This window comes from Tasmannia lanceolata, unplaced genomic scaffold (genome assembly GCF_043159265.1).
Source record: "Tasmannia lanceolata isolate RefF3 unplaced genomic scaffold, GAP_Taslan_0.1 ptg000024l, whole genome shotgun sequence".
NCBI lineage: Eukaryota > Viridiplantae > Streptophyta > Magnoliopsida > Canellales > Winteraceae > Tasmannia > Tasmannia lanceolata.
This window is the reverse complement of record NW_027518701.1, coordinates 5,672,317-5,729,679: the sequence shown is the minus strand read 5'-3', so window position 1 is coordinate 5,729,679 and position 57,363 is coordinate 5,672,317. Positions and strand designations below refer to the sequence as shown.

The following is a 57,363-nucleotide window of genomic DNA, read 5'->3' as shown; positions in this document are numbered from 1 at the left end:
ATAAAGTTTGACTGTCTTCCGTCGGAAGTCCGAACAAACCTTCGGACTTCCGAATGTAACCAATATTTTGGTTATGTATACTGGCTTCCATTCGGAAGTCCGAAGTTTTGTTCGGACTTCCGACGGAAGCCAGTAGAATAGGGATAATTCCAAAGATTTTTATTTTCAAATTGAGTAAAAATTCGAAGGATAATAGGGATATACATTGTGATCTTAGTGTCATGCAGGCAACTATAAATTGAAGCTTGATTTTGATGTTTTAGAATAAAAAAATACAAAGAAAATGGATTACCAAACCCTGTTGTAAATGGCAACCTTCATGATTACCAAACCCTGTTCCAAGAGTCCGACTCTCTCTCTCTCTCTCTCTCTCTCTCTCTCTCTCTCTCTCTCTCTCTCATGATTACCAAACCCTGTTGTAAATGGCAACCTTCAAAACCCTTCCATAGAGGTTTCCACGTTAGAAAAGTCTTGAGGAAGAAGAAGGTGGTAGGTGAGAAGGTAATAAGTCTATAGGGATAGTGAGAGTATTCTTGTCCTTTGGGGTTTCTAAAAGCACTGACAACCCCTATTTCACAAATAAAAAGAACGTACCCTTACTTGACAATTTAACCAAAACTTTGCATTTTTCTAACAATTTTTCCTTAAATTTAAGCATTAAACCACAAAAAGGTAGAATTTTGCTTGGATTTTCTCTCTCTCTCTCTCTCTCTTCCTTTTGTGTCTTCTCCCTCTGTATTGGTAATAACTAAGGGTGCAACTTGGGTCAGGTTGGGTTGAGCTTTTGCTAAAAATGAATAAGAGACCCGATTTTAAGGTAAAAGCTCAACCCGATTTCCTAAAAATCGACCCTAGTTGCACCCCTAGCAATAACACTCCCTACCTCTACAAGGTTGACAACTAAGGACTACTTGCTACTATTTTATGAGGGAATTTCTTGATAAATCAAGGCTTGTCTCCACCCTGTTGACTACTTGAACCGCTACTCTACTAGGAAATACCTACAACCCAACACAGCCTTCCGTTTCATTTTGTTGGCAGTTCTGAAACCAAAAGACAAGGCTGGGTTTCTCCTCAGTCACCATTGCCAAATGTTCTATTATCTGTTTTTGTAGATCTGATTTGGAGATTTTATTCTAGGTTTTTTTTTCATTCAAAAAGTAATGTACAACCCACTCCATACCATAGGATGATCCAAACTGTTCATCGTTGAGTCATAACATAAATAGGTTGTGACCCAAAAATCATTATCATAGATTATCTTAACCATATGATCTATAGAGGTTTCCATAAGATGCCGTCCCTCTGTGGATCGCAGGGTTAGGATTATCCTATGGAAATGGTTTTTTGAGCGCAACCCATTTAGGTCATGGTTCGGATCATCCTATGAAAATGATTTTTGGGGCACAACCTATTAACGTTGCGGTCCATCATATCAACGGTTTGGATCATCCTATGATGTGATCCTCACAGTACTTTTTGAAAAATATACAGTACCTGTAACTTTGTTAGGGCTTACACCATTTAAGAACTCTTCCCCTAAAGACTTAACAGAAGCAAAAATGAGAAGAAGCTTAACAATAACAAGCCTTCAGCCATGGAGTCTACTTGCTTCACCATCCTTCTCACTATCTCGTTCCTTTGCCACAAGCTACAGTGGCCGTGTAATTCAACAATCATCCAACGGGCAATCCTTAGCCGTTGAAATCTTACCCCCAAACGTAATCCGAGACGTCCGTGGCTACGCCCTTCCACGCCGTGATCTCATCTGTAAAATCTCCAAAATCCTCAACACCTCTTCTGACCCTCTCTTCGAACTTTCTCAATACCTCCAAACCCTAACCCTAACCCTAACTCCTTCCGAAGTTAGTGAATCCCTAAAATCAATTCAAAACCCTACAAAAGCCCTAAATTTCTTCCATTTTTCAACCTCAATCCCTAATTTTAAACACGATTGTTTCACCTACAATCGGATCCTTACAATTCTTTCGAAATCAGAGGACTTTGAAGCCATTAATCGGATCTTGGATGAGATGGAGCAGTTTGGGATACGTGGCAGCATCTCAACCGTTAATATTTTGATTGGGTTTTTTGGAACGGGAGAGAAGGGGAAGGATTTGGAGAGGTGTTTGGATTTGGCTAAGAAATGGGAATTGAAGTTTAATTGTTATACTTATAAATGTCTTCTTCAGGCTTATTTGAGATTGAATGAGGTTTCAAAGGCGTTTAGGGTTTATGATGAGATGAGGAGGAAAGGGTATAATTTGGACATTTTTGCATATAATATGTTGCTGGATTCTCTCGCCAAAGATGAGAAGGTAAAAATAAATAAATAAATCTTTATTTTCTCACAATTTTGCTCCTTTTTCTTTTGGGAATTGTCTCTAATTTCTCAACATTTTCAAAATATAGCGGTTTTATTGCAACATTTTGATAAGATGACAAAAATCCAAAATAGTCCCGAGAAATTAAAAAATATAGCAATAATTTCATTTACTGGCATAATATCATCAAGGTTTTAATGCAATAACTATTTCAAAAAAAAAAATCACAAAGGTTTTAAATTTCGGTTTCGGGGGTAATTTCGGTCCTCATCAAAACCGAAATGTTAGCCAAAATCCCAAAATTTTGGCCAAAATTCGGTAGAAGAGCTCGAAATGTCGGTATTTTGGGCTGAATTTCGGTAATTTCGGCTGAAAAGTATTATTTTATCGAAATTTTGACCAATATTTGGTAAATTTCTGCAATGTCAGTTTTGGAACGTTTCGATTTCGGTCCTGATCGACGGATTTCAGCCGAAATTTAAAACCTTGAATATCACAATAAATTTACAATATCATTTTATTTTTATTTTTTTCTTAGTTTATATATTTTTAAATAATTTTATTTTTATCATTTTTGCTTATATAATTATGGAAAATATATATAAAAAAATAATATATGCTGAGATTTTCCTTGCTGAGAAATTCCCAAGAATAGCATTTGTGGCTCAGTTCTTAGAGTTCAATGATAATATTCCATAAGGCCCTGTTTGGATTGCAAAAAAAAATATATTTCTCGTGGATTCTTTTTTCTCATGATAATTGATTCTTTTGTTAATTTAGAGGGAAATAATGTGTGGTTCTGATTAATGTAGAGGATATCATCTTAAATTGAAGGGCAATCTAAATAGAAATTGAATTTGGTTGGTTCAAGTGATGTTATTTCATGTGTAAAAAAGTAGGAAGTTGTAGAAATATTTTTCCTTTCCAAACTTTTGAAAAAAATTCCTGCAACCCAAACAAGTCCTAAAAAAATGAATATTTCTTTGAGGAACTTGAGATTTTTCGTTCTTCTGGTACTTAGTTCTTGGTTTTTGTGGTTTAGAAGGAGTCATTTGCTTCTTTTTTTCTTTCTTTCTAAACATGTCAATGTGTAATTTGCAATCTAGTCCCCGTTTTAAAGACGGGATTAATGTTTTTGTTGATTTCTTTATTAATGCCTCTGTTTATATTAGTTTCGTAACTCACTGATCACACTCCAACAGGTTGAGCAAGCTCACAAGGTTTTTGCAGCTATGAAGCGAAAGCATTGTGAACCAGATGTGTACACCTACACAATTCTCATTAGAATGGCAGGAAAGATGGGAAAATCCGAAGAGTTCCTTAACCTCTTTCAGGAGATGATAACAAAAGGTTGTACCCCTAACCTGATTGCCTATAATACTATGATTCAGGCACTTGCTAAGTACAGGATGGTGGATAAAACGATCTTTCTTTTCTCAAAAATGGTTGAAAACAATTGTCGTCCCAATGAATTTACCTATAGTACGATTTTGGATGTTCTAGCTGTAGAAGGACAAATTAGTAGATTGGATGAGGTTGTGGAAATTTCGAAGAAATACATGAATAAATCAATCTATGCATTTCTGGTGAAGACACTGAGCAAATTAGGTCATGCGAGTGAGGCCCACAAGCTATTTTGTCATATGTGGAGCTTTCATGACAAAGGAGATAGGAATGCTTACATGTCCATGCTAGAGAGTTTATGCAATGGGGGGAAAACACTGGAGGCCTTGGATTTGCTAAGTAAGATTCATGAAAAAGGACTGACAAGTGACACTGTCATGTACAACATGGTATTTTCAGCATTTGGTAAATTAAAGCAGATATCACATATTTATACTCTTTATGAAAAGATGAAGGAGGATGGGCCTTTGCCCGATATATTTACGTACAATATTCTCATTTCAAGCCTCGGCCGAGCAGGCCAAGTTGATGAGGCTTTCAAACTCTTCGAAGAAATGGAGAACAATGATATTAAGCCTGATGTGATCACTTACAACTCTTTGATAAATTCTCTCGGAAAAAATGGTGACCTTGATGAGGCTCACATGCGGTTCAAGGAGATGCAGGAGAAGGGGTTGAATCCTGATGTTATCACATATAGCACACTTATCGAATGCTTTGGTAAGTCCAATAGGGTTGAGATGGCATGTAGGTTATTTGATGAGATGCTTGATAAAGGGTGCTACCCAAATATTGTGACATACAATATTTTACTTGATTGTCTTGAGAAATGTGGAAAAACAGCAGAAGCTCTTAAGCTATATGAAAAGTTGAAGCATCAAGGATTGACTCCGGATTCTATTACTTATGCGGTCCTCGAGCGTTTGCAAAGTGGGTCCCATAGGGCTGTGAGAATACGTAAACAGACTCCAATCACAGGTTGGGTTGTTAGCCCTTTACGGTGATGGAGGGCAGGGTTGGGGGCGCAGAATTGGATACAGTCCGGATTATATTATTTGTGCTGTTTTTGAGTGTTTGGAAAGTGGATCCCATGGGGCTTTGAGAATATTTAAACAGATCCAATCACATCTTTGATAGGTAACCCTTTAAGGTGATTGTTAGCCCTTTAATATCTGGGTGGCCTTACCTGCCAAGGCCATCAACACTGCTATTCAAGTTTTGGCTTCAGAACCAAAGGTTCCCGATGAGGCTACTCAATCCATGGCAGCAGGAAGGAGTATAACACCATTGCTGATGTGCTTCAAGCTTTTCGCAGAAAATAACTGACAGAACCTGAGTTTTAGAGCATGGCAACTCTTTTGATAATATGCATGTGGACACAATTTGAAAAGTCGTCCATCGGTCCATTCTCTCAACACTTTATTACGAAGTATCAAAGCCATATCCATGCCCTATGGGTAACTTCTGTTTTTGGCAAAGAACTGGTAATGAAGTGGATTCTACTGCACTAACGATAGTAGCTCAGTCTCCCCATTTGTTGTCTCAGAGTTGAGCTATATGAAAAGTTGAAGCAGCAGGGATCGACTCCTGATTCTATTACTTATGCAGTCCTGCAGTGTTTGGTAATTGGATCCCATCGCGCTGTGAGAATACATAAGCTGGTTCCAATCACAGGTTGGATTGTTAGTCCTTTAAGGTGATTGAGGCAGGTGGAGGGGTTGGCACAAATTTGGATACAACTAAAGCAACATTCACTCGGCTTTTGGATATAAGTTGACTTGTGTGACATTTATTAGGTAACAAAAAGTACATATTTTTCTAGTCATTTTTGAGAAAATGAGAAAGCATTTGTTTCTCTTTACAGCCATGAGTGTGTAAAGAGGCTGTCAGAGGGGCATCATGTGCTGGTGATAGTGGTCCGTACTCTGATCCCAGGAAGAATTCTTAAACATATTTTCTCTGAACTTGCTCATTTGTAGGTTTTGGACTCTCCAGTTACCCATATTTGTGGAACATATTGTGCTGTTGACTGAATGCAAAGTATGTACTGTATGTACTCTATGAAGTAGTTTCTTTCCTATTGTTAAAACAAATTCCTTCTTCTTGACAAGTTTGGTGGCTAGGTTCCATTGTGCCACCAAGTGGCCATGTGATTCAGTTAGCAAGTTTAGGGTCATTGATAAGTGCAGGGTTGATAAATTGATGTTTGACTAGGAAAGTATAAACTGCATCTTCTATATAGAGATCTTACTATGCCTATTTTTCATTGGGAAACTATGACCTCCTTTGTTAAATAACTATGGATCTTGTAGAGAAACTAATTTGGAGAATGAAGCCAGAAGAATACATCAATGATGGACCTCTTTAGTTGTTTTATTAAGGCCACCTTATTCACCATCAATTCAAAGCCTCCATCATTTCCCACGCACATAGATTCTGCTGATGCTTGGATGTGGAAAGCACTGGATAAGGGATAAGGAGATATTCTACGGACTGCTGTGCTGCAGAACATATCATACACAGATTGGGAAGCTGCTGCAAACAATGTACCAAGTGGTACATTGTCAAGATGTTATAAGGCTTGCAATCTGACAAATTCTAGTTATTTCATTCTTATCTAGCTTGATTTGTTATTGCTTTTGACAATGCTTCAATTGAAGCAACTTATTTTCCGTCTGTGGGTTCTAGATTGTTTCACTTATACTTCGCTGTTTCTTTTTAATGGTAAAAGATTTCATTCAGAGAGGAAAGACCAAGGAGACCTACACAAGAATGAAAGATGGAAAAGAAAAAATAGAAAAATAAAGAAAAGAATGACCCCTTAGGGGCAAGTAGCAAAGCAATCAAGGGTGGAGGAAATCGAAGAGCTCCACCTTTGCTCTCTGCACTCCCTCCCTATCGGCCACCTCATTGGCCGATCTCCTGACATGTATGAAAGAAATATTAGCTTGACCCACCCTATCATAAATCTCATAAAAAGAACGGAGCACGATCTCCAAGGATACATGTGTGAGCCTCTAAGAATTCAGATAGTGATTTGGTTATGCACTTCATCCCAGTTATTTGATTTTCCCTGTGGTGGGCAATGAAAACATCTTTATGTTACCCACTTTAGGTTATGTAAATTTGTAACTCTGATCAAATCTTGATAACGTATTTGCTTCACTGACTGGATATCCAAATTCTACCTCCTAATTTTCCTGTAACTGATTTTGGGAAATACATAAAAAAATTTGAAAGTAAAAGTTGATGGATGTTGCGCCCTTCGTGGGGCTCGAAATGGGAAATACACAAAACTGGTGCTCACTTTTATGTTTCACATGTTTGAAGAAATACATATTCAGATTTTCTATAAGGCGTCGAGTTTTTTTTTTTTTTTTTCTCTTTCTTTTGAATGGCTACAGTATCGCGTTCTTGTGTTCTTAGTTTATTTGGGAAGTTCTTCTCATTTGATCCTTTTCTGTTCAACTTCTAATTATATGTTGGTATTTGATATTTTCTTTTTTTCTTAGATATTCTGGTTTTCATTTGTGAGATGGGATGGGAGGCTGGTGTTATTTATTACTGTTATTTATATATTTTTTTTCTCTTGGACTAGATGAAAATGATAAATATTATTTAGTCCATGCTATTGGTGTAAAGTCATTAGGTGCTTGATCTTTTTAAACCATTACAGTCTGGTTTTATGTTATGGTTTCAAGCTTATTCCAACATTTCTTGCAATTTAATCTTAATTTTTTTATCATTTGCATGTATTTTCATAAATTTTTATGATTTTACAGGATTTTCACCAAAGTATATGACCTAAATCGAGATTGTTTATATATCTGTGACCACTCACTTGCATACCAAAATCTACATTTAAAACCTTGCTCTACCTATGTGGTCTTGCCTTCAAGGGCCTCATATGGCTACTTTCTTCTCTGTCTTTCCTCAATATATAGCGTTGTGGAGGGCAGTATGTGGTGGTAGGGATCCCTAGGAAAACACTATGTTATTAAAGAGCTCAACAGTATTTTGGATTTTAGTCATTGCCTCTCTGAACTGAACTCCTATTGCCTATGAACTGGAAAGAACAGTGCCAAAATTCATAGGACTCTTTGTGAAACAACAATCTTTATGCGTCATAAACATTGCACCATATTTTTTTTTAACATTTCATGGTTGTTATTCCAATTTGGCATAATTCTGCTTTCATTCAACTCTTCATCACATGTGACTTACACCTTTGTTATGTTTTTCCTGTGACTTTGTTTCTTATATAAATTATGATAACTAGTGCATTCATATAGAGTAATTCATTGTCACTTATTTGCTTCCACTAATTGTTTAATTAATTTAGCTAAGTTATTGTCGTATGAAAGAAATGATAATTTGCAAAATGAAATTACTGACGTACAAGACCAGAGATATTGCCCCATTCTTCGCAATAAGCAAGGAAAATTATGAGGCATGGACTTGAAGAACAAAGAAAACAACAGAGGGGAAGCGCATCAAAGAGCTCCAAAGCAGCCCAGGCAAACTCCAAATCGAGCAAGCCGATCTGATCTGCCTTGGAAGTAATCAGATATCCAAATATACTAAAAACTGACTAAGAGATTCCTTCACCAATATAAATAAGTATGGTGAAAGCGGGTCACCCTGTCTGAGTCCTCTTGAAGACCGAAAGAACCCTTCAGGTGAGCCGTTTATAAGTATGGAAAAAGTTCCCAAAGAAATGCAACCATTCATCCAGCCACGCCATTTGGAGCCAAAACTCATTTGATCAAGAATGTAGTAGAGTACTTTCCAAGTGATTGTAAGCTTTCTCAATGTCCACCTTTACTAGAATACCTCTCTCCCCATCTCACTTTTGGGGCCTTTTGTGCAAGACAGACAAATCCTGGATGGAATACTCATCGTTGCAAGCAGTTTGTATGCACCGTACACGAGGCTAATCGGCCGAAAATCTTTCATCTCAACGGAACACGCTTTTTTCAGGATCAGAGTGATAAATGTAGTGTTTATCGCTCTATTCAAGATGCCTCTGTCGTTAAATTCTTTCACAAACACCGAAACATCTGTAATCTTCTCCCAATGTTGATGGTAGAGAGCCATCAGAAACCCATCCGGCCCGGGTGCTTTCTCCTTCTTCAAAAAGCCTCCTCTAACTCCACCATGGAGAAATACCTTTCTGGCCATCCACGCCGTTCCAGAGATATTCTCTTGAACGCCAAACCTTCTGGCACCCTTATTTAAGTATCAATTACTGTTACATGCTACATGCTGGAGAGTTGAAAAAATGACGAGAAAATGTTGAGTTTTGAAAAAACACTAAGAAATGCTACTTTATTAAAAAAAGACTTTTTAGGACGAAAATACCCCTCAACTTACTTTTATCTTTCTCTTCTTGGTTTTACCTTTTACTCTTTTACTTGTAAGTTTTACTCCGACGCATTTGTGTGAAACGGCCTCATTTTCCAGCTATAGAAGCCTTCTTCTCCGGCGAAACATCGTCATTTCTCCGGCGAAACATCGTCATTTCTCCGGCATATGCCTATTTGTCTTGAGAGGGTAGAAGGAGTTCTCTAGAGATGCCCCTTTCTCATTTTCTTTTTCCTCCTCAAAATATCCAAAATCTCATTATCTTTGTAAGTATTTCCCCTTTTCTATTTTGTAATCCTATAACTTTGATTTTTGATTGGACATATTTTTGCCTCTCTCAGTCTAGGGTTTGTAATATTTTTTAGGGTTTATAATCTTCTCACTCATCTAGACATTTGGCACTTTCTTTTATTGGGTTTCTCATGCTGAGGTCTTTTTGCTTCTACAAAAGAAAATTAATATCAGTGTATTTGTGGCTTTTGATTATGTGGGTTTGGGGAGAAACCCACCTTTTATACTGTTTGGCCAAAAAATAGGTTACTTGAAGCTAAAAAAATGTAACTCGGATCCAAAATCGATCGCTGAAAGCCAGAAAATCGATAGGTTATTTGAAGGCAGAAATGATAGTTGAAGCCCAAAAAATACTAGTTGAAGCCAAAAAAAAGTTACTCAAAGCCAAAAATGATAGTCGAAGCCAAAAAATATTATAGTGAAAGGCAAAAAAAAATTTCCTTAAGCCAAAAAACTAGTTGATGCCAAAAAACAAATTACTCAAAGGCAAAAAAAGTTATTTGAAGCAAATAAAAAGTTAGTTGAAGCCAAAAAAAGAAGTCGAAGATAAAAAAAAATTTAGTCGAAGCCAAAACGTGTTAGTCAAAGCGAAAAAAGAAGTTTGTCGAAGCCCAAAACGTGATAGTCGAAGCCAACAAAAAAGTTCCAAATGTTACTGGAATTCAAAAGTTTTAGTTGCAGCAAAAAACATGTTAGTCGAAGCAAAAAAACCAGTTATTTGAAGCCTAAAAAAATTTAATCGAAGCGAAAAACACAACGGCGAATGTTACAGGAAACACATTTTTCACTTCGACCAAGTGATTTTTGGCTTCGACCAAGTAAATTTTGGCTTCGAATATCCTGTTTTCGCTTCGAGTACTTGTTTTTGCATTGAAAAAAAGAGGGGGAGATCTCGAAACCCTTTTTGAGAAAGATTTGACTAGGCAGAAGGCTGATGGGTCCAATTTTGTGCATTTCAAGCAAAAAAAAACCTTTCAATACCCTAAAAAATGAGAGAGAGAGAGAGAGAGAGAGAGAGAGAGAGAGAGAGAGAGAGAGAGAGAGAGAGAGATGATGTTAGATGGAGTTTTGAAAAAAAGACCTCAGCATGAGAAACCCAATAAAAGAAAGTGCCAAATGTCTAGATGAATGAGAAGATTATAAACCCTAAAAAAATATTACAAACCCTAGACGAGAGGCAAAAATATGTCCAATCAAAAATCAAAGTTATAGGATTACAAAATAGAAAAGGGGAAATACTTATAAAGATAATGAGATTTTGGATATTTGGAGGAGGAAAAAGAAAATGAGAAAGGGGCGTCTCTAGAGAACTCCTTTTACCCTCTCAAGACAAATGGGCATATGCCGGAGAAATGACGATGTTTCGCCGGAGAAATGACGATGTTTCGCCGGAGAAGAAGGCTTCTATCGCCGGAAAATGAGGCCGTTTCACACAAATGCGTCGGAGTAAAACCTGCAAGTAAAAGAGTAAAAGGTAAAACCAAGAAGAGAAAGATAAAAGTAAATTGAGGGGTATTTTCGTCCTAAAAAGTCCTTTTTTTAATAAAGTAGCATTTGTTCGTGTTTTTTCAAAACTCAACATTTTCTCATCATTTTTTCAACTATCCAGCATGCAACAGTAATTGATCCAAGATTAAATAACACCAAGTCTAACAGCTTAATCTTTTGGAGTTATTGGTTGTTTCACATGGTATCAGAGCTATAGCCTCAAGGCAGACGTGAGGGGAAGTATTCCAAAAATGATTAAATAACACCAGCTCTCACAGCTTAAGCTTTTGGAGTTACCGGTTGTTTCACACCAAATTAAAAACAGTTGAAACTCACAAGGTAACAAGCCAATAATTTAAGATTTCTCGAGAGGAGGGTCAATCCAGATCAAAAAATAGGTAATAGGGAAATGCAAACATCATATTAACATCAATAATTGGGTTCCACAGGGCTCTATTTGTATTAAAAATTGGCAAGCTATGTCATTATGATTTATGGAAATTTTTAGTGTTGTAGTTAATTTTTAAGTAAAATTTTAGTAATTTTTCTTTTGCTTATATAAAAGAATATAAATAGTTTTTTTTTTATGGAGCAGGGTGTCTAATTTTAGAGGTTCTATACTTGTAGAAGTTGGTGAATTGGATTTCTTAGACAACATCGAACACTTTCTATTTTTCTTTTATGCGGGTCGAAAATAAAATTAGGCATTATTTATTTTGATCAAATGGTTAGGATTAAATTTTGATTCTGAGGTGTTTTGGGTTTCCATACATGGAGTTTTGATTTACTTTTTATATTAATTATTATAAAATTTCCCTTGGGCCTGTTTGGTTGTCAGGAAACTCATTGATAGGAAAACCATTTCCCACTTTTTTCACTTTCCTTTGTTTGGTTGTATAAGGAAAGGTTTTCTAAGGTTTATAGAAAGATACCCATTTTTTATTGTCTTACAGCTTAAAAACCTTGGATGTGGCTTTCCTTTCCAACTGGCCACCCCTGCATGTATAGAAAGGGGTGGCCAGTTGAAGAAAAGGGGGTGAGTATATCATTTCTCTTTTGGTAATTAGTTTACAAATTCTTTATGGGCCCTCCTCCATCTTAGCCTCACTTTGACAAAAATACATGTGGGGTTTATTAGTTTTTGGTCATTCGGCCCTCTTGTAGGCTCTGTCTCTGTACATTTTGATTTGAATTCAGCTCTACTCACATATTAATCCAAATAAAAGGCTTGATCAAATTTAAGTAAGTTCTTCCAAATGCTAGTAGAAAAGTGCATGATTAAAAACAATGTTTTGTAAAGGAGCAATTGTCAACATTCAATGGGAATATTTCATGGAGAATATTTATGGGGCCAGTTGTGAGAGATGGGCAGGAGATGTAGAGGCTTAGGGTCTATTTGGTTGCCTTATTTTAAGGCTTTACAGCCTTTATTAGGTGTTTTAGCCGGTTTTGTGGTGCCACGTTGATCAAAACCCGGAAGACTACTTGCTTGGTCGGGTAACGGTTGGCCCATGTGGAATCCCCAACCTCTACTCTCAAAAAACCTCAAAATCGCTAATTCTTTGCTAGTAAACCATGGGATTTACCAGCTCTTAAACCACTGACAGAACTATGTTTACATCCATTATATTTATGTGAAGGATATGCTTAGGCTATTTTTGTTTTGGATTTTGAGAACCGATGTGAGACCAAAACTGATTATTGTACTCAAATTTATGTTTATGCCATGTTCGTTTAAGATTATGACAACCTATTGTAAATACCAAGCTGATTATTCAACTCAAATTTAAACGTAAGTTTGAGTTTAATAATAGGTTTGGCACTCACTATCGGTTGTCATAATCTTAAACGAACATGGCCTTAATTTTGTGTCAAATAATAGGTTTTGTATTGACAATCGGTTGTCATAATCTAAAACGAACAGAACCTTAATTTTGAATCCAATAATCAGTTTTGGAATCACTATCGGTTATTAGAATCTTAAACGAACAGGGCTTTGGTCTGGAGAACCTAAAGAGCACAATTGAATGACCGACGAGTAACTTGTCTCATGCTGTTGGATACTGTTAATAAACTAAATATAAGCGATTGTATGCAACAAGACCGATCCGATTATTTCATGCTCTAAATCTCAACGCATTCATTCTGGGTCAAGAGGAGCATAAAAAAAATATTGGAAATGAAGGGGGAGAAATAAATTTCATTTTCTTCATCATGGACTCCCCATAAAATTCGACCGATTTTTTTGTTGCTAGCAGTCTCTTTGTATTCTGGCCTGTTTGTTTTGGATTTTGAGAGCCAATTATGAGTTAAAAATTGACTATCGGCTCAAAATTATACTTAATTAAGTCGGATAATCAGTTTTTGATTCACAATCGGTTCCTCAAAAAATAGGCAGGGCCTTAGAAATAGAAACTCTGACCAATTAAAGTTTCTCTGATGGAGAGAGCATCATGCTAATAAGTTTCTATCTAATTAACACGATAGAACTCATATAGAAACAACTCAGGAAAGAACAATTATTAATATTAATCAGTTGTTTATTTTATTTTTTATTCATCATGGAATCCCCATAAAATTCGACCAAACAAGTTGTTTATTTTTTTATTATTCATTTTTATTTTATGATAATATATGTTATGATAATTAATATTATTAATTATTAATATTATATGAATTCTGATTCTCTTTATATTATTTTCTTAGTTTACTTTAATATAAAGAGAATCACCTTATAAGGGGAGCGCATACGTAAATGCTGGGGGGGGGGGGGGGGGGAATATCATCGCCCTTTTACTATTCCATTTATTAGCAGTCACCCGCACAAGAATTTTATTTTTCATTCAAAACAAATTAAGAAAAACGCAAAATAATACTATAGGAGAGAACAACCACCTCAAATGAATTAAATAATAAGACAAAATCCGCTATGAGTTGGCTCTTCTCAAAAGTAATTAGACCCTGTTCGTTTTGGATTTAAAATCAATGTTGAGGCCAAAACTGATTATTGAACTCAAAATTGTGGTTAATTTTGAGTCCAATAATCAGATTTGAACTCAAAATCAATTCTCATAATCTAAAACGAACATGGCGTACATAATATTATTCAGAAACTGCAAAAAAAGAAAAAAAGAGGTTTGCCAGCAGAAGCTCTCTTTAATGTGCACATCTGAATCAAATAACATGTTACCAAAATCTGCTGAAACGTGAGGCTGTGTGTCTGCTCCTTCTAGATGGTCGCAAACAAATCCCTTTTTACAATTATTAAAGCATGGTTGTGCTGATATCATTTCTCATAAATATTTTTAAAAACCACAATACAGTATGAAATGAATACAAATAAATAACAAGATTATTTCTACACACACCGACGTCACATATTGAATTTTTTTTTTTGAATGGAAAATAAATAATGAAATTAATTAATTATTTTCAGGAAATGATATCCTCCCCTCTCCTCTAAACGGACAAAATCCCCCCTTTAATGGTTTATGTGAGACTGGTTCACTGCTTGAGGATAAATTCACCACCTTTAATGTTTTTCTTTACTTTTAAAATTTAGGGTCTGTTCAGTTGCGCGTTTGAAACGGAAAAGAAAATAGGCATATTTTCGTGGAAACGATGCAAAGTGGTTGTTTTGTTGGTCGTAGAAAGAAAGCACGAGGAAAGCACAATATTGATGTGAAATGAGTTTTGGCTTACGTGTCCAACCCATTTCCGCCCCTCTAATTCTGACTAAAAGGCTCGGATTTGGTCTTGTTTCCGCGCGCCTGTCAAAGTCACAATAAAGTACTAAAAAAAAAAGACAATTTTCACGAGAGAGAGAGAGAGAGAGAGGGGCCCTAAAAACTGTATCTCTCTCGCACGGCGAAACAGAAGCCCTAAAACTTCATCTTCTTCCTCTCGTCGGCAGAAATTTCCACTGCTCTCTCTCACACGGTGAAAATCTCCACTCCTCATGCGCTCGTCCTTGGCAACAAACAGGTATTCCTCGTTCTTTTCTCCTCTATCCCTCTTTTTTATATTTTCTCATGTACATATATCTTCATAGATCTCTGTTCTTATGCCTTGATGTTTTTTTTTTTGTGCTTGAATCTTGTTTTTTTTTTTTTTTTTTTTTTTTTGGGGGGGGGGGGGGGGGGAGCTTGGATCCCTCGTGGGCTCGGATCTTTCTTGTTTTGTTTTGAGGGCATGATTTTGGATTATCCTTCGTTGTTTTGCTATTTTTTTTTACTATCCTTAGTGGTTTTCAAATTTTTGAACCCCAAAAGTATGATTTTTCAGATCCGAGTTTTGGTGATATGAACTTTATGGTGGTAGTTATGGTTATATGAACCTTACGGTCTTTGTTTTACTTTATCTGTAATGATGCTTTGACATTTGGACGATGGTTAACTACGTGATAGTAGTAGTTAACTTGTTATGATAGGATTAAGCTAAGTGATGGTGGTAGTTAACTTATCTGTATTGATGTTAATTACTTTTGACGGTTGTAGTAAACTTTTGGTAGTGGAATTTCATGCCTACTGTCATATTCTTATCTTATATCTTTGGATGTGATATGTTGTCTTTTTGTTAGGTGAGTATGGGAAAGCAAAAGTATTATGTTGTCTTTAATGGTAGACGGCCTGGGATTTACTATACTTGGCCAGTGTGCCATAACTAAGTTAACAAATTTAGCGGAGCATGCTACCGCTCATATGGGACGTTGGCGGAGGCTCAATCAGAGCTAGACACATATTTGGAGAGAGCCAAATATCAGAGCAACGAAAGGGTTGAGGAAGCGCCAAGGGTAAAGGAGATCCCTAATGAAAGGGCAGAGGCGGTGCCACAGGCGACGACATCGGTGGTATGGGTTTCCCTCTTTGTTGTTTGTTCCATTATATTGCTTTTAAAATATGCTTCTTAAGTTTTTTTTTTTGAATATTTATTTGTGTTAGTGGACTATTTGGTAGGGCTTAGGGGGCGTAACTTGCTTTATATGTGGTAAAGAACATTCTGTACTGTTTCTTTTTCGTTTCCTGGTAACTGAATGCACTTCCTACTGTTTCTTTGCTGTTTCTTTTCTGTTTCCTGGCAACTGAATGCGCACTCCTAATGCTTTCTTAGCAGTTTCTTTTCCTTTCCATTTCCTTCTGCCACATCATTTCCTTTTCCTTTCCTTTTCCTTCGCGCAACTGAACAGAATACAACTCAAGATTAACGAATACAGAGAGAGAGAGAGAGAGAGAGAGAGAGAGAGAGTGTGTGTGTTGGGGGGGAGGGTATATATTATTTTAATATATATATATTATAAAATAAATACAACTAAATAACAAAATTATTTCTACACCCACACACATCACACATAGATAATCAACTTGGTTTAAATCATAGGCCACCATTAGCACAATGATCATTCTTGAACAATTCTTCCAAACAACTCTCCTAATATTATTAACATATATACTTAAATACACATATCACATATATTGCTATATAATAAATAAATATATGAATATGTTAATAAAATAGTCTGGAAAATTTTCAGGAAGCCCCCCAAATGGGTACATCTTACTAACAAACTTCACTATATTTTAATGCTATTTGCTCCATTCATCATGCCTCATTCACATGTTTCTACATTTCCATGTAATGTATACAAGATTCTTCATTAAAAGAGCAAATCACATTTAGTGCAGACCAGAATTTAAAATATATTTAAGATATTTATCAATTCATTATATAGACAACACAAGTCATTCATTCAACTAATTCTACAATCATTATAAAAATCACACATTTAAGAGCAATACAAAAACAATTAACAACTCAGAAATAAAATATGGTGCCTTCCAAAATAAATTGAATCTAAAATTAGTACGAACCACTAAAAAAAATCTAAAAGGAAAAAAGAGATGACAAATAGAAACAATAAAACTTAGAGATTATAACGTGGAAAGTTATTCACCGCACATCAATCCATTGATTTCATCATAATACAAATGCAAAGCCTTATGCTCTGTTAGGATACATGGATTTTACAATCCATGATAGTAAAATCCTAGATTTTACAAAGTAAATCTTAGATTTTCTAAGCTAAAAAAAAATTAACAACTCAGAAATAAAATATGGTGCCTTCTATAATAAATTGAATCTAAAATTAGTACGAACCACTAAAAAGTAAAATCTACAAGGAAAAAAGAGAAAAAAGAGATGACAAATAGAAACAATAAAACTTAGAGATAATAACGTGGAAAATTATTCACCGCACATCAATTCATTGATTTCATCATAATACAAATGCAAAGCCTTATGCTCTGTTTGGATACATGGATTTTACAATCCATGATAGTAAAATCCTAGATTTTACAAACTAAATCTTAGATTTTCAAAGCTAAAACCTGGATTTTGAATTCCTTGATTATAAAACCTGGATTTTATAAGCTAAAACCTTAATAGTAAAACATCAACAAATGGCAATCCTTTATAGTAAAAACATGGTTGTTATATAGTGGGCCTATCTCATCGGTGACAGAGCCAGGAATTTGATCTAGGGGGACAAACAATGGTTGTTATACAATAATTAATAATTTTTTTATAAAGTAAAAGACTAAAATATCACACAATCTGTGATTCAAATTGCCTTAAATTTTTTTAAAAATAATAATAATAGCTCCGAAAAATCTAGTGATTTTTTGCATGATTTTCAAAATCTCAACGATTTTTGTAACTTAGCTAGTCAATATCAATTCACTTGAATTTATAATTACTTTGAGTTGCATTGTTTAATATTAAGCAGTTGAATTCAACTTGAATGCCGAATCCATCACAGGGAGATCATTTGAATAAAGGGAAAATGGGGACTAAGCTGCAAAAGTGATATAAAACGAAGACATGGAACTAAAACCTATAGAAAAAGCAAAACAGTTTTTACTAAAGAGAGGAGCTTTGCATCTTGTATTCATGAATCTTGAGTGGATGGAAATCAAAATAAAGGGTTAAGCCAACTGGTGATGAGAAATTCGTAGCAAAAGCGCTGACAAAGTTTTGCATGAGAAATTATATGGTGTGGAGATTTCTGTACTGTTGTGTTCTCACTTTCTAAACTATCCATTTTACAGCCTACAATTGAATTTTTACAAACATACAACAGAAGACTTTTGGGATATGGCCATTCCATGGGGGCAACCAACAAGTGAATGGTTTGTATTGCCTTCAAATAGCAACAATTACCAAAACAAGGTAAAAAACTAAACGGGTTTTTTATCCAAGGGAGCTCGGGCATGAGGTTAGACCATCATAGATCATGTCACTGAAAGATATTTTTACTAATTTATCTATAACGATGTTTAAAATCAACACAGGATGGAAAAAGACACTGAATTTCCAAGGGTTTTAGCTTAAATGTTCTCGTTTGGTTTCGTCTTTTGCTTAAATGTCTGTCAGTATCTTCACCTTGAAAAAAGACACTGAATTTCCATGGTGTTCGGTTCCTAGTTATTTGTCCTGTGGTAGTTCATGGTTAACGCTAGGAAAAGCTCCTTGTTATTTGTCCTGTGGTGGTTAATGGTTAATGCTAGGAAAAGCTCTGAAAGGTTACCTCCATTTGCGTCAGAGATGTTCGTGTTTTGGATATAGGTGAGATGCTATTGAAAGTTTATCTCCTTCTCTGTGATGCAGGCAGAATCTTAAGGAACTCTGTCTACAATGTTGTGATTCACTTTTGACAGGCCTGTCACGTTGAGGAGCTGAAAGTACTAGAATCCCACAATCTCTCTAAGAACAAAGTCCAAGAACTGAATTAGAAGTTTGATAAATCTAAGGCACTTCGACATATCAGACAATCCAAATCTTAAAGTTATACCACAAACTATTATGGTACATAGGTTGACTCGTTTGAAGGAATTGAAGACGCAAAATCACTTTGAGAGGTGAGAGGTTGAAGGAGAATGAGAGGGGGGGCCAGCAACAAGAAGTTCTTTGACACGATTGACTAGTTTGTGAAGAAAAAAGATGTCCACCGCTTTACCCAAGACAACTTGTTTCAATTCCACAAACTAGTCAACGTGCCAAAGACACTACTTTTGCCAATATATGTTGTAGTTGATGGCCTCCCTCTGTTACGAGCTAAGATGGGCCCACTTAGGTAGAATAAATTATTTTATATTTTGTAGATTTATCCCGCTAGTTGTTGCTATGGATAAGAGTCTTAGAGATTAGGGTTATCTAGAATAGCTTGGGTAGGAGTTTTAGAGAAAGAGGTAAGTGGGTATTCTATTTATAAATAACATGTAAGCACTCTTTTTGAGAATTAATGAAGAAATTACCCTAGAAATTGTGTCTTTAAGCACAAAGAGGACTGATCCTTCCCTCAAAGTGGATCAAGAGGGCCGATCTTCCCTCTGAGAAGATCAATTTCGTTACGAGCCGGATCGGGTTCGTAACAAAGTGGTATCAGAGCGAGGCATGGATGATCCAACGATCGGACAGTTGGATGCAAAGGTGTGCTTTCTTGTTGTGGGACAAGAGAGAATGATCGAAGCGATGCATGAGATGTTTTCTACTATGAATGCGAAGTTCAACAAGATGGTACTTTCATTTGGCGTAAAGATAGAAGAGCCCTCATGTTTGAAGGAGAAGAATGAAAAGTTCAACAAGATCATCGTTGAGAAGGCTTGTATGACGAAAAAGAAAAGAAGAGATAGAAAAAACGGAGGAACGAAGAAGAGCGAAAGAAATCATATAGAAGAGAAAAGGCCACAAAAGAAAGGAGTTGTTGATTCTCAATATTGTCGAGTTTGTCGCCGAAAAATCCGTCATTCCTCTCAGCCTATATACGCCATCAGGAAGATCCTCATCCACGACCATTCGTGCGTCAAAATCCCAATTGTTCCAAACAAGCACAACGATGGAGCTTTGATCGGATCGATTTGAAAATGGAGTTTCCTAAACACTTGGTGACTATTCGCAAGACGAAGAGAAGAAACAGAGCGAGAAGGAAAAAGAAAAAGAGAAGAGGGAGGAATTTTAAAAGGTTCTGCGCAACTCTTTCACCAACGGGTCAACGCTTAATTTCCAACCTTGAGGACAAGGTTGATTTCAAGGAGGGTGGAATGCTACGAGCTAAGATGGGCCCCACTTAGGTAGAATAAATTATTTTATATTTTGTGGATTTATCCCTCTAGTTGTTGCTATGGATAAGAGTCTCAGAGATTAGGGTTATCTAGATTAGCTTGCGTAGGAGTTTTAGAGAAAGAGGTAAGTATTCTATTTATAAATAACATGTAAGCACTCCTTTTGAGAATTAATATAGAAATTACCCTAGAAATTGTCTTTAAGCACAAGGAGGATCCTTCCCTCAAAGTGGATCAAGAGGCCGATCTTCCCTCTGAGAAGATCAATTTCGTTATGAGCCGGATCGGGTTTGTAACACCCTCTCTCCTTCTCTAACCTCCCACCTATCAAAGCTAATTTTCATCCCCAATTCCCTCAAATGAGTTAACCTATATATGACAACACTTCATTGTCTAACTTCAAGATTGGATTTTTGATAAGTCCAAGAACGTTAGCTTATTCAAATTTCAAGTTCAATTGGCCTTCTCCATCAGCGGTTGGCTGCACATACGGAGATAAAATTGATAAAATTTTCATCAGACATTAAATAAATTAAAAGGAAAAAAGAAAAAAAAAAGAGTTGACTATTATATATAAAAAAAAGAGACTACAATGCATGTGAACACAATTTGTTTTCAATGTGAAAGAAAAAAAGAAAGGTAGAGTAAAGGGGAGAGATAAAACAGTGAAGGAAAAGAGAACATACCTTGTTTTTAGGGTTTTTACAAAGCTAAATAAATATCCTTAACTCTATACTAAGATACCAAATCACTACTATACATGCATCCGAACAGACCCTTAGCAGCTCTAAAAAGAGAAAAGATGGAGATGTCTCTTTATTGTGTTCTTAAACCAAGGAATCCTTCCTGTTGCAGGAGCATCCCTTATCCTATCGGCATCTGACATTGCTCCATTAGCGCATAGCTATTTTTGTTCCTAATTTAATTGTGTTAGTAGGGTGGCTTAGTCATTAGTACATTTTCCATGTCTTCTTTTGTGTTTCTCTTAAACTAGGGTAGTTTGATTATTTTTCAAGTTGTTATGGCATTTTAGTAATTTTGCTTTAGAGATGGGTGCTTTAGTCTTTTTACATTGTAATTGACTATAAAAGGCCATTTTCCCACCATTTGTAACTCGACTTTGAAAATTGAAATTAAGTAAAATCATGGAATTTTTTTTCAAAGAGGAAGATTTCTTGAGATGGACATCAAGATCCTATATTCTTCATTTTCATCCCCATGCTTTCGGATCAGATTCATCAAACAAGAAATTGTGGTCTTAAGGTGTAGCTGTTCATCCAAGCAGTGGTGGTGGTGCTAGAAATTTGGACTAATTCGTGTGTCCTTGTGAGAATTATCCTCTTAAACTTCTTTTTTGTAAGTGAACTAAGAGCTTGCAAATCGGTGAAAAATTCAATGAGAATCAATCGAATCTTGTAAAATTCTCAAGAGTTACATTAACCGATTGAGATCTCTAAAATTATTTGAAAAAGATCTTTAGATCTGGTTATTTGAAACGTCATTCCAAGTTGGATTTTATGTCTTTAGCTGCTACTTTGAGAGTGGAAATCATTTAATATCATCTCTAATCAGTGAGTTTCCATTTGTTTGATTGAACCGAGACATGTTTTAATAGACTTGAGACATCCTAATAAACAGACATGTGTTAACTCTTTCATTTCCTGAGGAGAAAAGCTTGTAATTAATTGAATTTCATAAACAAACCAGTTCCAGAAAGTGTAATGTTCCCTTGCTTTAGGCTACTATCAGTGCTTCCTAACGTTTTTGCATGGATTTGAATTTGAAAGGCTACTAGTTACAATAGGACTAAAATTCCATGAAGCCCATTATGGTGAAATCTTACATGAATTGAGTAGTACACGTGTTTTGAACTTGCTCTTGACTTTATTTGGGAATGCTCAACTTGTACTAATTGGATAGCTTATGGATCTAAGGTGTTTTCCAAGACATTTATGTCTATCTGTGAATAGAACTTGTGCTCGGTTCACTTGGTTTACACCATGGTGAGCGTTCATATAAGGATTCCAATTATATTTCAATGATCGAGACCTTGCATGTAGCATGAGAACAGAACTTATCCATTTTCTGTGTATGGAATTGAGGTTACAGGAGGTGTTAAACTTCAGAAAGTTTTCACACCTAAATTGACTTTCTCAAGCCTGGCTTGGGTTTAAATTCCTTAGAGCACACAAAACAACCTGAAAACACAGTTCTAAATATTGGAATTTGGATACACACTTCAGGTCAATAATTTGTGCTGTTAGAGCTAGACTCGGCTAATTTCTTGAACGTAGCTCTCGCAGACACATGCCTGGAAGAGCTACATTCAATTTGTGCTAGTTGAAAGGGCTTGAGTTCTTGTTTTTTACAATTTGTGCTATTTGAATGAACTTGGATGATGAAATAACCCACATATTTGAAAAAAAAAATTACTATTTTTTTCACTCCCGAAAAAAAGGATAACTTGAACCAAACAAACCTATTCAATTTTTTTTATTTATTTATTTTTTACGATAGACCTTCAGTGTATGATGGCTTCCCTCTAAACTAACCATGATCATTTCATTTTCTTCTAAGGCCCAATTCATTTCAGATTGTGACAACCGATTGTGAGGCCCCATCCAATTATTGGCTGAAAATTTAGCATAATTTTGAGCCAACAATCGGTTGGGGGGCTCACAATCGGCTGTTTTAATAGCAACGAACAGGGCCTAAATTGTGTAAAGAAAAAAATTCTTTCAAAAATATTTTTCTTGGAATCCAGAGTTGGAGAACTTCTTGATCAAATTAGAAAAAAAAATCAAATAAATAGAGGGGGCAAAAGGAAAAAATTAAGGCCATTACAGAGGGTATTCCAAAGCATTAAAAGACTCCATGAAAAAAAGATTGAATTCACACGACACATAGGAAAAAAAGGAAGCAATCTACACATACAAATTCAGGCATTCACAGGGCATGATGCAAAAAAAGGAAGCAGTATAAACATACAAATTCATAGAAATTACCTTGTGTTTCTCCTCAACAAAAAATATTTCACAGAGAGTTGTCCTCCCCTTCAACAAATCTGTAAAACAGATCAAAGTAGGGGGGAAATATCAAATAACCATGGTTAAAAGATCAAATGAGAAGACTCCAACAATCAACTTCTATACTTTTATACATCATTAAACAGATCACAAAAAACAGGGAAAATAAAACAAAATCAGTTCTTGAGTCTCTCTTTTTCGAAAACCCCAATGTATATGATGGAAAGCACCACAAAAAAAAAGATGAATCAAACACATCCAAAACCCCTACGATGGAAAATTCCACAAAAACAAACACACACACCCGAAATACTTGACAAAACCCCAAAAAATAAATCAATAGAAACCCCACAAAACAGATCAATAGACCAAAAATGAGAAGCCAAAAGCTTCTGTAAAAGCCAAAATAGATCTTCTTCTCCCCCAAGAAAACATATCAATAAAAACCCCAAAAAAGCTTCTGTAGAAGACAAAACAGATAGAAAACCCACACACACAAAAAAAACTGCAAGAGAGAGAGGGAGTGACGGAAATCAAAGCTAAAAGAAGAAACAGACCCATTAAAACCCAACAAATAACTGAGCCAACGAAGGAGGGTCAGGGCTTACCTCCGAGCTTCTTCACAACGAAGTGAGGAGGAAGACAACGGCTGAGATGAAATGTGGCCAGAAGAGGGGGCTATGTATTTATAAACCCTTTGTTTTTAGGGAAAAATACACTTAGATACACTTAGACCCCATGTGGTTTCTGACGCATTCAACTTAACCATGTGGTTTCTGAGCATTCAACTTAACCCCTAATGTTTAAAAGGTTACAAGCAGACCCCTGTGGTTTCAATTTGTGTAAGGTAGACCCCTCAGGTGACGGTTCGTCCACATATTGAAGGGTTAGATGATCAGGCACACCCTATCTATGTCAGGGCCCATCAAATGAACGCTTTGGATCATCCAAACAATGTGGGCCCACTGTGTTTTTTGTAGTGTTTGGATTAGGGTATGGGCCTACATTGTTTGGATGATCCAAATCGTTCATTTGATGGGCCCCGGCATAGATAGGGTGTGCCCAAAAAATCAGCTCCATCGGATCATTCTAACCCTTCAATCTGTGGAAGAACTGTCAACTGAGGGGGCCTACCTTATACAAATTGAAACCACAGGAGGTCTACTTGTAACTTTTTAAACATCAAGGGTTAAGTTGAATGTGTTAGAAACCACGAGGGGTCTAATTGTATTTTTTCCTTGTTTTTATATTGTACGGAGCACACTATAGGATGATCCAAACCGTCCATGTGATCAATGTAAATAGGTTGTGCCTAGAAAATCATTTTTATAGGACGATCGTAACCCTCTCATCTATAGAGGAGCTGGATATTATGGAAACCTCTACATATTGGAGGGCTAGGATCATCCTATGGAAATGATTTTTGTAGCACAACCTATTTATGTTTTGTTCCATCACATGGACGGTTTGGATCATCCTATGATATGGTCCAGGCAGTATAAAAACTCTTACAATTGTTGTACTATGGCCGTTCATCTCATTTGTCAATTAGGGATGGGACATGGGGTGTTTAATATTGTTCTATAAGATCAAGTCTCCTCACTTTATTGAATGTAAAGTATGGCCCGCACCACATGAAGATCCAAATTGTCTATTAGATGGGCCAAAGCCTAAATAGGTTGTGCCTCAAAAATCATTTCCATAGGTTGATCATAACCCTATCAGGTGGCTAGTCTGACATGTGATAGACCAGCTGCAAAATGCCTTTTTCGATGGACGCTAGCAATTCCCTATTTACAATTATATAATCACCTTTCGCATCAGAGCTGTTGGAGTAAGTTGAGTTCAGGTTGGCACGTGCTAAAAAACATAAAAAAAAAATACAAAACAAATAGCATTAAGATATTTAAAATCACGATGAAATTATGATAAAAATTAGGAAAAATGACAAAAAACCCTTTCTTGCACAAATATTAAAAATGTAGTAGTGTTTTGAAAAGGACAAAAAAAGAATGCTCTATACTGTTCATATATTTGGGAGGACAGAAATGCCCCTCCTGTCCATTCCACTGACAAGTCAGTCACAAATCCTAGGCTAAAAGTAAGACTTTATCATTTTTACCTTTGGGGAATGATATTTCCACCCCCTTTGATGGATAAAATCCCCCTCTTTAACATTTTCATTAGAATGGTTCACTACTTGAGGATAAATTCACCCCCTTTAATGTTTTCTCTTACCATTGAAAGTTAGCAGATAACATTTAAAGGAGGGATTTTATCCATCAAGGGGAAGAGGGGAATATCATTTCCCTTACCTTTTTCTCTTCTCATTTCATGTTCAACCTTTATCTCATACATTTTTCAATAGTCATTCAGGAGTGTTGAAATAGTGGTTAATAGTGTTCGAATAGTGGTTCATGTGTTTACATAGTGTTTCCTAAGTGTAAATAGTGGCTAAAACTATGTAAATAGTGGTTCAGATGGTATAAATAGTGGTTCCAACTCTACCATCAGTGGTTCATGTGTGTACGTAGTGGTTAAAACAATATAAATAGTAGTTCAAGGTTGTAAAAAGTGATTCATTGGATCTGATACCATCTAGTTTAAATTGGTTCATTGGATTGGATTTCATTTACTTGAATAGCGGTTCAAGAGTGTTGGAATAGTGGTTCATGTGTTTATATAATGTTTCCTAAGTGTAAATAGTGGTTCAGAGGGTATAAATAGTGGTTCCAACCATGATTTTAAATTTTGACCTTCGGTCGGCACCGAAACGAAATGGCACCGAAATTCCCGAAAAGTACCAAATTTTCGGTCAGAATTTCAAAAATTTCGGTGAAATAATTCATAAAATAATATTATTTTAATCCTTTACCAAATTTCAACCGAAAGTTTGGTAATTTTGGCCCAAACTTCGGCTTTAAAATGATATTTTAACAGTTTTTACCAAATTGCGACCGAAATTTCGTGATTTTGGCCGAAATCATGAAATTTCGGTTTCAGAAAGGACCTAAATTTCGCCCGAAACCAAAATTTAAAACCTTGGTTCAAACTCTACCATCAATGGTTCATGGGTGTACATAGTGGTTAAAACAATATAAATAGTAGTTCAAGGTTATAAAAAGTGATTCATTGGATCTGATTCCATCTAGTTTAAATTGGTTCATTTGATTGGATTCCATTTACTTGAATAATGGCTCAGGAGTGTTGGAATAGTGGTTCATATTGTTTGAATAGTGGTTCATGTGTTTATATAATGTTTATTAAGTGTAAATAGTGGTTCAGAGGGTATAAATAGTGGTTTCAACTCTATCATTAGTGGTTCATGGGTGTACGTAGTGGTTAAAATAATATAAATAGTAGTTCAGAGTTGTAAAAAGTGATTCTTTGGATTCGATTCCATCTAGTGTAAATTGGTTCATTAGATTGAATTTTAACTACTTGAATAGTGGTCCAGGAGTGTTGGAATAGTGGTTCATGTGTATACATAGTGTTTCCTAAGTGTAAATAGTGGTTTAGAGGGTATGAATAGTGGTTCCAACTCTAGCAATAGTAGTTTATGAGTGTAAGTAGTTGTTAAAAAAAACAACAACCTAGAGTTGACTCAAGCTTTGACTTCGAAACTTCTGTTTTCTTTAAAAATTGAACAGAAACATTGCAAGGTGCCTCAAGAGTCGACTTCAAATAAACCTGAATCGACTCTAAAGTCGACTATGAAACTACTGTTTTGCTTAAAATCGACTCTAAAGTCGACTCCGAACCTTATGTTGCATATCATAATAAGTAGAAGCCTTTTGAGTAGCCCAAGTCATGCACATGTAAGAAAATAATGAACTTTTTCTTCTACGTATGTTCAATTATAGAAAACAATTAAAGACATTAAAGTGGTCATTCATCTGTTCCTTCCATGTAGATTCAATTACAGAGAACAATTACATAAATTAAAGTGGTCATTCATCTGTTCCTTCCATGTACATTCAATTACAGAAAATAATCGACTTTCAAATTTTCCTTCCATGTACAATGTTGGCAAAGTCGTATATGTTGACACGTCCATACACATGCTCTAAGAATTCATCGAGTAGAGTTGTCCTCATAGGAGTAATATCAACGTGCACGGAGTCAAAACTTTCATATCTTTTCAGGCATTCAATTTCCTTAATAACAAATAGCCTACAATCAAAGCTGCAAGAAATGAAGACCACATGAAGTCAGAACTAAAGAGATTTCAAAGTTGTAGGGACCAGTTGAAATCAGTTTACATCACCGATTTTTTAAAATGGGCCATTGAGTAGGTCCATCCACTTGAAATGTACTTATATCTACATCTTGTGCCTATCATACTTAACCCTAAAATTTGTGCTACATTCTTAACTTCGAACCACTAGTATCACCCACCTATTCTAAACGCCCTAAGTTATTTTTGCCAACACCGCACTAAAATGGTCATAAGTTTTTTGTGCAGTTCGACACCTTCTAGTTTGAACAAATGTCCAAATGGGCAACTTTTTATGAAATCTTCATGCTCTTTCCAAATTTTTAAAGACTGTATGCAGTCGTGAAAACGGGAAGGACAACATCTAGATGAAAGATAAATAGCCTGCACAGAAATGCGTTATCGTAAAAGCATAAACACTTACAAAAAATCGCTAATGAATGAATAAATGTACAGGCTGAAGTCATAGTTACTCACCATAGTGTCAGAGTAGCCTTACTTAGCCCTTCTCTGCAGAAACAAAACCATTATAGTATGTGAACAGATGTTATACCGGAGTAGATGCAGACTCAAGACAATAAAATATAGATACTTTCAACCACTAATTACATATTTCAACCAATAAACCACTACTACACACCACTTTCAACCACTAATTTCATATTCCAACCACTAATTTCTCATTATATACAGTTTGCACAAGTATTTCAACACTTCGGACTACTACATTAATACTTTCAACCACTAATTATATATTTCAACTACTAATTTATCACTATAAAACACTATTACACCGTGGACCACTATAATAACTCTTAACTAATTACAAATAACAATTACAGAGTTCAACCACTAGTTGAACACTTTTAACCACTAAATAGAAGATTTCAACCACTATTACACCTGGTTGTGAATTATCATCCACTATTTACACACTGTAGAAGCACTAAAAAGACACTTTTAACAAGTAATTATAGATTTCAACCACATTTCTAACAATAATTACAGAGTTCAACCACTGTTTGGACACTTTGAAGCACTAAAACAGATTTCAACCGCCTGATTTCACATTTTTAACCACTATTTTACACACTATAGACAATTTGAATCACTAAAAAGACACTTTCAACCACTAATTATAGAATTCAACCACATTCCAAATAATAATTATAGAGTTCAGGAACTATTTGAGCACTTTCAACCACTAAACAGACACTTTAAACCACTAAATACAGAGTTTGAACCACTAAATATAGAGTTTGAACCACTAAATAGACACTTGTAACTACTAACTTGTAACTGTTAACCACAATATTACACCTGCTTTCTCATTTTCAATCACTACTTGGACATTATAGATCTTTGAACCACTAATTACATATTAGTGGTTCAAACACACACTTACAACCACTAATCACATTTTCAACCACTAAATAAACATTTTCAACCACTAATTACATATTTCAACCAGTAATTTATCACTATTACACCTATTAAGACCACTATGGACACACTTTGAACCAATTTCAGCCAATAATTCAAGATTTTAACCACTAAACTCCTCACTAGAAACCACTATTTCAAAACTATAAACTACTATTTTATAAATTGAACCATTATTTAGGAACTTTCAACCTCTATTTGAACACTCTAAACCATTAGGGTTCTCAATAGTGGTTTTCCACACAGAAAAACCCTAATAGAATCCTAAATAGTGGTTGAAATTAGTTTTGCAAAATCCTAACAAAATCCTAAATAGTAGTTAACATTTGCAAAACCGTAACAAAACCCCTTCATAGTGGTTGAAATTGGTTTTGCAAAACCCCAACAAAAAACCCCTAAATAACGGTCAAAGTTTGTTTTGCGAAACCCTAACAAAGAAACCCTAAACAGTGGTTAAAATTGGTTTTGCAAAACCCCAACATAACCCTATATAGTGGTTGAAATTGGTTTTGCCAAACCCCAACGAAACCCTATATAGTAGTTGAAACAGGTTTTGCAAAACCCTAACATAACCATAAATAGTTGTTCAAAAAGGTTTTATAAACCCTAACATACATAATTTATCAAGCAATGGAAGATGAGAAAACATTTTAACCAATGTCTTTTTATCTCTTGCATCTGTAAAACCCATTGAAGCAATGGGTTTTGCATCTATCAAATATGTTAAAAATAACCCTAACAAGTAATGGAAGATGAGAAAACCTACTTCAAAGGAGTGGAAAAACGCCGGCCGATCTTTAACGAAGGGATTCACCGGCGTTCAAAAAACGAAGGCCGGGCGTCAATGGCGGGCTCCACAGATGAAATCGTGGGTTTTTTCGTCCAAAAAAGAAGAGGTAGACGAAAGAGAGAGATAAAGGAAGAGAGAGGTAAGTTTCAAAAGGTAATAATAAAATAATAGATGTGATTGAAAAAAGGTGAAGGGCATTTTCGTCCTCCAAAATCCATGAACAGTGAAAATCACTCTTCTTTCTTCCTTTTCAAATCACTACTGCTTTCTTAATATTCATGCAAAATAGGGCTTTTTTGGTCATTTTCCCCAAAAAAATCCTCTATTAAATTCTTAAATTTTTAAACAAATGCCATCACCACTAAGGCCCTGTTCGTTAAAGATTATGACAACCGATTGTGAATGCAAAATTTATCTCTATAATATAGGTATTTTACTAATTTCAGTCAAAAGTCGATGCTCTAAAAAATGGAGGGAAAAAAGGGGTGATTTGGGGGCTTGGAACTCATTAAAATATTAATATTAGGTTACTTTTGAAATTCGTTTTCATTAACTAGTAGGACCCAGGAGAAGGAATGATGAAATTACTAGGGAGAAGTAATCTAGATTTATCGTACAACTTTTAGATTTCAAATAAAATAATAGTTTTCTTAACTGAGCAAAGATATCTGGTAGATTTTCTCAGCTAATGAATTGTTAGCAAATGAAAGATAAAAAAACAGAAAAAAAAATTTTAAAAAAATTGCAGAGGAGATGGCATGTAACTAACTTGAGGTTGATGGAGAGATGAGTATGGTATTTTTTCAACTACCACAATGACCTTAAACTCCATATTAAAAAAAAAAACCCATTTTCTTTCTTTTAGTAAAATCATAGATTTCCACCTTTTTCTTAAGCTGGATGGAGAGATGAGTATGGTATTTTTGCAACTACCACAATGACCTCAAAATCCATATTCAAAAAACCCATTTTCTTTCTTTTAGTAAAATCAGGAATTTCCAACTCTATCATCAGTGGTTCATGGGTGTACGTAGTAGTTAAAACAATATAAATAGTAGTTCAGGTTTGTAAAAAGTGATTCATTGGATCCGATTCCATCTAGTTTAAATTGGTTCATTGGATTGGATTCCATTTACTTGAATAGTGGTTCAGAAGTGTTGGATTAGTGGTTCATAGTGTTCAAATAGTGATTAATACGTTTATATAATGTTCCCTAAGTGTAAATAGTAGTTTAGAGGGTATAAATAGTGGTTCCAACTCTACCATCAGTGGTTCATGGGTGTACGTAGTGGTTAAAACAATATAAATAGTAGTTCAGGGTTGTAAAAAGTGATTCATTGTGTGGACCCAGAATCTCGAGGACGGTGAGCGAGGGACGCGAGATGCCCCGTCAATCCTCCGAGACCTCCACAATGTGAAGGAGAGCTCTACCAAGGGACTCTCGAAATGATGCCACTCATAGCATGGGTGGTGATTGATATGTATGAGATACCTCTTGATCAGGAGACAGGAACCTCGAAACCAAGACGCACCTGAAAATAACTTAGAGTCGCCATCCAAGGAAATGGGCCATGGATCCCATGAAATACTCTATTGCAACGGATAACCAGAGATACAAAAGGTCTGTGCCTGGTGACGAAGAGGAAGATCCGAAGAGCATCCCCAATTCGCCCAAGTGCAAGCACATGGTCTCTTATGCCAGTTCTAATTAACTTTGAAGAGTTTTGGGTGAAAATCATGTGAAATGGGAACAATCATCCCCGAGAAAACGTCTATCTAAGCATGCATGACCCGGGGATGGGCAAAGAAAGCAAACAAATCCTAGCTCATCGCACCTAATCCTAACTCATCACATCTAAGAAAGCAGTAAACAATCGCATGCCTTGCTATAACTAAACAGATAATGACAGATATAATGAGATAAGGAAAGCAGTAAAGAACTATAGCTAGACAGATAATCAAGATAAGACAAATGAATAAACGCCATAGCTAAGCAACCAAAGTAGTAAAGTAAACACAATAGCATGTGAGCCTATGCAAGAGATAAGGCTGAGAAAATAGCAATCAATCACAGTAAGCAAACTAAAGAAAGGTAATTCATAATAAACTAAAGACAAACTCACAATGAGCTGAAAAGATGTAAGAAAATAAAAGGATCAGAAAATCAAAGGTATGCGAGGACCATAAATGCCAGGGAAAATAAAATGGAACACACGATAGACTCAGACGGCGATCCAAATGGAATAAAGCCCAGCGATCCTAATGTGCTGAAGATCGGACAAGTCTCGCGATCGTCATGACCTATCGTTGGGCTCGGCGAGGACAATCCCTGTAAAGAGATCACGCTACGTCATCGCCCGTCCCAAAACTCGAAAAACGTCGAAAAATCGATGAAAACCGGAAAACCACGATCAAAATCGAAAAATGAATGAAAAGGGGACTCCGAGTGACCTAGCAATCACCATCCTTGCCCATTTTTGTTTTTATTTTGAAATGTTTAAAAATATTTATTAAAAAGGTTTGACTGGACTTGGGTAGACCCAAGCTACCTACGTACCCTGTGGACAGGGATCAAGCCAACGTAGTTCGGAACAGCTTTTTCGAAAAAACATTTTTGGTGTTTTTGATGTTTTTTGTTGTTCTTCGATTTTTACTATTGATTTTTATGTGTTTTTGTTTATCCCTTTGATTGAAAGGGGATTTTGGCTCAAGAGGTTTCCGTCCGTCGTCGCCTTAACCCGACGATGTGTTCCCAAAATCGATGGAATCCCGAGATGCAAAGAGTATTCCAAGGAACGTGAAGAGAGTAGTCCCAAAAGAAGGTAAGATTGAACCCTTGAACCCTATAAGAAGCAAAGGCCCCACAAAGGGAGAATTCCTAGTATGAGGACAAGAAGGGTAAAGGGTTGGCTCAAGAATCATTCCGTCATCGTCTCGCCTCGAGGAAACTGCGAAGAAGGTCCTTAAAAGGGAAAGAATGAGAGAAATCTAAATTCTTAGACAACTAATTGTGAAACCCAAGCTTCACTCCTATCCCTTTTCAACTTGCCAAACGAAAGTCCAACTCAAAGATCAACATAAGATGCCTCAATCTTCCTATACTGGAGATCAAAATCCATGGAGACTTGATCAAAAGTCTGCAAACCCTCTTTGGTTGGATTTCCTTCAAAAGCCTATACAAGGAGCAAAATCGGAGTAGGTAGAAAACTAATGGAACGTGACTTAATATCTGCGCCATTCAAATATTTTTTTTTCAAAGAGGCTTAATGACCATGACTAAATTGACGCAGTAGATGACATCCAATCATAATGCTATCGAATACTCGCACTAAAATTCACAGACCATGGCAAGAAGGATATCCCTAAGGAAAATAATTAACAGACTCGTATGCTTGCACTATGCCATTGAAAACTTGAGAGACGGCAATATCTGAATGAAACTAAAGGGATGAGCCTTAGCCTACCACCACATGGTCCCATTACACACATCCCCAGTACACAAAAAGAAACAGAACATGGAACAGGCTTCGCAAAGTTTATTTAAGAAATAAACTCTATGGCACGGTTCAAAATAAGATACATGATTTGGGGTGTAAATATATCTATCAGAACTTGAGGGCCTAATATCATTTCCCACAAAACAGATGATGCAAGAGAAACAAGAACTATATAAAGTATACATTAAAATGCGACTGTGCAGTTAACATTTTCCACTAAGGGTAGAGGAAAGGTCCTTTTGAGCTAGCAATATAGGGACTACTATAGATTGATAATAACCAAGTCACCTGTAGAAATAGTTTGATGCAATTACACACATAGTAGAACTTATATTAGCATCCCTTAGTACCCTGCTTTGATGGAATCAGGTAAAACCAAACTAAATGACAAAAGAAATGCTCGCACAAAGGAATGATGAATTAGGCTTTCTGGAATTTAGACCAAGGAGCAAACGGTTGGAAAACCCAAAAACAACAGAGAGTCAAGCATGCATTTTATCCTTTTAATTAGCTAATTGGAAATGGAATCATTGGAATCCCACTACCGATTCACCAGAGCAATCGAATTGGGAGAGAATAAAAATCAATTTTAATCAATCGCATACGCAATATAGCATTTGAAAATTGAATTCAGAGAGACTACCTGGCTATTTGCAGAGGTTGCAGAGGAGGATAGATTGGATCTAGAATTAGGACTCTTGTAGTCTTGCTAAAGCTTTGTCGCCGACATATATGCAGCCACCGGACCGGATCTGAGATGGGGTTACCGGATTCGCGTCGGAATGGCCAGAGAGTGGGGACCGGAGATGGTGAAGGTGGCGGCGGAAATTGCAGAGGTGAGGGTTTAGATAGTGGAGAAACACATGGATTTGTTGGTTTGATGGCAGGAAATGGGATGAACTCAATGGTGGCTGAGGTGGAGCAATCGGAGCCCGGAGATGTTTGCCAGAGAAGACGAAGTGGCCGGTGGAAATAATGGAGGAAAAATTGAGATCTGCAATGGAGGAGATGATAACATCATCAAAGTGGGTTTGATTGGTGAAAATAAAAAAGGGGAAATGAAAGAAGCAGATGGTGGTTCGGTGGAGATGTGGGTTTGGGGAAGAAATGGTGATTGAGGTAGAGACTGAAATGAAAGAGAATCCAAGTGGATGCTATGGAGATGGTGGCTCGGTGATGGTGGTGGGAAATGGTGAGGAGGTAAGGTTGGGTTTGAGGGCTCGGTGAGATGGGTTTTGGTGGAGGAACAAAACAGGGGAAGGATTTAGGGGTTAGTAGATGGTTGGGGGGTCGGATTCATTTGGGTTTTTGGCCGGATTCCATGGTGGATGGCCGGATTCCGGCCGGAGTTGGGGTTGCAAGAGATGGGGCAAACAAATGTGAATGGAAACGGGCTTGATTGGACGAGGAATGAGTTTAGTTGGTGAAAATGAAGAAGAAGGTTGTGATGGAGGGGAGATGGGGCTCGAAGAATATATGAACGGTTGGATCTCCGGAGGGGTGGCCGGATTCCGGCAAGGACCGTCGGGGAAGATGAAGAGGTTGCAGAGGATATTTTGGGCTAAAATGATGGAGGAAAATAGGTTGAAAGGAGAAGGAGGTGGTGAAGGAATTGGATGGCTGGATTTTTGTCGGATTTTGGCTAAGATGGCCGGAGAAGACAGTGGTAGAGGTGATTGGCCGGCGGTTTCTTCTTCTCCTCTCTCTCTCTCTCTCTCTCTCTCTCTCTCTCTCTCTCTCTCTCTCTCTCTGCAAAAATGACCAAGCCCCCCTTGCCTCACGAGCTCTTCTTTGAGGTTTTATATTTAGGGTTTTATCCTTCACTCTAATCCTAGCCATCCATTTACCACTTATTTTCTCTTGGTTGCTTTCAGCCCTTGATCTATTTCCCCAACCCTGATTCCATCTTAGAAGCCCTAAACACTAGAATGTTCTAATCCAATCTAACCCTACACCTCAGCTGTTTTGATCTAACAACCCATGTCCATTGCTTGTAAAGAAAGCAAGGCCAATTTTACTAAAATGCCCCAAGGGTAAGATGATTTTATCCTCTTGCAACTACACTCTACTTCACCGTTTCTTCTCATCAATGGGCACTCTCACTTGATTATTTCACCCCCCTTTTCTGCAATAAAGAGAGATAACATCAACACTACCATGCTTTGATAGTTGCACTAACCTGCTTGTCCTTTCTTCCATTTCTTGTCCAATTCTTCTAAAATTTGTAGGAACGCTCTCGGAGAGGTTAACCATCCTGGGAAAATTTGTATCAATTAGTGAACACTGTGGGTCAATAAAATTTTGGGGTTTCTTCGCATTGGGTTTGATTCTTTGCGGATTTTGGAATTTGAAACTTGGCCTCCGGGAGATTCTGAAGTTGACTTTAAGACTCGAGTTTCGGGATATTTGGGAATCGGAATTTTATTCGATCTCGGGAATTTATTCGATTTGGGAAATTGGGTCAGGTCGAAATGGGGTGTCTACACATTGGATCTGATTCCATCTAGTTTAAATTGGTTTGTTGGATTGTATTCCATTTACTCGAATAGTGGTTCAGGGGTATTGGAATAGTGGTTCATAGAGTTCGAATAGTGATTCATGTGTTTATATAATATTTCCTAAGTGTAAATAGTGGTTTAGAGGGTATAAATAGTGGTTCCAACTCTACCATCAGTGCTTCATTGGTGTACGTAGTGGTTAAAACAATATAAATAGTAGTTCAGGGTTGTAAAAAGTGATTCATTGAATTCGATTCCATCTAGTTTAAATTGGTTCATTGGATTGAATTTTATCTACTCGAATAGTGGTTCAGGAGTGTTGAAATAGTGGTTCATAGAGTTGGAATAGTGTTTCCCAAGTGTAAATAGTAGTTTAGAGGCTACAAATAGTGGGTCCAACTCTAGCAATAGTAGTTTATGGGTGTAAGTAGTTGTTAAAAAAATAACAACCGAGAGTCGACTCAAGCTTTGACTTCGAAACTTCTGTTTTCTTTAAAAATTGAACAAAAATGTTGCAAGGCGCTTCAAGAGTCGACTTCAAAAGAAAATGAAACTGCTGAAACTACTGTTTTACTTAAAATCGACTCTAAAGTCGACTCCGAACCTTATGTTGCATATCATAATAAGTAGAAGCCTTTTGAGTGGCCCAAATCATGTAGAGCTAGATTTTGACACGCCCAAATCTTGAACATGTAAGTTTGCACAGTGGTTCCAACCACTAATTTCTCATTATATACAGTTTGCACAAATATTTCGACACTTCAGACACTATAGTGACTCTTAACCAATTACAAACAACAATTACAGATTTCAACCACTAGTTGGACACTTTCAGCAACTAAATAGAAGATTTCAACCACTATTACACCTGGTTGTGAAATATCATCCACTATTTACACAGTGTAGAAGCACTAAAAGACACTTTTAACTAGTAATTATATATTTCAACCACATTTCAAACAATAATTGCATAGTTCAACCACTATTTGGACACTTTGAACACTAAAACAGATTTCAACCACCTGATTTCACATTTTTAACCACTATTTTACACACTATAGACAATTTGAATTACTAAAAAGACACTTTCAACCACTAATTATAGAATTCAACCACATTCTAAATAATAATTACAGAGTTCAGGAACTATTTCGACACTTCCAACCACTAAAGAAACACTTTCAACTACTAAATACAGACTTTCAACTACTAAATACAGAGTTTTAACCACTAAATACAGAGTTTCAACTACTAAATAGACACTTGTAACCGCTAACTTGTAACTGTTAACCACAATATTACACCTGTTTTCTCATTTTCAACCACTACTTAGATACTATAGATCTTTGAACCACTAATTACATATTAGTGGTTCAAATTGACACTTACAACCACTACATAGAAATGTTCAACCACTAATTACATATTTCAACCAGTAATTTATCTCTATTACACCTATTCCGACCACTATGGACACACACTTTGAACCAATTTCAACTAATAATTCAAGATTTCAACCACTAACTCCTCATTGGAAACCATTATTTCAACACTATTGTAAGCCCAAGGGTTCCCATGGGTTAATCATTCACTTTGCCTTCTTATTTTAATGCTAGCATTCCAAATTGATTAGCATATATAGACTAATGTGTTGCTTTGATGTGTTGTGTTTTATACAAGATTTTTATATCATAGTCGCCATTACACAACTCATTTCAACACATGACTTGTGGATCAAGAAGCAAAGGAACCAAGAGCTTGCACGTACAGTGAAGACATCCTCATTTGAAGATGTTCAAGTCAAGAAGCTCGAATATGAAGATCCCACAAGTTCCTAGCAAATGTTAAGATGGAGCTTAGAGTTGAACATGCCTTGGTGACACCTCATGTACCTCACAACATGCATTGAAGATTGGAGGGAGTCACAAAAGCCAAGACAAAGTTCAAGATGTTCACTCACAAGCCGAAGAAGTCTAAGAAAGTGCAAAGGAGCTGATACAATCTAAGAAGACTCATGGTATACATTTTTAGATCGTATTTAGGGTCCTCTTAATTTTATGTTTAAATGCACTTTCAAAAGATTTTCGAATGGTTTTAACACTTAAGTTTTATATCTTTGAAAACCATACACACACCAAAAAATGTGTTTGAAAACCTAGGACATAAGGCCAAAGACCATGGCCCAAAACTCCCGAACTTTTAAAATTAAAATGGAATTTTACATAGGGCCGGTCGACCGGGGTGTCTCAGACGACCGCGGATGCAAGGCTTGAAATCCAGCACTTGCATTGCAAGAGCGGGTCGGTCGACCAGGGGTGAGTCGGGCAACCGCGAAAGTGGTTCTATGGAATCAGAACGACTCCAACATGGGTTTGGGCAGGCGATCACCAAGGGTCGGTCGACCGCTGTAGACACCCCATTTTGGCCGAACCCTAAACTCCCAAAATTAAGTGAAAACCAAAAATCTCAAAAGTCTTGAGTCATGAGGAGTAGTTAGGGAAGTCTGTTCCGAACTACGTTGGCTTGATCCCTTTCCACGGGGTACATAGGCAGTTTGGGATCCTTATCCCAGGTCCAGCCAAACCTTTCAAAATAAACATTTCAAACCTTCCAAAAATATAGAAAATTCTTCAAATGAATCTTTTACAACTGTTTTTGAAAAGATCTTCCTCTAGAGTTAGGGGTCTGTCCTAGATTTTTGGGGTGTCATAGAGTTAGGAGTCTGTCCTGGTTATGTTGATGCTTTGTGTGTCTAGTCGTGTGAGTGTCCCTAAAGTTAGGAGGCCTCGAGTCGTGGTCGGTTAGACACTTAGTCGAGCCGATGGCTAGACTAGGAAACACTTAGTTTGTCAATGGTTTTCCTTAGGACACACAGCCTAGTTACACATAGGATATAGGAATCACCTACATTAGCTTAAGGCTAACCAACTTGCATTAGTTAGGGCATATAGAGAGTCATAAAATTTACAATTCACTTGAACTTAAGCAATTGTGCGAAAAGCTTTAAAAACTAGTCGGGTCTAGTTGATCGAGTCTAGGATAGCGATCTTAGATGGTTAGGCATCGTAGTTTAGAATAAGTCACCGAACTACGTCGAATCTTATTCTTCCCGAGGCCGGGATACGTAGAGCAGTCGGGATGGATGGTCATCTTGGTCCGAGTCAAGTATCACATTAAAGTTTAGGGTTTGTTGTGTCGAGTCGTGTGTGGAGTTGAGTTGTGCTGTGTGTTTTGTTGTATTTTCTTACTTTCATGTACAGACCCTTATACCTTTAGCTGTAGCATGCATGTGTTTGTTCATCAGAACTTAGACACCAATTAGGTATGACATTCATAACCTAGCTATGTTTAGGTGACACTTCTTTCATTTTTATTTTGCATGTGCTTATTATTTTCATCCCCGAGTCATGCATGATTAGGTAGACGTCTTCTCGGGGATATCTGTTCCCATTTCACATGATTTTCGCCCAAAATTCTTCAAAGTCAATAAATAAATGGCATAAGAGACCGGGTGCTTGCACTTGAGGGGATGAGGTGCTCTTCGGACCTTCCAAATTCGTAATTAGGCACGAACCTTTTGTATCTCTGGTTATCCATTGCAACAGAGCATACTATGGGTTCCAGGGCTGACTTCCTTGGATGACGACTCTTCTTTGTTTAAGATACGTCTCGAATCCGGGCTAGTCCTCGAATCGAGACGTATCTCACTTTACATCGCCACTCATGCTGTGAGGGGCATTTTTTAAGAGTTCCTTAGTAGAGCTCTCCTTCACGTGGATGGTCTAGAGACTTCCGGGGGCTCGTCCCCCGCCTCTCTCGGATGGTGGTCCACAGGCTGGCGACTCTGCTGGGAAGTTCTTGGAACATTGCCTAACTCTGTTAAAATGCCATTTTTAATTAATTTTGAAGAAATTTGGGCCAAAACTATTTTAAATGGAAAATTTTTCGTTAGAATCTAGGGGTACCAAATAGGTGCATAAATAAAATAAGGGCTCACACACTCACTTTCATTCCTGCACATATTACCCTGTTTTGTGATTACTTTTCTGCTATGGTTTGTTGTGGATGTGCTATCAGATGATGACCTATTCGAGATACTATAAGTAGGAGACGTGCGGGCTAAACCCGCCTTCTAGTGCCACCCCACCAGTAGTATCTCAACACCTGGACACCTTATGTGTAAAACGGACATAGTTCGTGTGCTGGGCGATAGTCACAACATACAAGTAACTATGCACTCGGTCAGGTGGACCTCAGCCTTACCCTCTCTATATATTGCAGTGTCCTTTTGTTTACATATAGAGACGAACATGAGTTGCTTACACATGTGGAGCCTAGTATTAGGGGTCTTGTCCTATCTATAGAGTAGGGTAGCTCACCTTATGTGGCTACAGCGCAGTCCTAGCACACTCACGAGTCTGTCATGAGTCAAGACCTTTTTGACTCCGCTAGATTAGAATTAGGGCCGGTGCCCCTGGTTAGGATATATATGTTTATATATATATATATATATATATATATATATATATATATATATTGATTATCAGATTAAGGCCTACTCTTTAGTGAGGTTTTCTTATTTAATTTAATCAATTTAATCAGTCTATCCTTCAGATCTAGACCCGACCAATGGCTCTTACTTGTCACTCTCATGGTTGTAATCTATCTTTTGATCTATTCTTGGAAATTTTGTCTGTGTGTTCCTTGATTGTGAGACCGGGACCTACTTCTTTATAGAGATTCCCGGTCTAGTTCAACGGATCAAGAGAAATTCATCCTTCAAGTCTAAACCTGGTTAGTGGCTTCTACTTGTTACACCTATAGCCATAGTTCATTTCTTGATTTATTGATGATAAATTCCACATGTTTATTTATCATTTAAATTCAAACCTGATTTATCCATTCTTTTGTTGTGTCATAGATTCATTAATGTTGGATTCTTACCATGTTTACCTGTTTTGTCTTAGATATGGTCGATGGCTTGTCCGCTGTCTTCATGGCCATAGTCCATCATTGTTGATCTTCATGATCGTACAGTTGTTGATATTCATCACCAGATTTAGACCCAGTCTATGACTTACTTTGTCATTTGTGGCCGTGATCTTCTTTCTGATCTATTGATCATCTTTGATCATGGATGGAAAATTCAGTGTTGCCTATTGTATCCTTCCCATATGATTGATCACGATCAGATTGTGTTCCACCTATTGATTTAGAGTTTATCTTGCTGACATTTATTCGAGTGTGTCTTCTTGCTGAGAGCCTTACTTTATCTTAACCCTGTTGGCATACCCTTTATGATTAGCAGCTTTAGACCTTCTCTATATAGCTATTATGCTGCCAAATTTTCTCCAAATACCTTGCGTTTGGTCATTATCCTTTAGACTTGCTGACAAACTCTGTGTGCCTACTTTACCACATCTCCTTGCATAGATGTTATGCTGTCGGATTTTATCCATGGGAGGATATATTCGTATCATCTTTTGTCTCAACTTACGTATGGCATTTTCATTTGATTAGCCTATACTGAACTCTAGTGTTTGTCAATTCCACGGTGGGAGTCTGACCTTGCTGACTTCACTCATTTGTAGTACCTATTTCTATTCAACCCACCCCAGAACCGATGGCTGAATCCGAAAATACTCTGGCCGAAATGAATGAATTGATGAAGTCTATGCTCCAACAAATGAATAATATGAGTGAGGAGATAGTCCGTCTGAAAAGTGATAGAGGTTCTGCTTCTAAATGACCTGCACCCTCAGCAAACCCCGCTTATACCTCCTCCACCCCCGGTGGCAGCTAGGCCTGTTGTATTCCCAGTTGAGGATGACTTTGATGAGGAGCAGTACACATAAGAGAATTGTCTCCTCCATCTGAATAGAACTGATAAAAGCAAAGGGATTGTAGACAGGTTGGATAAGCTAACCGAAGAAGTGGAGAATATGAAATTCCAAGGCCCGAAAAAGTTGAACATGGCTGATTTTATGATAGTCCCGGGAGTCGTTCTACCTCCGAAGTTCCAAGTGCCTGATCTTGACAAGTATGATGGGACAGGGTGTCCCATAAGCCATTTGAAGTCCGTTATCCCACTATTACAACAGCATGGCCTGTCTCCAGAGCAGATTGCTCTCCTATTCCCCAGGTCTCTAGTAGGAATTGCTAAGAAATTTTTGAGCTTAAAGTCTGGAGCAGAACCTTAGAAGATATTGCAAACAAGTTTGTGGAATAATTTTCCATGGAAGAGGGGATCGATGTAACCAAAAGGGATCTGAAAATGTTGAAACAAGGGAATGATGAAACTTTCACTTCCTTCATCCGAAGATGGAGAATGAAAGCAGCTCAGATGACCCATAGATTGTCAGATGATGATCAAATCAAGATTGTTGTAAAAAACTTATCTCTTCAATACTATCATCACATGGTCATTCAGTATTTCATTGACTTCAATCACCTTATCAAAACTGGAACCCCAGTAGAGGATGCACTGACCAAAGGCCTAAAGACAAGGGACCTCAACTGATGTTAGAGACGGAAAGAGGACTATGGTAGCAGCTAAAGAGGTCAGCAATGTGGAGACCTCTTGTCAACCTTTCAAGAAGGTAGCCCAGAAAGGAAACAAGCTTATTCAGAAGCCAAATAAAGAGATTCCTCCATTGCCAAAGAATCTTGAAAAAGCTTTGAGAGAATTGATCGAAGTGGGTAAACCTGAACTTTCTGAACCTTCTTCTCCTCCAAATCCTCTTCCTAACAACTTTTATGAACAAGACTTTTGTGAATATCATCGAGTTCATGGACATTCAACCAATAGTTGCCAAGCCTTGAAACACAAGATCCTAAAACTTATCAAGGATGGTACGGTAGTTGTTGGAGAACCCGATGCTACCAGAAAACCGGTGCAAAGATCAGTTGGCCCTTTACCGATGGTAGGAGCTATCTCTATGGATGAACCATTATTGGATCCTGCATCCCTTATTCGTCCTATTTCAGATATACCACATGTTCCATCAAACTCTCGACCAATGGAGGAATCTTTTGAAAGGTCGGTCCTCATCAGAATGAAAAGCTAGATGGTTAAACTCTTTTGTCAGATGGCCATGCTAACTGAAGAAGTGAGGGAGATGAAAACTCAGATACGATACCTGTCCACCAGATGTGATTAAGCTCCTAAGCAGTTTGCTGATATGGGTACTATGACAGAAGAAACATCAGTCCAGAGTTTAATTCTTGACAGATATGTTGATTTGCATAGTGGGACAAAGCCTGTCATTGTTCCCAGTGAAGTTAAAAATGTTGGACCCTATCATCAACCCCTTAAGAAGCCAATAATAGTAGTGGAAGAAAGGATGGGTCAGAAACTGAGGAGGGAATTCACTTACCTACCTTGTTCTCAAGAAGTTATCATGAAGAAATGGGTCAGTGAAGGTCGTTTGACACTTTTAGATCCGAGGCCTCTTCGTAACCCACTCCCCAAACACTGGAGAAGAGATAAGTATTGCGAGTACCACGGAGGTATTGGTCATACAACAACAAAGTGCCTGGCATTGAAACACAAATTCAGGACGAGATAGACGGACAATCTTCCCTTCTTCCTGAACTCCATGCTTTCGTGAATTATTCACCGGTTAGACCCATTCAACCCTTCAAAGGTTCCACTACCTCTACTTATACCACTTCAGAGGAGAGAAATGAATCCAAAGAAAATGAAAGTTGTCAGAGATTGAACCTCCTAAGAATATCAGGGTAGAAAACTTGATGCCACCAGCAGGTTTTCAAGGGCAGTTTGGGCTAGGTCGACAAAACTACATGGGACCACCTCTTCCTAGATTCCTATACCATGGAGGAAGGCGTATTACTCGTGAACTTCAGTGCCAGTTCCTTGCCTCTGCATAAGTGTCATGATCCAAGCATCATGTTTCCAGTGTTATGTTCTAAGTGTCATGTTTCAAGATTTGTTTTCTGTCAAGTGTATACCAACTCATGTGTTGAAAGTTTGAGTCTTGTAGTGTCAACGTTGAAATTTTTTTTTTGTTGTGTGCCATGTCTATCAGTCTTTTTCATCCAGAGTCAATGTTTTGTTTTAAGTCAAATATGATGTGAAGCCCATAGAGGCATGTCCATGAGTCAACGATGTACTTGAAAGTTTTCAAATCCAATAAAGCGTTTGGTTCTATATCTTCAATATTCTATGATTCACTCTTAGATCTAATGTTTAAATAACTAAAGACACCCTTCTCGGATGAGAATGCAGACGAAATTTCCCTGGAGATCCGAAACATGATCAAACGAGAGGAAGAGCGTCGAGCATAGCCACTCAAAGAAGAAATCGAAGCTGTTGATAGTGGTATCGAAATCTGAAACTCGGGAAAGATGGATTGGCAAAACTTTATCTCCCGAGGAGAGCGAGGAATTGATAAACCTGTTTATAGGGGGGTTCGAGGTAGTCTTGCTTGATCTTATAAGGATAAATCGGGTGAACGCCCTGTTGTTGTGCAAAGCAAGAGTCCATCGGCTTTAGATATTAGTCGAAAAGCAAAATTCAAGAGAGTGAAGCATCAGACATCCAGTCGACCTGATGAAAAGTTTAGAGAAGACTTTCAGAAAATGAAATCATCAATTTGAGCCCAAAAAAGAGCACTTGGGCTACATGTTTTCAATGAGATTCCGAGGTGGAACACTTCAAAAGTAAGGACATTTTTAATGTCTAAAAGCAAAAAAAGAATATGAAAGAAAGACAAGAAGGAGAAGGGAATGTGTCCCTAAGACAACATCTTAGAAAAATCAAAGACCCAAGTGATGGAGTCTATGAGATAGATTGAATATCAGATTTGTCTCCAACATTTGGAGACTATCGAGAGCTGTATAACCTTGAGTATAAATTCAAGATATTCGAGAAGCGTACAAGTTCAAATGGAGCACCGTGGTTGAAGTCTTGCTTGCAAATACCGCCAGACTTCTCGACAAAAATATTCAAAGCAGTTGAACCTTATTCTTCAAAAGCTTATAATTAAAACACCAGGAGGCCATCTTTGGACGTTTGAGCCCTTATAGCCAAAATCCTGACGTCTAAAACTTTATTTGTAAAACCTTTGAGCCGCAAAGCTAAAACCAAACGATTCTTTCAACCACATTATAAACCAGGGGCATTATGCACCCGAACTACGCGGACCTGATTCCCAGCTCTTCAGGGGTACGAAGGCAACTTGATCAATTCAGGTTCGGTCAACCTTTGGGAAAAAGTCACATTATTCCTTTTCAACATTTGAAGCTAAAAGCTAAACCATTCTTTGTTCAACCCCAAAGCGAACTACGAGGATCTGATCCTCCATTTTTGGGGTACGTAGACAATCTGGCAAGACCAGATTCGGTCCAAATCCTTAGAATCAAATATCCAACCCTTTTGAACCCAAGCCAATCTAGAAAGTCCTTCTGGTAAAACAAGCAAAGGTTCAGGGCAAATAAAAGCAAAAACAGAAAGAAAAAAAAAAGAACGAGAGTCTGAAGACCCACTAGGTTGGAAACCTGAAACGGCGGCCTAGAGTCATGCATTTGCTAAGTCAAGAACCAAAGGGGTTGGCATATGCAAAAGTGAGGGTAGCGGTCTGCTAGATTGAGAATTTGAAGAGGCAATCTAGTCAAGGGCGAACACTTCCCATAAAAAAGTGATTTGCTGAGAAACAGAAGGAGTTCCTTAGTCATGAAGAATTATGAAGTTTGAATAGTATGAGAATTCCAAGCAAGAGTTGAGACAAGTGGTTTTGAAATAAACAAGAGTGGGGGTGAATTGGTTTTAACACTAATTTATACCTTTTTAAAATTTAAGTATTAAACCTAATTTGATTTTTTCTTCTCTTGATTAGATTTTGGTTAGTTCCAAATAAGATCAAACAAATTGAAATGCCAAACCAAAATCAAGAATGAAAGTGCAAGACAAAGAAGGAACACACCGATATATAGTGGTTCGGGCAAAGCCCTACTCCACTCTTCTTAAGATCGTCCTTAAGGATTTCCACTATGCGAGACCTCCACGATGCCCGACTCCGAGGCGATTACACTTCCAAGGGATATTAAATGAGGATGCCCTTGACACCTTTACACCAACTCTCTTTCTTCGCCGAGTTCTAAGCGATACTCCCTAGGGTATTAAGATAGGATGCCCTAGCCACCTTTACAAGAATAGAAAATAAATTGCTTGGCTTCTCTTGAAAGCTTGATGCACGATGTAGTCCCCTTGAATGCTTCTCCACAACGGAATGCAAATGAAAGCCCTAAATCCAAACTCAAAAGATTTGCAAGTGCAAGGCAAGTTTGGGGAGAAAAACAAATTCTTAAGCTAAAATAAGTTGCAAGTTGTTTGAATGCTTAAGGAAGTTTTTCCAAATATTCAAGAGAGAAAAATAATCCTCTTGAAGGTGTACATATAGCCTCTTGACAAAATATGACCGTTTGGGGTTAAAGAAATCAAAAACCAATTTTTAATTCAAAAGCCAACGACTATATTTTGAGCTGTCGCGACGTTCTCGGAGTTCGGAGACAATTTCTCGGAGTTCCGAGAGAACGGCCAGAAAATGGAAAAATTCTAATTGACCATTTCTCGGAGTTCCGAGAAAATTGCCAGAAGTTGAAAAATTCTACTGGACCATTTCTCGGAGTTCCGAGAAGCCTAAAATCAGCAGACTTTTTATATTTTTTGTTGCTATTTGATTTTGGGCTTTTGGAACTCAATTCCTAAGATAATTTGGAATATTATGAGGGTCCCAATATGTTGGTCCACCACATAACCATTCACTAAACCATTTAAGTTCTTAAGTGTTTTTGAAAACTCTTTTGAAAAACCCTTGCCTTGACTTATAAATCTAAAGAGAAAAGATGTACAATGAAATCTAGGTAACCTTCAAACTTCTCTTTAGCCTTGGTCTTCCATTTTGTGTATGCTTGCTTGAGAGATAATGTGAGCTTCACTTAGCTCCTTTTGACTCTTGTGTGGTACATCTTCAAGCATGACCATGTGGTGTGTTGGTTCCTTCAATGATCAACTTATCTTAACACAACACTTCAAGGCAAATTGATTAGTATTCAAGAGCATAATTAATTATGTTTAGAATCATCAAAACAAGATAGGAGGGTAGACCCTTGGGCTTACAATCTCCCCCTTTTTTATGATGACAAACAAAATTGATTATGAGGTGTGTGTGGAGTGACATAATAGGCAAGTGAATGCAGGAACTCCCCCTCAATATATGCACAATGATAAACGATAGCAATTAAAAGCATATAGTGCATATAGGCAAGTGAATAATAATCAATTTCAAACTTCTCCCCCTTTTGTCATCAACAGAAAGGGCGAACAAACATGTATATCAATTAGGAGTGAATGAAGATTGAGTTAGGTACTCCCCCTAAATCAATGATTATGGTATAAAAATATATAGCCAAGTAATGCACATATACCTTTTCATGATCGAGATGTTGACATATTGTCAGATTGTTAGGTATTTTTAATTAAGGTGAAGGTACCTCTCCATCTTAGAGAACTAAGAAAGCTAAGAGTACCAATTGAGTGATTTTTAAGATTAATGTTTGACATCTCATTCATGCAGATACTGCCAAACAAGGATGATATACATATACTTTATAGATAAGCTGGTGAAAGGCATAAAGTATTTATTTTGCAATTTTTTTTACTTGATCCGCACTCCAAATGTTCAAGGCACTTCAGATATAACATATTCTATCATCACTAAGGGGTTTTGTAAAGATATCAGCCAATTGTTCCTCAGTGTTGATATATTTTAAGCAAATATCTCCTTTTTGTGAGTAATCTCTAATGAAGTGGTGCCTAATCTCAATATGTTTGGTTCTAGAGTGTTGTATGGGGTTCTTTGTTAAGTTTATAGCACTTGTATTGTCACATTGGATGAGAATATTTTCTATTTTAATTCCATAGTCTATCAATGTGCTTTTCATCCATAGGACTTGTGCACAGCACGCTCCAGCTGCCACATATTCTGCTTCTGTTGTGGATAGAGCTACTAAATTTTGTTTCTTGCTAAACCATAAAACAAGTGATTTGCCCAAGAATTGACAAGTCCCACTAGTGCTTTTTCTATCCACTCTACATCCAGCAAAGTTTGCATCTGAATATCCAATGAGAGTGAAGGCAGTAGATCTTTCATACCATAGTCCCAGACTTTGGGTTCCTCTTAAGTACTTGAAGATCTTCTTGACTGCCGATAGGTGAGACTCCTTTGGATCCGATTGAAATCGAGCACAGAGACAGACAGTAAACATAATGTCTGGTCTGCTGGCTGTCAAATAGAGTAGGCTACCTATCATACCCCTATACATCTTTTGATCCACAGATTTGCCAAATTCTTCATTTTCTAACTTAGCAGTAGTACTCATGGGAATTCTTGATGTCTTACTACTATCCATACCATACTTCTTTAATAACTCATTTGTATATTTTTCTTGATTTATAAATATCCCATTTTGGTATTGTTTGATTTGGAGTCCTAAGAAGTAAGTTAACTCACCCATCATGCTCATTTTAAATTTATTTTTCATTAGAGTTGCAAATTCATCACACATTTTTTGATTAGTCGAGCCACAGATGGTGTCATCCACATAAATCTGGACAAGGAGGATATCTTAATTTTCTCTTTTGATAAATAGTATTTTATCCACCTTTCCCATCTCAAAACCTTTTTCCAGTAGGAAGGTGCAAAGCCTCTCATACCAAGCTCTAGGAGCTTGCTTCAACCCATATAAAGCTTTATCAAGCTTGAAGACATGATTTGGATGTTTGTAGTCTTTAAAACCTGGAGGTTGCTCAACATACACTTCCTCTTGGATATAGCCATTTAGGAAGGCACTTTTGACATTCATTTGATATAGTTTAAATCCTTTATGAGATGCATATCCCAAGAGTATCCTAATAGCTTCCATACGGGCAACATGAGCAAATGTCTCATCATAGTCTATTCCTTCCTCCTGATTGTACCCTTGGGCTACAAGCCTAGCTTTATTTCTAGTGATAATTCCATTTTCATCCATTTTGTTTCTATACACCCATCTTGTGCCAATGACTGGATGATCACTAGGCCTAGGCACTAGCCTCCACACTTTGTTCCTTTCGAATTGACTTAACTCTTCTTGCATAGCCATCAACCAATATTCATCTTTTTCTGCTTCCTTGATGGACTTAGGTTCTAATTCGAATAGGAACGCCAAGTTGTTACTGACACTTTGATAGTATGATCTAGTTCTTACTGGCGATGTAGCATCACCTAAGATTTGGGATTCAGGATGATCTACCAATATTCTCCTATCCCTAGGTAATGAGTCATCATCTACACCCTCAACTTCCTCACTAAGTAATGTATTACTTGTAGATGCATGGGGAGGAGCATTTGTCTTAGGTAAGAGATGTTCAATAGGTTCATCCTCATCATGTGGCATTTCTTGATGTGTTGGCTCTCTCTCATCAAATGTGACATGCATGGATTCTTCTACAACTAGGGTTCTTCTATTAAATACTCTATATGTCTTGCTAAGTGCAGAATACCCTAAGAATATGCCATCATCCGACTTCTTATCAAATTTGTGTAAGTTATCTTTAATGTTCAAGATGTAGCATTTACAACCAAACACTCTAAAGTAGCTTATATTTGGTTTCAACTTTTTCCAAAGCTCATAAGGTGTTTTCTTAGCAATTGGCCTTATATATACCCTATTAATGATATAGCAAGCGGTGCTAACCGCCTCCGCCCAAAAGTATCTAGGGAGATCATTTTCATGTAACATGGTTCTAGCCATTTCTTGGAGGGTTCGGTTCTTTCTTTCTACAACCCCATTTTGTTGAGGTGTCATAGGTGCCGAAAAGTTGTGTTTGATGCCATGTTCATTACAGTAAGTGTCAAAGTGTACATTTTCAAATTTCGTTCCATGGTCACTCCTAATGTAAGATATGGCAATACCTTTCTCATTTTGGACTTGATTACACAACTTAAGAAAATTTTCATAGGTTTCATCTTTATGTGCTAAAAATATGACCCATGTAAATCGTGAGAAGTCATCTACAACGACAAACACGTACCTCTTTCCACCAAGGCTACTTGTCTTCATTGGTCCAAAAAGATCCATATGAAGTAGTTGCAAGGGGTAAGTGGTAGAGATCATATTTTTAGGGGCAAATGAGCTCATCAATTGTTTGCCTAATTGACAAGTTCTACAAATGTGATCTTTGGTGTATTTGAACTTAGGCAATCCTCTAACAATGTCTTTTGAGGAGAGGGTTGAAATGAGATCCATTCCGGCATGACCCAACCTCCTATGCCATAACCAAGAATCTTCACTAATGGCATTAAGACAAGTTACATTTTGGAGTCTAAGACCATCTAGCCCATTAGTGTAAATGTTATTGTCTCTAGAACCTATGAATTGTACTTTTACATCTATCTTATTTTTAACAATGCATTTGTCGGGGTTGAAGACTACTTCAAAACCATTGTCACACAATTGACTAATGCTAATAAGATTATGAGATAAGCCATCAACATAAAGTACATCATGTATGGGAGAGGTAGCGTTACCTATGGTGCCTTCTCCTTTGACTTTTCCTTTCTTATCATCTCCAAAGGTAACGTCTCCACCATCCTTGAGTGATAGGGATGCAAATTGAGTGAGGTCTCCGGTCATGTGTCTAGAGCATCCACTATCAAGGTACCATGTGTTCTTCTTGTTATGGCTTTTAAGGCATACCTACATATGAATAGGCAAATGAGATCCCTTAGGTACCCAAATCTTCTTAATCTTGCTAAGTTCATTTATTTTTACTTAAGAGTTCAATTTGATTTTATCATGTTTAGCATACATGCAAGCAACATTATAATGTCCTTCTAGACCATAATAAAAGCAAGTTTTAGTACTACTGGAAGAAGCCTTTACAATTTTATTTTTATAGTTTGATATTGTAGTATTCCATTTATGTCCAAGTCCACTTTTATCATGTGATAATCTTTGAATATTAACAAGCCTATCCAATTTTAGTGAACCATGTTCAAATTTTTCAAAGAGTTTCTTTAACTCATCATATTCATGAGATAGTTTACTATTTTCATGCTTTAGCTTGTTGTTTTCATTAGATAGTTCTTGTCGATTTTCATTTAAAATCTTGATGGTAGCATTTAGATTATGAATTTCAATTTTATATTTTTCATTTTCATCATCTAAAAATTCATGACCTTTCTTTAACCAACCAAATTCCTTTGTTATGCTAGAGAGAGAATTTTCAAGAGATGCATTTTTATCAAGTTCTATTTCAAGTTCATCATGTGCACTTTGCAAGGAATCAAGAACTTCTTTTAAAATAATGACATCATTTAAAGTACTTACCTCTTGATTGTCATTTGTTGAGGCCATGAAGCAAACATTTTTTGCTATTAAGCAATCTTCTCCATCATTTGGTTCACCTTCACTTTCATTGTCCTTATCCCATGTGGTGGTCATTCCTTTCTTGCCTTCTCTTCTCTTGAAACGATTGTTTGAAGTAGGCTCATTGTTGAGTGGACAATCCGAGCGAATGTGTCCAAGTTTCTTGCATCCGTAGCATCGGGGTTGAGATGATCCATCACCGAGCTCTTCTTTCTTCTTGAATGGAGGATTGGTCTTTCTATTTCTCATGCCTCCTATATTCCTTTGCAAGAACTTGATCCTCCTTGTTAGGAGGGCTACTTCATCTTCCATGTCTTTCTTTGCCTCTTCGTTATCACCTACATTGCAAGCAAAAGTAACATTTTTTCCTTTTTCAATTTTATTTTCAATTTCGGGTGCTTTTGTTTTGAAAATCATCTCATGAGTTATCAAGGACCCTATTAGTTCATCTAGGTTTAATGTGTTCATGTCCTTGGCTTCGGTGATTACGGAGGTTTTGGATTCCCAAGATAAAGGTAGAGATCTAAGGATTTTGGTCACTAAATCTCTATTTCAAAATTATTTTCCAAGTCCCCTTAATCCATTTACAAGGTTAGTGAACCTAGTGTACATGTCGGCAATAGTTTCATTGGGTGTCATTTGAAAGAGTTCATATTGCCTAAACAGATGATTCATTTTAGATTCTTTAACTTAGTTGGTTCCCTCATGGGTAACTTCTAAGGTGTCCCAAATTTCCTTTGCCGAATTCAAATTTGACACTCTATTGAATTCTCCGGGTGTCAAAGCACAAATTAGGGAATTCATAGCTTTGGCATTGTAGTTTGAGGCTTGTTGTTCGGCTTCGGTCCAATCATTTAGATTTCTAGTGGGTAATGTATATCCATTATGAATGGCTCTCCACATTTGGTAATCTTGGGTGAAAAAGATTTTCATTTTGGTTTTCCAAAATCCATAATTTGTTCCATCAAAATATGGTGGCCTAGTGTTTGAGTATCCTTCATGGTGTTGAGGGTAGTTTGCCATTTTTAGAATCTTTTCTCTAGACCGGTTAGGGTTTTAAATAAAGTAGAGACGAGGCTCTGATACCAATTGAAATAAACAAGAGGGGGGGTGAATTGGTTTTAACACTAATTTTTATCTTTTTTAAATTTAAGTATTAAACCTAATTTGATTTTTTTTCTCTTGATTAGATTTTGGTTAGTTCAAAATAAGATCAAACAAATTGAAATGCCAAACCAAAATCAAGAATGAAAGTGCAAGACAAAGAAGGAACACACCGATATATAGTGGTTCGGGCAAAGCCCTACTCCACTCTTCTTAAGATCATCCTTAAGGATTTCCACTATGCGAGATCTCCACGATGCCCAGCTCCGAGGCGATTACACTTCCAAGGGATATTAAATGAGGATGCCCTTGACACCTTTACACCAACTCTCCTTCTTCGCCGAGTTCTAAGCGATACTCCCTAGGGTATTAAGATAGAATGCCCTAGCCACCTTTACAAGAATAGAAAATGAATTGCTTGGCTTCTCTTGAAAGCTTGATGCACGATGTAGTCCCCTTGAATGCTTCTCCACAACGGAATGCAAATGAAAGCCCTAAATCCAAACTCAAAAGATTTGCAAGTGCAAGGCAAGTTTGGGGAGAAAAACAAATTCTTAAGCTAAAATATGTTGCAAGTTGTTTGAATGCTTAAGGAGCTTTTTCCAAATATTCAAGAGAGAAAAATAATCCTCTTGAAGGTGTATATATAGCCTCTTGACAAAATATGACCGTTTGGGGTTAAAGAAATCAAAAACCAATTTTTAATTCAAAAGCCAACGGCTATATTTTGAGCTGTCGCGACGTTCTCGGAGCTCCAAAATTTCTCGGAGCTCTGAGAGAATGACCAAAAAATGGAAAAATTCTACTGGACCATTTCTCAGAGTTCCGAGCTCGGAGCTCCGAGAAGCCTAAAATCAGCAGACTTTTTATATTTTTTGTTGCTATTTGATTTTGGGTTTTTGGAACTCAATTCCTAAGATATTTTGGAATGTTATGAGGGTTCCAACATGTTGGTCCACCACATAACCATTCACTAAACCATTTAAGTTCTTAAGTGTTTTTGAAAACTCTTTTGAAAAACCCTTGCCTTGACTTATAAATCTAAAGAGAAAAGATGTACAATGAAATCTAGGTAACCTTCAAACTTCTCTTCAAACTTCGCTTGAGAGATAATGTGAGCTTCACTTAGCTCCTTTTGACTCTTGTGTGGTACATCTTCAAGCATGACCATGTGGTGTGTTGGTTCCTTCAATGATCAACCTATCTTAACACAACACTTCAAGGCAAATTGATTAGTATTCAAGAGCATAATCAATTATGTTTAGAATCATCAAAACAAGATAGGAGAGTAGACCCTTGGGCTTACAGGTTTATTCGACCAGAAGCTGGGAAGACATTGTTTGTGACTTCCTGCAAAGAGAGAAGTCAATGAGATAGATAAGTAGTTTCTGAACAAGGCAGGATCTTGGAATCCAAGTAGTGTCGGCAAGACTTGCTTTGATACCTCCCTAAACTAGGGGCATTGAAACAAAGCAATCCGAAGGGGATAATAACAATGACGGAAATTCCGATGGAGGAAATTAGAGCCTCTTGACATGGTTTTTGAGATTACTCTAAGAGCGGCTAGCCTCACCATAAAAAAACAACACATCAGATCTAAGAGTTAATCAAAAGTGAGTCAAGTCCTTTGAATAATCTGAGTCTTCTTTGATCGAGTCCTTGAAAGTCTGTTCCTCATTCTTATTAGTTTCTTTCATGGTCAAGAGTTGCCTGGCACTGGAAAGAACGAGAGTACACCTTCTGAAATGCGAAAAAAATTCAAAGTAAATCCTGGTTTAGGAATCAAAGAGGGGCAACAGACATCTTGTTTAGACCTGCCAGAGACATCAAAGCCTCAAACAGTGAGCAAAACTAGAAGAGATTCTCAGACTCAGCCATCGTGGGGATTCTTATTCCTTCCCATATCAATGAAAAGAACATGTGTGACCTTAAGCCTCCATAGAGCGAAGCATTTTTTCTTCAACCACCAGTGTACCACTTCCTTAAGACTCTTGTCATGGAATCACAACATACTAAGGGCATCTTTTATGACTTGCGTCATAAAAGATATCAAGCTGTGGACCCCAATCCGAGAGAGAGGGCGGTGAGGGACGAGCCCCCACGCTAAGTCTCTATGGATCATCCACGTGAATGGAGAGCTCTACCAAGGAACTCTCGAAAGAAGTGCCCCTCACAGCATGAGTGGCGATACAAAGGTGAGATACCTCTCGATTCGGGGACTAGCCCAGATTCGAGGCGTGCCTTAAACAAAGAAGAGTCGCCATCCAAGGATCCCATACTATGCTCTGTTGCCACGGATAACCAGAGATTATAAAAAGAGGGTTCGTGCCTGATTACGAATTTGGAAGGTCTAAAGAGCACCTCGTCCGCCCAAGTGCAAGCACCTAGTCTCTTATGCCATTTATTATTGATTTTGAAGATTTTTGGGCGAAAGTCATATGAAATGGGAATCAATATCTTCGAGAAGACGTCTATCTAATCATGCATGTCTCGGAGATGAAAATAATAAGCACACATAAGATAAATGAAATAAGTGTCACCTGAGAATAACTAGGTTATGAATGTCATACCTAATTGGTGTCTGAGTTCTGGTGTGCAAACACATGCATGCTACAGCTAAAGGTATAGGATCTGTACATGAGAGTAAGAAAACACAACAAAACACACAACACAATTCAATTCTATACATGACTGGACAAAATAAGTCCTAACTCTAATGCGACCTGACTCGGACCAAGATGGCCGTCCATCCCAGCTGCTCTACGTATCCCGGCCTAGGGAAGAATCGGAGTCAACGTAGTTCGATGCCATATTCTAAACTACTATGCCTAACCATCTAAAACCGCTATCCTAGACTCGATTCCACTAGACTCGACTGATTTTTTAAAGCTTTTTGTACAATTGCTTAAATTCATGTGACTTGTGATTTTTAGGACTCTATATGCCCTAATTAATGCAAGTTGGTTAGCCTTAAGCTAATGCAAATGGGCCCTACATCCTATGTATAACTAGGCTGTGCAACCTAAGAAAACCATGGGCTGATTATATGCTTCCTAGTCTAGCCATCGTTTCGACTAAGTGTCTAACCGATCAACTCGAGGCCTCCTAACTCTAGGGACACTCACGCGACAGGACATACCATATCAATCAAATCAGGACAGACTCTTAACTCTAAAACACCCTAAATGTCTAGGACAGAATCTTAACTCTAAGGGAAGATCTTTTTGAAAAGGTTTTGAAGAATTTTTGTATTTTTGGAAAGTTTGAAATGTTTATTTTTAAAGGTTTGGCTGGACTTGGGATGTGGATCCCAAGCTGCACTACGTATCCATTGGAAAGGGATCAAGCCAACGTAGTTCGGAAACAATTTTCCTAACTACTCCTAAATGACTCAAGATTTTTGAGATTTTTTTATTTTTCAGATTTTTTGTTGTTTTTTGACTCAAAATGACAAAATCCTATCATCATAAGGGGAGGACAGGCTCCCGATATCCCGCAAAGGTTGGACAGCATCCTATGCTTTGCGGGGGAAAAAGACAGAAACACGACTTTGCAAGGGTTTGACAGCATCCTATACCTTGCAAGAGCGGATAGAAGAACATGATCTGATGAAAGGTTGGATAAAATCCTAACCCCTATGATGATAGAATTTGATTCCTGAACAAGAGGACTGACTCTCTAGACTAAGGACGGATTCCTATGCTAGTGGACTATCAAACCAAAATAAAGCTCACAAGTAATAAGGAAAAAAAAGAGACCCTGTGCATATTTGGCAAAGGAAAAACACCCAGCCGGGCCGGACAGCTACCTAGCCATAGGGTGCAACAAATGTGCAACCCAATACCCATAAGGGTAGGGGTATGTTGCCAAGCCGAGTAAGGTGTTCTCCCAAAACTAAACGACGCACAAATAGGAGGTTTAGCAAGAGAATGAGACTGGGTAAGTCTTTTAGACACAGAGGTAGGATAGAGAAAAATGCTAGCAAGACTGGGCAAGTCTCCTAAGCACAAGGATGGGCTCCAAGTAACCTTATCATTGCCTAAACAATGATAAGAAAATGATATAACTGACAGACCAAGTTGGTCTTCGACTACAAGAGGGTTTAAGACCTGTGAGACTAGAGGTAGTCTCCTAGGGGTTGACTCAGGTTGATTCATTAATGAGACAATGCCTGTCTCCAAAGATTTGGATCTAAAAGACTAGGCAAGTCTTTTGAGAAAATGGAATGTTATTTGGACTGTGCAAGTCCCCCTAGAGATGGGCTTGAAATGACAAAGGAAAGAAACCTGAAAGACTTAAACAGTCTCATAAAATGAAGAAAAGATTAGAAGGGAAAACATTACTAGGACTATGCAAGTCCTCTAAAAATAATGGGCTCGGGATGACTCCTTCATAGCCCTTGCAATGAGAGGGGATTCTAGTATCTAAAGAAATTTAACAGAAATCTATAAGACTGTGTTAATCTATCAAAGAGAGAAGAAAAGGCTACCAGATAATCGCAAATTCCATTCTATTATTATAAAAATAAATCAAGTGCTAAGCAAAGAAGAATTTTCAATAAATAAAAAATCTATAGCAATCATAAAATGGTAAACAACATTAATTAGTCCAGACCAGCCACTGGATAGCCTAATAAAGTAAAAGAAAATAATATCAAACACTTCTATACCCAACCACAAACACCACCCCAATATGGGGATGAAATCAGATGATGCTAAAGTAATCATCTGATATCATATACACATGATAATATTTCTATATCCCGCCTTGAAATCAGACAGTACTCATGTCGATAATATCGAATAGAGTAGTCATCTGATCTCCTTCTTCCTATTAAACAATTTATTTAAATAAAAAGGAATGAGTATAATAAGCTTTGAGATAATCTCACCTGAACAATCCATTTATCTTTAGAATCTAACTCAAAACTTAAGATAAAAGAAAAGTAATAAATTCTCAATATTTTATACAATTTTTTCCAATGATATTTCTAATCTATACAAAGTATAAATTAAAAGAGGCATTTATTTAATATATGTAAGCAGCGAAGTATAACTAAATCTAAAAATATGATATTTGCTATTGTCAGGGTGAAATAAGGCTGTTAATATCAAAAAGGAAATGGCTACCACTATTAAGGTCTGAGAGGGAAATTCTAAGACTTACTAAAGGCTGGATAAGCCTAAAAATGAAAAGGGGAGCGCTATTCAGACTATGTAAGTCCTCTAATAATGGGCTTGGGCTATCGCCTTCATCGCCCTTGCAATGAATAGGGCTGACATTATCAAGAGAGTGAGGGTTGCTATTATCAAGGGTGCAAGGGCTGCTGTTATCACAAGAGTGAGGGAGTATATATTATATGCAAATAAT

The 57,363-nt window shown here is 37.2% G+C and overlaps 1 protein-coding gene and 1 long non-coding RNA gene across 2 annotated transcripts; one reads left to right on the top strand and one right to left on the bottom strand.

Annotated features, from left to right (window-relative positions):
- Window positions 1–1,544: 1,544 nt before the first annotated feature.
- Window positions 1,545–6,457, top strand: ABO5 (ABA Overly-Sensitive 5). Its single transcript, XM_077367726.1, has 2 exons — window positions 1,545–2,318; window positions 3,527–6,457. Exons 1-2 carry the CDS (start codon window positions 1,563–1,565, stop codon window positions 4,730–4,732), a joined length of 1,962 nt encoding a protein of 653 aa, XP_077223841.1. The 5' UTR covers window positions 1,545–1,562; the 3' UTR covers window positions 4,733–6,457.
- An 8,548-nt stretch (window positions 6,458–15,005) lies between these two features.
- Window positions 15,006–23,672, bottom strand: LOC143857276 (uncharacterized). The gene is made up of 3 exons (XR_013238567.1): window positions 23,622–23,672; window positions 22,993–23,051; window positions 15,006–20,468 (listed from the first exon to the last, which is right to left on the bottom strand). It is a non-coding gene; the product is annotated as an uncharacterized LOC143857276 (long non-coding RNA).
- Window positions 23,673–57,363: the final 33,691 nt, after the last annotated feature.

Bases quoted from the DNA above. Each gene is read 5' to 3' on its own strand.
- ABO5 (XM_077367726.1), top strand. From the start codon at position 1,563: ATGAGAAGAAGCTTAACAATAACAAGCCTTCAGCCATGGAGTCTACTT. The intron at 2,319-3,526 runs GTAAAAATAAAT...ACACTCCAACAG, and splicing joins CTCTCGCCAAAGATGAGAAG to GTTGAGCAAGCTCACAAGGT.